Consider the following 72089-nt stretch of genomic DNA (forward strand, 5'->3'; position numbering starts at 1 on the left):
ACGGATAATTCTCGCACTTACCGAGTATCCGCTCATCCCCAGTTGATTCAAGTATTCCACAATAGTCTTCAAAATACTATTCGATCTTCCGAAAATCCTCAGGAGCCTATTGCTCTTGAAATTCTTGTTTGCTTGCATTATGGTTAATCCCATAAGTCTCGTAATCTTATTGGCATCTCTTGTCATTATCATTTTGAGTCCGTTGATTCAATTTGTTGTGAATGCTCGCAATCCTCAATCATATCCTAGAATTCATTCTTCCGGCTCAGACGTCATTTTAAATGTGAGCTGGATCTCGACCTATCAAATTGCCATCGATTGTACCCCTAAGCCTACTCAACTTATCCATCCTTGATCAGAGCGTTGCTTCTGACCCCCTGATTTGGAGATCATAATTCTTTTGCATTTGAACTTTGAGTTAGTCAGTTGTTTCTATAATCAGATCTCCTTGCATTCTTGTTCCTCTAGTTGAGTACCGATGCTCATATCAGATCCCTTGTGGACCATCGGTTCCTTTGTTGGATTTTATCCGACAGTGTCCTTCATATTGAATAACCTTGTGAGCCTTTCCATGGGTATATAATGCCTTTGGTAAATTGTATCATCTGTTTTTGAACAATGCTCTTCTTTCGAGCTTGTAATATTTACTCCGAAGTTTGTGGTATATGTTCCTAAGATGCCCTGATGGGTTGAACCTACGCCTTCCCTAATCCGTGTGAACCCGAAAGATTACACGGGTCATACTTATCTGGTATTGCACCAGGTAAAAACTTTCAACAACTAATGTCATTTTCGAAATACGAGAGGTAAATGAAAGGTTATGCGTTGAACAAGTGGGAGTCGACCTTGAACCCTGTGTTCATGCCCATGGACACGATGTATACCTTATCATGGAAGCTTCTCTTAAAAATAATTATCCCCTTGTTATAAGTTCATCTGGTATCCGTGGACGTGGTTCTCACCATGTTTCTCCTTGATTCCGTTTCTCGTGCAAGTTTGAGCACTTGTCTTCTGCAGAGCAATACCCTAGTCCAACCTCTACCTTGATCTGTCGTCGAGTATTACCCCCTGGTATCTCAAGATTATCATGGAACTGCATAACTTCTTATGAGTTCTTCATCAAGTGCTACATTCTCACTGATTCCAATTTTCCACGGGCTCCGAGTTATTAGTCACTCGAGAACACTGATAAGTGAATCGATTCCGCACTCCGATTCAATAACTCTAAGTAATTCTTGTTGCTTATGAGTTTAATAATCCTTCAAGTCATTCCTAGCCTTATCGGCTATATCATTATCGTGCAAACTTTTTAACTACGCTACCCGGTCCTTCCCGGAACACAACTTTCAACGATGAGCTAAGCTTATGTCGATCTCCCTTGTCTTATTGTTTCACCTCGAACGGCAAGCTTGATTCCTAGTTGGTGTTGTATCCGTAGTTCCAATAATCTTTTGCTGCATCAGTCCTTCTGCTTGAGCAGGCACTGTTCGATTACATCTTCATGAAACCTGTCGGCATATGTGTCGTGATCATCATCAACCTTATGAGCTCTTCCAGGATATCAATTGAGTTAATGATGAGGAATACCATCCTTGCCCTCGATGATCTGTGTTATCATAGACCACTTTATTGCCTTCCCACCAACACAAGCTTGTTCGTGTTTGGTGTTATACCTTGAGTTCCTTGCTATCCAGCAATTGTTCTTCTTTACCTTGGAACATTAACATCTCTTATGTCATCTATGTTGTGAGAATTTCACCACCTCTTCAGAATTCTTGGTATGGTGATACTTCTCACCATCACCATTCTTTCTGGGGTCCTAGTGTTGATTCCAACCGGGGTACCAACAAGTGGACGGTGCTGTTTGGATTCTGCCCTTCTAGCAACCCTATTCCTTTGAAGTTAATGGTCGGACGTTCATTCTTAGACTATTGATTATTGAATCACCATTCCGATGTTGGCCGTGCAACCCAGCCCATATTTCGGGTGCACCTTTCAACCAATGTTTAATTGTGTATGTTTTCCTCGAGCATACATCATTATACCATTTAAATTGACAAATGTTATCTCCTTGTTGACATACTTGTGGAAATCCATCTTTTGGAAATCTGGAGGAATTGTCGCTGAGTCCATCAGCCACCCCTCACCCTCTCCTTGATTTAATGATGAAATCTTCGGAACTCGCTTCCATAGTTCAATTCTCGAGAATCTTACAATGTCATCTCGACAATTTGTGTTGCACCTTTCTTCTCAGGCATCCTGAGTCTGAGTTATCCTGACACCAATCAGATCTGAATCTCGGTCAGATATGATGGTTGGAACATATTTCCAAGAGTTATAACATTGTTCTTATGTGACCCGATAAGGTGATGTCGTGCCTAGCACACCTGGCCGGTTGGCCCTATTGTTATAGATTCCTTTTCAGCAAGGTTATCCATTCTTCCATGAGGAAATTGTAAGACTTATTCTACAAACTATTCCTGATGGATCCTTTGTGATTTCAAAGTCTGATCTTCACCTGATGACCATGTCAATGCTATCTTGAAGCATGTCTAAGGTACTCCGATCTTCAATAAAAACATTTGAAGCACAATGCTAAATTTTCGTTATCAATTATTCAAACACCGTTCTTTGGGTAATGTCATGAACTTCCTCTTCCCTAACCTAAATGGTTCTCTTCTAACCATTGTCCTTGGGAAGGATATACCCCCTGAAATATGTGTTTAAACACACTTTCCTTTCCATTGTTCTGTTTAATCTGATAATCATATTTTCCTTTCCATTGGTTGGTTTAACGTTTCTGGTGATCATTATGATCTAAGCAGTATTAATTACCTGCTTGTGCAAACACCTCGGTGTACAACTCCATCAGTAAGACCCTGTTACTATGGTTGGTGACATTCCGGTAACCACCGATGGACGAGAACTTTGCCTATTGGTCCGGCTCGTTTCAACGAGCAGGAAAATGGTTCTCTTCGCCCCTCGCCCTTGGTACCGATGATGTTGCTGACGTATAACCAACAGGCTACCCTCTGACATGCCTTGCTATCATGACCGTGCAAAATGTCACCGCTTTTTCTACCTTTATTCCGTATGGTGGGCCCATAACCCACGGTTCCACAGGATCGAAACCTGACTCTCTTGTACACCCAGGTTGAAAAAGTTATTCCTCGCATTTGACTTCATATGAAATTTACGGGCCACCTGCCCAGTGACCTATTTCTGGTATCAGACGCAATACTTATTCCCATTGCCCCGAATCCTTTTCGCACTTTGTTTCAAGCATAGAATGATTGCCTGCCCGCTCGAAACATCCCATGATACCTCCTTACTTTGCTCTCGATATTTTCTTAAGTTTCAATTCGAGAGTTACTCCCGCCACCTTCCTCGATGTTATCGACCAGATAGTCGACCTTGCAGAGGTCGGTTCTCCCTGGATGCCCACCTTTTATTCTTTCGTAAGTACGATGAAGTTCCCGAATAAAGGATGCCGACTTCATCATGATGACTGGAGCATAGGAATGAAGACATCAGCTTAATGGATTGACCTCTTCGAGAAGAGTAACCAAGACCGAGAAGACACGTTAGAATTTCGTAACCAGATCCCTTCCCCCTTATAACCGCTCCTAAATCTCGGGACGAGATTTCTTGTAGTGGAGGAGAATTGTGACGCCCGGATAATTAGGCTACAGTAATCCCCCGTTAATGTCGCCACGTCACCTTGGTTACTGTTCCTAATCTCGCGTTAGTTCGAAACCGATTCCAATTCAAATTCCAAAATCAAGCAAGAAAATAAAACTTTTCAAACATTAAAACTAAAATATTCCAGGTGTGACAAATAATACCTAGATAATAATGGTGGAGAAACCAACATCCTTGAAAATGTTTGAATGTCCTAAAATAAATAAAACAGTGGCAACTTAATTAATTAAATGCCTTTTATCATTTATAAAATATCAAACTATTTTAGTTAGGAGTGAAACTTTTTGTGGCAGTGGGTTAAACCATAACACTAATTTAGAAACTATATTCCTAATTTATAAAACTAAGATAAATAGAAAACATAATATAAAACTACTAAACAGAAAATAAATAAGAGAAAATAGGAAAGAAAAAAAAAGTAGAAGAAAGACCCCCCCCCGCTGGGCCTCGGCCCAGTTGGCCACCAGGCCGCCCGAATGGGCCGGCCCACCCCGCGTCCCCCACTCCCTTATCCACTCACCTGCCCGAACCCTAGCCCTATCCCCTTTCCCCCCCTCGTCGCCTCTCCCTCCCCCGATCTGGATTGGGAGGAGGTCGATCCCCACGCCCCTTGCTCCTCGCCCCCCCTCTGCCCGAACTGGTTCGGGCACGGCGCCCCAACCTTGTCGCCGGCGCTCACCGTCATCGCCCCCGACGCCGCTGGCCCCCGCCGTCGCCGGGCCACCACGCCGCTCGTCGAACGCCTCCCCGCTGCGCCCCAATGACCACGCCTCGCCGCCCGGCGCTACCCAACGTCGTCTTCCCCGCGCCCTCGCCGCCCAGAACACCGCCTCGCCGGACTCCCTCCCCAACGTCGTCGCCGTCCCGGCCGCTCCAAGCCTCCCCTGAGCCCGCTGCCACTCCCTACAGCTCCCCTGTGAGCTCCGCTACCCCCCTCTCTCCCTGGGCTCCGGTTCCTCTCCTGCTAGCTTCCCTGCTAGTACCGACCGCCGCCGTCCGCCATAGTTGCCGGGCTCGCGCACCCCGAGCTCCTCTGCCCGCACCGATGGTCCCCGCGTGCTCCTGGCACCCCCAGGGCCCCGTAGAGCCCCACATCTGGCCTTCCCGTGCCTCCCATAGCCGTGCCCGTGCAACCCCGAACTCCGGCCGCCGCTAAGCTCACCGCCGATGCCGTTTCCGGCCATCTCCGGACTAACCACTACCACCATCCGGCGCGGATCGTCTTGGCCGTTCGAACGCGACCAAGCGCGCGTGAAACGGACCCCTGTGGCCGAATTCCGGCCACGGCCGAGGCTCGCCGCCGTGTACGGGCTCGCCGGAGTGCCCTCCCGCCGGCGTCCGACGTGGCGCCTGGGGCCCACAGCCAGGGTCACTGACCAGCGGGCCCCTGGGCCCCACCTTTGACCCGTTGACTTCGGTCGATGCTGACTGGGCCAATCCCAGCAGCTGACATGCAGGGCCCACCAATAAAACCTTTTAAAAAAATAAATAAAAATACTAATTAATCAGTTAGTTAAATTAGTTAGTTAAACTAATCCCTAATCAGACACTGACTAGTAGGGCCCGCAATCTAATTAAGTTTTTTTTAGTTTAAATTAACCCAGTTAATTAGCTACAGAGGCTGACATGTGGGCCCCACATGTCAGGGTGACATGGTCAGCGCACAGTTGACTGTTGATGTCACACATACGACATGCTGACGTCACCATTACTGTTTTGGATAATTCGAATTTAATTTAATAAATAAATTCCAGAAATTCAAATAATCTTTGAAAATTCATATCTTTTAAACCGTAACTCGGATGAAAATGTTTTCTACATGAAAGTTGCTCAGAACGACGAGACGAATCCGGATACGCAGCCCGTTCGTCCGCCACACCTCCCTAACCTTTCGAACTCGCAACATTCCCCCTCCGTTTCATCTGTCCAAAAATGCCTAACTCCGGGAAAACTTTCCGGATATTATCCCCCTTCGCCAGTATCGTGTAGCACTGCGTTAGAACACTCCTATCGCTGCGCTTTACCATGTTATGTCTTGTTATGCACTTGCTTGCTATGTATTTACTGTTTCTTCCCCCTCTTCTCTCCGGTAGACCCCGAGACTGCCGGCGACCCCCAGTTCGACTACGGTGATGACGACCCTTCCTTCTTGCCAGAGCAACCAGGCAAGCCCCCCCTTGATCACCAGATATCGCCTATTCTTCTCTATACTGCTTACATTAGAGTAGTGTAGCATGTTACTGCTTTCCGTTAATCCTATACTGATGCATAGCCTGCCCTTGCCTCTACTGTTGTTACCCTTACCTGCTATCCTACTGCCTAGTATAGGATGCTAGTGTTCCATCAGTGGCCCTACACTCTTGTCCGTCTGCCATGTTATACTACTGGGCCGTGATCACTTCGGGAGGTGATCATGGGTATATACTATATACATTATATACAGGACACATGTGGTGACTAAAGTCGGGTCGGCTCGAGGAGTACCCGCAAGTGATTCTGATGAGGGGGCTGAAAGGACAGGTGGCTCCACCCCCGTAGAGGTGGGCCTGGGTTCTTGACGGCCCCCGACTGTTACTTTATGGCAGAGCGACAGGGCAGGTTGAGACCACCTAGGAGAGAGGTGGGCCTGGCCCTGGTCGGCGTTCGCGGATACATAACACGCTTAACGAGTTCTTGGTATTTGATCTGAGTCTGGCCATTTGGTCTATACGCACTAACCATCTACGCGGGAGTAGTTATGGGTATCCCGGCGTCGTGGTATCAGCCGAAGCCTTCGTGACGTCAGCGACTGAGTGGCGCGCGCCGGATTGGACTGGAACGCCACTAGGCTAGGTCTGCTTCCGGCCGCGTACGCAACGTGCAGGTGTGCATAGGGCGATGGGCCCAGACCCCTGCGCGCATAGGGTTAGACCGGCGTGCTGACCTCTCTGTTGTGCTTAGGTGGGGCTGCGACGTGTTGATCTTCCGAGGCCGGGCATGACCCAGAAAAGTGTGTCCGGCCAAATGGGATCGAGCGTGTTGGGTTATGTGGTGCACCCCTGCAGGGAAGTTTATCTATTCGAATAGCCGTGTCCCTCGGTAAAAGGACGACCCGGAGTTGTACCTTGACCTTATGACAACTAGAACTGGATACTGAATAAAATACACCCTTCCAAGTGCCAGATACAACCCGGTGATCGCTCTCTAACAGGGCGACGAGGAGGGGATCGCCGGGTAGGATTATGCTATGCGATGCTACTTGGAGGACTTCAATCTACTCTCTTCTACATCTGCAAGATGGAGATGGCCAGAAGCGTAGTCTTCGACAGGACTAGCTATCCCCCTTTTATTCTGGCATTCTGCAGTTCAGTCCACTGATATGCCCCTTTTCACATATACCCATGCATATGTAGTGTAGCTCCTTGCTTGCGAGTACTTTGGATGGGTACTCACGGTTGCTTCTCTCCCTCTTTTCCCCCTTCTCTTTCTATCTGGTTGTCGCAACCAGATGTTGGAGTCCAGGAGCCCGACGCCACCCTCGACGACGACACCTACGACGCTGGAGGTGCCTACTACTACGTGCAGGCCGCTGACGACGACCAGGAGTAGTTAGGAGGACCCCAGGCAGGAGGCCTGCGCCTCATTCGATCTGTATCCCTGTTTGTGCTAGCCTTCTTAAGGCAAACTTGTTTAACTTATGTCTGTACTCAGATATTGTTGCTTCCGCTGACTCGTCTATGATCGAGCAGTTGTATTCGAGCCCTCAAGGCCCCTGGCTTGTATTATGATGCTTGTATGACTTATTTATGTTTTAGAGTTGTGTTGTGATATCTTCCCGTGAGTCCCTGATCTTGGTCGTACACATTTGCATGCATGATTAGTGTACGGTCAAACCGGGGGCATCACAGGCTGGCATTCCAGAAACGCCTCTTCCTTATGCGAGCAGAGTCATAGGGGTTGTAATCAGTGAAGAATACGTGCTCGCCAAAGAAATCATTAGCCTTGAATTTTTGCTTTCTTGAGAATGGATCCTTTGGCTTGGGCAGACGAGTATCAGTCAGTTGCATGATGACCTCAGGAATCGCAATCTTAGGTTCTTCAGGCTGAGGAATTTCTGGTTCCTCTTCAGTGGCAGCCTGGTTCTTCAAATCTTCATTTTCATTTTCTTCAGCACTAGCGGCTGGAATGTCTTCATGAGCTTCATCAGATCCCATTTGAACTATAGTTGCTGGGGACTGAGGAATTTGCTGCAGTGGAGTGAAGAGTGGAGAATTGGGGTGCTGACTTTCCCAAAAGTCATCATTCATCACTGGTGTGGAACAGCCAATGTCCACATCTTCATCTTCCATTTCTTCAACGCCAGCCTCTTCAGCAGTAAACTGAGGCATAGGCGAGGAAACTGTAGGGGTTGAAGGGATTTTATCCACTTCAATTTCTTCATCCATCTGCTCTGACTAAGCAGCAGAAGGATTTTCTTCATCAGATCCGCTAGGGATCACATATTCTTCATCAAAAGGGACGATTTCCTTTGATGGCATGGAGGAAACTGGAACAGCATCAATTGGATTAGCAAATGAGCTTGTCAATTTCTTCATCTTCTTCGATGCTGAAGAATCTGAAGGAGTTGATGCTTTCCTTTTCTTCACTGCTGCATGCTCTGCAGCCTTGGTCTTCTTCACATCGGATGCAGATGGAAGGATTGGAGTTGGGGTAGGCACAGGAGGAGCAGAGGAATGTGGTGGATTTTCTTCAGGCACAACTGATGCAGTTGCCCTGACCTCTTCATTTTCTTCAGGCGCACCACTAGTGGGTGCCCTGGCAATTTCTTCAGCGGCTGGAATGCAGTCATCAGCCCTGGAACTCACATTTTCTTCAGCAGCCTGATTGTCATCAGCGGTGCTGGCATGTTCTTCAGTTGGCTGAGCAGATGCTTCAGCCTGAGGAATTTCTTGTTACGATGGGGCTGCAACACTGTAGGTGAACATCTTAGTCAGTTTGACAAACCTGACCTTGGCTCCTTTCCAATCAGCATAGTAAGCATTGAAATCATCATTGAGGACTTTGATTTCAGACTGGATCTTCACAAGTTCATCAGTTGTCATAGAGACAACATTGTTCTTCAGGAATTTTTCTTTCCTGTACTGTGCTTTCTTGAGCTGCATGGCCTTCTCAAATTTTCATTTTTCTTCTTGGATGAAGGCAGTCAGCATATGACTTTGACCAGGACTCAGCTTGAAGTCAGGCATAGGAGTGTTTGGGTCCTTGTGCCAGAGGTCAATGTAGTCAAGGATCAACTTTGGATCCAAAAGCAGAGGCACATTTGTGCCCTTGGCTCTAGCGGCCCTGACTTGCCTGTCTCTGATGATTTCAGCAAGTTCTTCATCATCAGCTTCGTCTTCTTCAGACGGTACTTGGAAGGCGACCTGCTTCTTGTGAGGACTTGGGCGAGAGCCTCGTCCAGCAGTGGTCTTTGTCTTCAGCAGAGAGGATCCTGTTGAAGAATTAGGTGCAGCTGAGGAACTAGCTGAAGCTCCTGAGGCAATAGAGATGCCTGTAGTCCTTTGGCACGTGGCAAGATGCACAGGTGCTGAGGATTTTGTTGGAGCAGCTGAGGACTTTGGAGGAGCAGGGGCGGCGTGAGGAATTGGCCGTGAGGGCTTAGCTGAGGAAATTGGCCGTGAGGGCATTGAAGAAGAGGCACTTGGCTTGTGCGCAGGCCTCTTTGCCATAGATTTCTTCGGCCTTACAGAGGCCTCAGCAGCAGCAGCAGTGGAGTCTTCGTTGAATTTCTTCACTGCTTCCTTAGCCTGTTTGGCCAACTTGGCCTGGCGCTTGGCCCATTCTTCAGGAAAATCCTCACCGAGCTTGATGCTAGTGGGATCTGCCTCTTGGCCAGGTGCCAATGGTGGTCTTGAGCATGGAGGAGTGACAGCGAATTTATTCATGTATTTTGGAGTCACATACCTGTACTCCCTCCACTCTTTTGCCCATCTCCTTTGTATCCTCTGAATGCGCACCTTGCGCTGATTCTTATCTTCCTCAAGGGGTGTGCAGTACCTAGCATAGATGTCCTCAGGGATTTCAAAGGCAGTGTTGATTTCAGGCCTCTTTCCTCCTTTCTGTGGCTTCTTTCCATCAGCCATTTTCTTCAGTTGAGGAATTTGAACAATTGAACTCTCTGAAGAAGTATGCAACTTTTCTTCGAGGAACGCTGCAAATGAGTTAAGTTGATGAGAACCTAGTGATTCAGCAGCGGACATGAGTACCTGTGAACAGAGTATAGTTGCGAGGAATTTGGAGAGGTCGTATGCGTTCTCAGAAGGTTTTTCAAAAAGAACAAGTTTGAGGAATTTGACCAGATGTGTCTTGAAGAATTTCGCTCAGCGTTCTTTGTCTTAGGTTCCAGAGTTGTATAGATCGAAGACCCACACAATTGAGGAATCTTGAAGAAAAATGATGCTTAGATAAACGAATCAAGAACGGATGACATGTGAGGTGTTCAGTGTGTGAAAAATTTGAGGAATAAACACCTTTGAAGATTTTGTAGGAATCATTTGAATCAAAGAGGGTAGTAAAAGTAACTTTTAATTACCCTGGACGAAGAACACGACGAACTGTGAGGTGGAGAAGTGAAGTTCGTCTGTGCAGATCTTCCACGCCCTAACTTGGCGGAGGAAGACGGCTACGGCGGCGGCGGAGTGAAGATTTTCGCGGCCGGCGCGAGTACGGCGGTGACGAGGTCGAGGCAGTGAAGCTCTTCCTCACCGGCGACGATGAAGTAGCGGCGGCGCTAGGGTTTGAGAAGCTCGAGCGGGAGAGAGGTCGAGCGGAGTAAAAGAAGTGAGGAAGGGGAGAGGGGGTATTTATAGCCACGGTGAAAAATTGTTCGCCCGAAGAAATTGGACGAACGTGCCCCTGACCCTTCTCATTCGCTTGACATGTGTCACCCACGTACTGAGAAGTGGAGATCGTGTTAGATCGTGGGTGAATAGATAAGTATATCGTGGGATGCGGAACGGTTTGAGCGGCAAAGCCGAAAATTTTGGATAAGATAAGTTAAAAGTCCCGTTCGCAAATTCTTCAGCTGACAAGGACACAGTGAAGATTTTGAACGAGTTTCAAATAGAATGCACATGAAGAATTTGTGAATAGATTGGGTTGAGTATAGCATAGAGGGAGAAGGGTCCGGTCACATTCACTTAGCAGAAAAAACCAACTTGAAGAATTAGCCATAAGTGAATGCTGTAGAGGACATAAACTCATATATATATATATAGCCAATGAAGAAAAACGACGGAAACAGTGAAGACAATGCAAAGTTGAAGAATATGAACAACTGAGGAATTTCAAAAACTGAGGAAAAACTTAAATTGAAAATTTTCAACTTTTGTGGTGGCGTGACCCACCGTATAAGAATGATGATTTCAGACACCGCGTACAATTGTCGTAGAGCTCTGAGAATCAAATTCTTCATTAATTTCTTCACATTTAGAGTGTTATTCTTCATTGATTGAAGAAAAACGTTTCTTCATGTGTTGCACATCTAAGTCATCAATTTTGCATAAGTGTTAGGATGAGTGTCCTTTTCAAAGAACATTCGAAGATTCCAGGATATTTAGCTCACACCGCAACTTGCTAAATCTCTTCTCATCCAAGGGCTTTGTGAAGATATCGGCTAGCCGTTCTTCAGTCTTCACATGCTCAATAGGAATGTCGCCCTTCAACACATGATCGCGAAGAAAATGATGACGAATATGTATGTGCTTTGTCTTCGAGTGCTGAACTGGGTTGTGAGCTATCTTGATGGCACTCTCATTGTCACAGAAGAGAGGCACATTCTTCATGTTGATGCCGTAGTCCTTGAGAGTTTGCTTCATCCACAGCAATTGAGCACAGCAAGAACCAGTAGCAATGTACTCAGCCTTCAGCAGTAGACAGTGATACACAGTTCTGTTTCTTCAAGGACCAATAGACCAAAGATCGTCCGAGGAAATGACATGTACCAGATGTTGACTTGCGGTCCACACGATCACCAGCATAGTCAGAGTCATAATATCCAATGAGATCAAAAGCCGAGCCCTTGGGGTACCATAATCCTAGTGTTGGTGTGTGAGCTAGATATCGAAGAATATGCTTCACAACCTTATGGTGTGTTTCCTTCGGTGTAGCTTGAAATCGGGCACACATGCAAACACTAAGCATAACATCTGGCCTAGATGCACATAAATACAATAAAGAACCAATCATGGAGCGGTATACCTTTTGATCGAAGTTAATACCATTTTCATCAGTGCACAGATGGCCATTTGTGGGCATTGGAATTTTGACGCCTTTGCAATCTTGCATGGCGAATTTCCTCAGTACATCCTTGAGGTATTTCTCCTGAGATATGAATATGCCATTGCGCTGTTGACGAATTTGAAGACCTAAGAAGAATTTCAACTCTCCCATCATAGACATTTGATATTCTTCACTCATCATATAGGCAAATTCATCACTATATCGTTGGTCAGTACAGCCAAAGATGATATCATCAACATATATTTGGCACACAAACAATTCATCATCATATGATTTAGTGAAAAGAGTAGGGTCGAATGAACCGGGTTTGAAGCCTTTCTTCATGAGGAATTCCTTCAAAGTATCATACCACGCCCGAGGGGCCTGGTTGAGGCCATAGAGGGCCTTATTGAGTCTGAAGACTTTGTCAGGATGCTTAGGATCTTCAAAACCTGGGGGTTGAGCAACATATACTTCTTCCCCAAGCTTACCATTGAGGAATGCACTTTTCACATCCATTTGATATAAAGTGATATCATGATGGTTAACATAAGCAAGTAATATGCGAATAGCTTCAAGTCTAGCAACAGGTGCAAAAGTTTCATCGAAATCAATTCCTTCAACCTATGTGTAGCCTTGAGCTACAAGCTGTGCCTTATTCCTCACCACAAGGCCATTTTCATCTTGCTTGTTGCGGTAGATCCACTTTGTGCCAATGATATTGTGTTTGCGAGGATCTGGACGATTGACCAGTTCCCAGACGTTGTTGAGCTCGAACTGATGTAATTCTTCTTGCATGGCCTGAATCCACTCAGGCTCCAGAAATGCTTCATCTACCTTAGTGGGCTCTGTGATAGAGACAAAAGCATAGTGCCCACAAAAGTTAGATAAATGTGAAGCTTTTGAGCGTGTGAGAGGACCTGGTGCTTCAATGTCATCGATGATCTTTTCAACTTGCACTTCTTTTGCAACGCGAGGATGAGTAGGTTGTCGTCGAGGAATTTGATCAGCATTTTCTTCAGCACCATTTTCTTCAGAAATTTCTTCAGGTGCATTAGCTCGACGTTCTTCACGTTCTGGAATGAATTCTTGAGCAGATTCTTCGGTAGGAATGACATCCTCAGTAGCCTTGAACTTGATAGTTTCCTCGGGTGCCTGTTGATGATGTGGCACGCAGTATAAATTGCCTCAATCCAGAAGTGACAAGGCGTCTTGTATTCATCAAGCATAGTGCGAGCCATCTCAACAAGAGTTTTGTTCTTGCGCTCCACGACGCCATTCTGCTGAGGAGTATAAGGAGCAGATAACTCATGAGTAATACCAAGTTCATCAAGATAGTCATCAAGACCAGAATTCTTGAACTCAGTTCCATTGTCACTTCTGATGTGCTTGATCTTCACACCAAATTTGGTTGAAACCCTCGAGGAAAATCATTTGAAGACTTCCTGCACTTCATGTTTGTAAGTAACAATGTGTACCCATGTGTAACGAGAATAATCATCAACAATAACAAGGCCATAGAGAGATGCATCATTTGTGACAGCTGAGTAATGGTTAGGACAAAAGAGGTCCATGTGAAGCAATTCGAATGGTCGAGTAGTGGTCATGATAGTCTTCGCTGGATGCTTAGCCTTGGTCATCTTTCCAGCTTCACAAGCTCCACACAAGTGATCCTTGAGGAATTTGACATTCTCAATGCCAATGACATGCTTCTTCTTCGCAAGCGTGTGCAAATTTCTCATGCCTGCATGACCAAGTCGTCGATGCCATAGCCAACCTTCTGAAGCTTTTGCAAGTAGGCACACGGCTGGTTGCGGTCCTGTAGAGAAATCAACAATATACAAGTCTCCTCTCCTAAAGCCTTCGAAGACTTTGGAATTGTCAGCTTCCATAACCACAACACAACGATACTTGCCAAAGACAACTACCATATCAAGATCACAAAGCATTGAGACAGACATGAGGTTGTATCCTAAGGACTCGACAAGCATGACTTTGTCCATGTGTCGATCCTTTGTGATCGCAACCTTACCTAGACCCAATACCTGACTTTTGCCTTTGTCAGCGAAGATGATATGCTTCAGATGCGATGGTGATAAGGGTGCATCCATCAATAGATTCTTGTCACCAGTCATGTGATTAGTACATCCACTATCGAGGACCCACTCAGTGGCTTTGGGTTGATCATCCTGCAGATGAATTAGTGCAGCTTACGAACTTCATATACTTCATCAGTGAAGAATATGACATCACAATTCATCAGACGAATTTCATCAAGCAATGCAACAGTTAAAACAGTATGAGGACGTGTGAAATGAAAGTTCATTTCTTCATGATTAGCCTGCGTCCTTTCAGGCATTTTTTAGGTCTCCAGCAAATTCTTCAGACGTTACAGCACGTCTGGAGACCTGACCCTGCATAAAAGATTAGTTCTTTTCTTCACCACCCACATCTGAAGGGGTGGCAAAGAGTTCATCACTCTGCGAGCTCCATACAAGAAAGGTGGCATAAAAGCATATGAATAAGCAGAGAAATTCTTCGAGGACTTATGAACATAATGATTAGAAGAATAATGCTCATATTCATAGCCCTTAGCTCTTCCCTGCGAAACAGAGTTGTTAACACGATGATGTTCATATGAGGACTTTGATCCTTTTGAGGAATTTGATCCATGTGAGGAATTTGGTCCGTATGAGGACTTGGATCCATATGAAGAATTTGATCTGGGGTTCCTATTCTTCACAGGTGGTGTCATGAGGACAGTCACCTGAAGACTTTCAAGGCACCTCTTGGGAACCCAGATTTTCTTCATAGGAGAACCGTTCCTGCAGTTAGTGCCAACATATCTAGCAAATACTTCACCATTCTGATTTTTAAACAGTTTGTAGTTGGAGTCAAATGACTCATCAGAAGAATGAGAAGATTCACATGTAAAGCCAGATAAATTAGATGGATCAACTGGAGGTCCCTTTGCAGCAACCCATGAGGTTTTGGGGTACTGCTTAGGCTTCCAATATGTACCATCAGCATTGAGTTTCCTCTCAAAGGCAATACCCTCTTTCCTAGGGTTCCTGTTGAGGATCTGCTTTTTAAGCACATCACAAAGAGTCTGATGCCCTTTGAGGCTTTTGTACATGCCTGTCATGTACAATTCCTTCAGCCCTGCATCGTCAGTGATACTAGCAATGTCCTCAGATGAGGAATTAGTGATAGCAGAGACAGTTGAGGAATTTGTAGCATTAGAAGCATTTGAACATTCACGTGAAGAATTAGCAGATTCACGTTCAATGCATTTCAAACATGGAGGAGCAAGTTCTTCCTGAGCAGCGCTGATTTGTTGAGCAAGTAATGAATCACGCTCCTTCTGAAGATCTTCATAACTCACTCTTAGCTTCTCAAGATCTTGCTTTCTTTGAAGAAATTCATAAGAAAGCTTCTCATGATCAGACAAGAGAGTGTTATGATGACCTTGAAGGTTGTCAAACCTAGTCTGAAGTCTCTGAAGATTTTCAGTCAAGGTTTTAGTGCGATCCATTTCTTCACCCAACATATCATCACTTTTGTCTAGCATGTTTTGAACCTTTTCAAGAGCCCTTTGTTGTTTCACAGCAATCTTAGCGAGTTTAGAATAGCTGGGCTTAAGATTTTCATCAGACTCATTTTCACTTGATTCAGAGGAGGTATATTTGAGTACCTTGGCACCCTTTGCCATGAAGCAATAGGTGGGAGCGTAGTCATCATTGCCTTCATCAGCCTTGTTGGTGATGTCATTTTCTTCAGTGTTGAAGATAGACTTGCTGACGAATGCAATAGCGAGGGCTAGGCTCGCCACACCGGATTCAGAATCCTCAGATGCCTCCTCTTCCTCATTTTCTTCAGATTCAGCCTCAGAGTCCATTTCCTTGCCAATGAATGCCCGAGCCTTCTTGGAGCTGCTCTTCTTGTGAGATGAAGACTTTGAGGATTTTGATGATGAAGATTTTGAGGATTTCTTCTTTTTCTTCGCATCATCAGAACTGTAATCCTTGTATTTCTTTTTCTTTGATTCCTTTTCCCACTGAGGACAATCTTGAATGTAGTGTTCGGGTTTCTTGCATTTGTGACAAAGCCTCTTCTTGTAGTCACTGGATGAGGAATCATTGCTCCTTGAGGGTCTTCCAAAGCGACCACGTCTTTAGAACTTCTAGAATTTCTTCACGAGCAGTGCTAGATCATGACTCAGTTCTTCAGGATCACCAAGGCTGCTGTCAGAGTCTTCATCTTCAGTCTCGGAAACTGCCTTGGCCTTCAGTGCACGTGATCTGCCATAGCTCGAGCCATAGAGATCTCTCTTTTCAGCAAGCTGGAACTCATGAGTATTTAGCCTCTCGAGGATATCAGCGGGATCAAGTGACTTGTAATCAGCACGTTCTTGTATCATCAATGCCAGAATATCAAATGAGGAATCAAGCGATCTCAACAGTTTCTTCACCACCTCGTGGTCGGTGATGTCAGTGGCACCGAGCGCTTGAAGCTCGTTTGAGATGTCAGTGAGGCGGTCGAAGGTTTGTTGAGCATTTTCATTGTCGAGTCTTTTGAAGCGGTTGAAGAGATTGCGAAGAACATCAACTCGAGAGTCACGCTGTGTTGAGACTCCTTCATTTACTTTGGACAGCCTATCCCAGATAAGCTTAGCAGTTTCCAAAGCACTCACTCTTCCATACCGTCCTTTGCTCAGATGGCCACATATGATATTCTTCGCTTGAGAATCGAGTTGCTTGAATCTCTTCACATCGGTAGCGTTCAGTGAGGGTGAGACAGAGGGAACACCATTTTCCACAACATACCAGAGATCGTTATCAATTGCCTCAAGATGCATTCGCATCTTATTCTTCCAGTAGGGGTAGTCCGTCCCATCGAAGGTAGGACACCCAGCAGAGACCTTGATCATACTTGCGGTCGACATAACTAAAACTCCAGGCGGTTAAACCAAAATCACACAGAACAAGGGAGTACCTTGCTCTGATACCAATTGAAAGTGCGTTATATCGACTAGAGGGGAGGGTGAATAGGCGATTTTTATGAATTCTTCACTGAGGAATTTGTGGGTGAGGAAATTCCTTAGCGAAGAACTACCCGCAGCGGAATAAGTACTCAAAAGTATGCATAGCAGAACACAAGCATAGTCATCATGATGAAATGAAGACAAGCACAGAGTACAGAAAGCGTAAACACAGGATAACACAGGATGAAGACAAATAGACTGAAGAAATTGAACTGAGGAAATTGAGAAAGTCTTCAGTCAAAGTCTTCAAACACAGATATGAACAAGTGCACAACACAGTTATGAGGAAATGAAAGAGTTGAGGAAATAGAACCAGTTGGCTTGGTGAAGACAATGATTTGGTAGACCAGTTCCAACTGCTGTCTCAGTTGTACGTCTGGTTGGAGCGGCTAGGTATTTAAACCTGAGGACACACAGTCCCGGACACACAGTCCTCACTGTATTCTCCTTGAGCTAAGGTCACACAGACCTCGCCCAATCACTCGTGGTAAGTCTTCAGGTGACTTCCAAACCTTCACAAACTCGGTCACTCGGTGATCAACAATTTCCGCTTGGATGCTCTAGACCATGACGCCTAACCGTCTGGAAGAAGCACAGTCTTCAAAGGTAACAAGCATCGGATCCACGCAGGATCAATCTCTTCAGTGATGCTCAATCACTTTGGGTTTGTAGGTGTTTGGGTTTGGGTTTTTCCTCACTTGATGATTTTCGCTCAAAGTCCTCGGAGGATGGGATACTCTCAATTGACAAGTGTCCGTTTCTCTCGGAGCAGCCAACCAGCTAGTGGTTGCAGGGGGCGGCTATTTATAGCCTAGGGAGCAGCCCGTCATGATAAGACATAAATACCCTTCAATGATATGACTGTTAGGTGGGTAGATATTTTGGGACAGCTCGCGCATAGCACAACAACGGTCGGAAATTTGAGTATCAAATTCCTCAGGGCTATCATGTTCCTCACTGTGTAGGCAATCCGCACTGGCGAATTCCTAACTCCTCAGTCAGAACAAATTCCTCAGAGACCAGAAGAACTTCGTCTCTGTCACTGAAGAATATGACTGAACTGTATGAGATTTCCAATGGCTTCACTCGAAGGGATTGGTAGGTGTAGGATTTTGAGTTGAGCATCACATGGAAATTTTTCCTTAGTATTTCCTCGACCCCCTTTAACAGTACGGTGTTTCCTATGACTCAAGAAAGAGAAAATGAAAGTACGAAAACAAAAGTCTTCACGCTTCATGTTCCTCAAATGAATACCAAGTCTTCAAAGTCACACCAATTTCTTCACTTTTAAAGTCTTCAGAAATCCAAAGTCTTCAGTCGAAGAACTTCATTTTTAGGGGTCGATTTTCACTGTCAATATCAAACTCCTCATGGACTTATAGACCTGTGTACACTCATAAACACATTAGTCCATTAACCTATAAGTCTTCAATACACCAAAATCACTAAGGGGCACTAGATGCACTTACATCTTGGCAACCAGAACAATTTTCTAAATTACGAACGGTTTTTGAAAATTCCATACTTTTTAGGAAAAAACAAGAACTGGAAATTTAAATGAACATTTTTTAAAATTACAAACATTCTTACAAACATGCCTTTGTAAAAATATGAGCATTTTTTAAATTTGCAAACAATTTCTGAAAATGGAAACATGTTTTGAACATTCAGAAGAATTTTAGAGAATGTGTCTCTTTAATGCAAACATTATTTTCAATTTTTTAACATATCGCTAAAATAAAAATATTTTTTGAATTTGGAACATATTTGGATTGCATTTTTTATCTTGAACTATTTTGGAAAATAAAAACAATTTTTCAAAAAAGGGAATAATTTTCCTAATTTTGAACAAATTTTGGAATGTCAAAAAATTAAAATTAGAAACATTTTTTAAAAATAGGAACCCATGTGCTCGATCAAGTCATTTTGGAGTTGCATATGAGTATGCCAAACACGCATTTCACAATGAAAATGGATGAACTATTCAAACGTTGCCGGTTCTTGGTGCTTAGGCACAACATCTTCACCCTAATATTCAAAGCCTTGATTGTATATGATGTAATCACACTCATCCGACACAATCATGTTGTGCATGATCACACAAGCAGTCATCACCTTCCAAAGTTCTCGGTGCTTCATGTGAGTGCAGGGTGTCTAACGATACCCCATCAAGATTGAAGCACACTAAAAACACGCATCACGTGCTTCCCAGCACTCTCTTGCGCTTGGGCAAATCTCTGTTTCTTCTCTTCTTTCAGATTGAATATTGTCTTCACAAGATCTGACCACCGAGGAAAAATACCATCAGCCAGGTAGTATCCTTTGTTGTAATGGCGGCCATTGATCTTAAAATTGACCTCCGGGCACGTTGATATCATCTGTGAGAACAACCATGCCGAAGAAAGAGGGCCGTATCCAAAGATCTTGTGAAGCCACCGCTTCTAGTATGATAGTGCAACCTTTCACGTGCCCCTTGTACTACCCCTGCCAAGCAAATGGACACTTCTTCACTTCCAGTGCATACAATCTATGCCGCCAAGCATTTTCGGAAAGGCTCTATTCACATTGATCGCCAACAACGAGTTTGTATCTGCGGCATTTGGCTCTCTCACGCACTCAGGGCCAACACACTGCCACCACGACAGAACTTGTACATTGATTTGAGACATGTGGACTCACTCACACGGACGTACTCATCCACAAGATCATTGGGAAATTCATATGCAAGGATACGAATAGCCATAGTGCATTTCTGATAAGAAGAGAAGTCAACCTTGCCAAGAATATGATTGAATACTCGTCCCCACTCTTCACGGAACGCGTGTGAACCTTGCCAAGAATATGACAAAGAGCTTGTGGTTGCTGCAATGGTCGTCAATGGCCACATTGCTCGGTGGTGGCCTAGGTTCAGGGGGTCAATCTCGGGCCATGCTCCAGCGTTGAACCATAATAGGCAGAGTGATCATGCCCTGCTCTATGCCGATTACTTTAAGGATTCCCCGCTCTTCAAACCCCATCTTTTCCGGCGCCGCTTCCGGATGGCGAGGCATGTATTCAATCATATTCGAAAGGGAGTGGTCGCATATGATTATTACTTTGAGTGCAAGGAGATGGACAGCGGCAGGTGGCCTTGCAGAGTGAGGCGAATGGTGTTGGGGCCAATGGGCGTCGCCGGCGACCATGGTTTATCTGGTACCAGAGGCGGCAAACAAAGCCCACAAACGCCAGCAAGAACTCCTAAAAGCGGGTCCGGGGGAGGGGGATTTGTGTGGATGCGTAGGGGCTTGTGCGGCCAACCTGCACCGCACGGAGCAGCCAGAAAATGGGCGGCGGCGGGGGAGCCGCGTAGGGAAGGGGAAAAGGGGAATGCTTTCTCGACAGGTGAGCCAGAGGGAGGACAAAGGAAGCACCCGAGTCCATGCCTTGTCCGTTTCAGCGCAACACGGTTTAAATTTAGACCGGAAATGAGTGAACGGCGGGAAAAAAAAGACATCCGTCCGTTTACAGAGACGCGTGTTAAACGCGGCCGGACTAAATTGTGTCGCGTGTTGGAGTTGGAGTTGGCATTAGATAGCCGTGTTTTTCGTTTGTCCCTTTGGTGCAGGAATAGCAGATATCCCAATACACAACCGCCTCATCAACGTATCCGCACGTTACACTGTCGCCAGCCGTCCATGCTTTTCTTCTACCCTGCGTAGATTTGGTAGTATACAGTGTAGCCAAAAAGAGTCGTTGCAGAACAATAAAACCCATTTAACCGCGGTAGAAACTCCCCGCGGCATTTTAAAATCCAGGCCCGGATTTACCATGTCGTTCTCATTCAATGCCAAGAGGATCATCATGGGGCACTCTGACAGGCATCCCATGCCGAATTTAAAACACGCATTTACTTTGCCCACCAGTATCCCAGCCTCACCCGCAGCCCCAACCCGCCCCCTCACCCCTCCCTGACGCGCCGACCGGCCCCCCGCGGCCCCACCCAGCAGCCACACCCAGAAAAGCAGCCCATCGGTGCCTCCAAAGTCCCAACCCCGCAGCCAGCCGCGGTCGCTGTCGCCACCCCCTGCCCCCGGATCCCACCACCGGTTTCGTGCCGCGGTTGCTCACATCACACCACACCACGCACGGCCGCTTCCCTCCCCGCTCTGAGCTCGCGTGCGTACCCAACCGGGGAAATTTCGGGCGCCATCCAGGGGCGGAAGGGTCATTTCCCCTGGTCCCATTAATTAAGTCCACACGAGCCGCAGCCCCACTCCCCACGCCGCCTTCGCTAGCGGACGAGCCCGCCCTCCCCAAACTGCCCCTCTCACCGTCGCCTCCAAAACCACCTCCGCCTTCCTCCTCACTCAGGCCCCTCCGCTCAGCCCCGCACCGCGCCGATGGCCGATTCGCCGAACCCTAGCCCCGGGGACCTCCCCTCGGCCGCCGGGAGCTCGCCCGAGAAGCCGTATCCCGCGGATCGACGCGTCGCGGCGCTCGCCGGCGCGGGCGCGAGGTACAAGGCCATGTCCCCCGCGCGGCTGCCGATCTCGCGCGAGCCCTGCCTCACCATCCCCGCCGGCTTCAGCCCCTCCGCCCTCCTAGACTCCCCGGTGCTCCTCACTAACTTCAAGGTGATTGCCGCCTCCCTGTACTGTACCTATCGCCTCTGGCCTCCTGTTACTACTTGTTACCGCGGGATCTGCCGGTTGTACGGCGTCCGTGTCATGCTGAGGTCAATTTGAGCTGGGGAAAAGGAGGGATTCCGATGCGCATTAGCTCCGCGCTCTAGTTTATGAGACAATTGCGCCGGGGAATTGGCTCGTGGCCTCGGAATAACGCGCTTTCCCTGTGCGCTTTCGCATTTCCGGCCATGCCATGAAGCTTCTGGAACTTCCTTTTCTGCGGGCGTTCTTCGTGATATGTTTGTTTTCCCTCCGTTTCTTCTTTTGGAGCGTCCCCGCGCCGTCTACTTGCTGTGGAGTGAGGTGGATGCTGTTGCTTGTGCGTCTGCAGGGAATTATTCTGTTAGTTATGCACACACTTGGGGGCTACGAGAACAAATCATCATTTGACATTCCTTCTACGGGGGCTCTGTAGGGCCTTATCTAAGGAAACGCCCCCTCGGCTCTGGCCGGTTATACTGGTGGTGTGCTAAGAGATGGTGCTCGTTCATAAGGAAATCACCAAGTAATTGTGGTCGGGTTGACCATTTGGTTGTTATTCTTCCTCGGGATTGATTGTAGAAGTGGTATTTGTTTACCTGAGTCCTCTTGCTGGCAGCGTACAGACTGAAATAGCCCTTGCTTGCTGGGCCTAGTCACTTGCAGCATCATTTTTACTTTCTTTGTCTTGCTCTGTTGTTCTTGCCGGCCTTCTTCTTCTTCATGTTTCCTCTTTCAAGCATAGGAGAAAATGATTGATAAACTTGTTACTTTTAAGGAAAAATATTTATTAAGGTGGCATTTATTTCAGAGGGCGAGGTACTTCATATATGCAATCTGCAGGCTATAGTAAAGAAAAATATTTATTAAAGTGACATTTATTTCAGAGGGCGATGTACTTCATATATGCAATTTGCAGCCTATAGTGTTGTTGTACTTTCTTTTTTGCGTTCACAAGTAAAGTATTCAGATGTCTTAAAGCGTGGTAGACATCGAAAATAGTTAACAAAAATTTCTTTCAGGTTGAACCTTCACCAACAACTGGTAGTCTGAGCATGGCTGCAATCATGCACAAGAGTGCTCATCCAGACATACTGCCTTCGCCACGGGATAAGTCTATTCGAGCCCATGAAGATGGGGGTTCTAGGGATTTTGAATTCAAGCCTCATCTGAATTCGTCTTCTCAATCACTGGTACACAACCTTTAATTTTCTTTTCTCTGTGTCCCATAGAGATTAATGTACTTTATCTTGCAGAACATCAAAAGAAAATTTAAGCATTTTGTTTCTATACGACCCCACAAATATATCTGGCCTTTATTGTGCATATTATAACCATAATCCGGCTAGGTTCTTGAATTGTTGCATAATTCATCATCTTGCCTATCATTTGTAAATGTTTGTACGAACTTACCTATTTTATTCTGATCTTTTTTGGAGGGTAGGAAGGTAACACTATCCCAGATGCATGGCAAATCTCAGTATAGAACTCATTAACTCAATGTCCATATGTAGCATTACGTCTTTCACATGTACTGGAGAAGTTTCTTTAAATAGTAGAGTTTGAAGAAAGCACTTTGAATGACAGTTTGGGGAGAAACTATGGTACATATGTAGTTAGATCTATCTGTGCTTGCTATGTTAGTCACATTCTTTCTTAATTCCTGTTGACTTGTTTTTGCATATTTTGTTTTGCATCGCGTAACATTTGTAATGCTCATATTTTGGACTGCAGGCTCCTGCTATGAGTGATCTAAAAAAACACAAGCATTCTATGCAAAATCAGAGTATGAATCCCAGCTCATCATCTAGCAATATGGTGAATGAAAACAGACCTCCCTGTTCACGCGAGTCAAGTCTTACAGTGAATGTAAGTGCTCCGAACCAACCTGTTGGAATGGTTGGTTTGACTGACAACATGCCTGCTGAAGTTGGTACATCTGAGCCGCAGCAGATGAATAGTTCTGACAATGCCATGCAAGAGCCGCAGTCTGAAAATGTTGCTGACAAGTCAGCAGATGATGGCTACAACTGGCGCAAATATGGGCAGAAGCATGTCAAGGGAAGTGAAAACCCTAGAAGTTATTACAAGTGCACACATCCTAATTGTGAAGTAAAAAAGCTATTGGAGCGTGCGGTTGATGGTCTGATCACGGAAGTTGTCTATAAGGGGCGCCATAATCATCCTAAGCCCCAGCCTAATAGGAGGTTAGCTGGTGGTGCAGTTCCTTCGAACCAGGGTGAAGAACGATATGATGGTGCGGCAGCTGCTGATGGTGAGATGTTTGTCATGATTTCTTGGAAATACTGCATCAGGTCCCTATAGTTTGGAGCTTGGCATCCTGCATTCTTGTATCTAGTATGGAAATAAAAATGTATCGACATCTATGGTTGAATTTTAGGATCCCATTGCTGCTTTTCCCTCCTCTCGAGTAGCTTCCTATTTTTTATGAACTTAATATAGTAGTATTAAAAACCATTAGTTCAAAGTTGTAAAATTCTTGGAAATGATTCCCTTAAAGTTACAAAGCTCAAATTTAGTTCTCACTCCAATCTATATTAATTGTCGCTGATTTAGTACATATGAGTTTCCCTGAGTCGAACGTGGGCATCACAATAGATATATATTGACCAGTCCGTACACAAAAAGAGAGCTTGTGGTAGAAATGCTTTAATTTTCTTGTAGTCATTGTTTTGTCGCTATCTCAGACTTCTATTCTGTTTTGCAGATAAATCTTCCAATGCTCTTAGCAACCTTGCTAATCCGGTAAATTCGCCTGGCATGGTTGAGCCTGTTCCAGTTTCAGTTAGTGATGATGACATAGATGCTGGAGGTGGAAGACCCTACCCTGGGGATGATGCTACAGAGGAGGAGGATTTAGAGTTGAAACGCAGGTATGCTTGGTTTGGACTTGGTAAATTTACACTTTAAAGAATCATTCCTGTCAAGTGTCAAGTGCTAATCTTCTTGTCTACAACTATCAAATATGAAAACAGGAAAATGGAGTCTGCAGGTATTGATGCTGCTCTGATGGGTAAACCTAACCGTGAGCCCCGTGTTGTCGTTCAAACTGTAAGTGAGGTTGACATCTTGGATGATGGGTATCGTTGGCGGAAATATGGACAGAAAGTTGTCAAAGGAAACCCCAATCCACGGTAAGTACTTATTTTCTTCATTAGTTGCTTTTTATCCTTTTATTGTCTGGCTCTTGAGAAGATTGTCATTGTAATGGTAAATATCTATTCTGGCTAAGAACTTTTGCACTCTGTATTTTGCGACATGTCTATGCATAATTGTATTTTATATGCTTTCTCAGTCACGAGTCATGCATGTGTTGAGTTTTATCCCTAACATAAGAGAGCCTGTGATAAGATGATACTGGTTAAATGTAATATCTTAATAATAAATTTGTTGTAGAAGACTGATAGAAATGAAATAAAATGGCCATTGAACAAGTATTCTACTTCACACCTACGCTCAAGGTTTTATATGAATGAATAAGTGGACATCTGGTGAAGACATGTGGTAGATGAGGATGAAATATCTGTTACTTCACCTTTATCACTGATTCACTGTTGGTGATTACATGCGGATATGGAAGAATTCCTATTCCATACTACAATCAGCACATGTGTCTTGAAGGCCGCTCAAAGCTTGACCGCGTTTAGTCTGTCATATAGTTTTTACCATTCAGTTCTACCCCCTCCGTTCCAAAATACTTGTCGTGGCTTTAGTTCAAATTGAACTAAAACCACGACAAGTATTTTGGAACGGAGGGCGTATTATTTATGTGGGCGGGTACAGAGGTCCATTAGTTTTGTTATATGATGAGTTTTCCCCCTTCTGGTGAAGATCACATTTAAAGGCACATATGATATTGAGAATCATATAACATATAATGCAAAACAAAAACACACACATTTCATTTATGTCATGACACAAAATTATGTTGATGTATCATGTATACGCGTGTATACGATGAGCCCTGCAACACTATAATTAGCAGAGATAAAAAACTAGAAAGCAATGCTCCACTGTTAAATTATACTACCTCTGTAACTAAATATAAGACGTTGAACTGCAAAAACGTCTTATATTAAGTTACAGAGGTAGTACTATATAAAATATTATCCCTAAGCATACAAAGTGAAGGCAATTGATTGGCTGGTGTATGTTTTAGGAAGGGTGATATTTGGCCCGAAGTCCATATGTGCAGCCAGCTTATTTATGCATGGGGTGTAAGGCTTTAGAATAATCCCTTGCAGTTTGAGTTGCTAGCTAGTCAAAGACGCCCTTTCCATGAGGGAGGAAAGACAAGCTACATAAATATTTGGTTTGAAGCTAATGGTTGCGTAAGAATTGCTAGTGTTGAAAATGTATTTGTCATGCATTTGCTTTGCTGCCTAAGTTTTGACTTCAACTCCTGGTTCTTTTTTGGCCAAATATTCACGGGCATGACCAGAATTTTCGCAAACATTAGCAGTGGAAACTTTGACAACCAAACAGATTATACTGGTGTGCTTGCATGTATTTGTATGCCATGGCCTTTCACTACTCCCTCCGATCTGAATTAATTGACGCGGCCTCTATACAATGTAAAGGACATTGTATAGAGGCTGTGTCAATTAATTCGGATCGGAGGGATTACTTCATTTTGTAAGTGCGTTAAAATTGCAATGTTGTACGGATACACCGTGCCATATGAAATGCTATTCCCATGTATACCAAAGGGAGGCATTTAATTTGTAGTCCAGTTTTTTTAGCCCCTCGAGGGCTATATCCACCCATGCATCACCGTCCGATAGATGTGCTGTGATCTGTATGGCCATTGTGCTTGCAGATTGCTTTAACTTCGCGCATTTATTTATAGTTTGCTAATGAACACACCAATGGGATTTCGTACAGTTTACATGTCAGATCGGATCAACGCATCATCGGCTTTCCCTGCACCTCCTCCAAGAGGCAAATGAATTCATGGTCTGGGATAACTTTTGCACTAATTGACAAACAATTTTCTTGTCTAATAAATTATTCTGTTTGGATTACATGCACAACTGTCCCAAAACGTAAGCAGAATTAGAGTTAGCATTAATTGGTTGGGTCGTGCTGATCACACACGGAAACAAAGTGTAAGAGGTACCCATAATGCAGGTCCGAACTCCAAAAAGCTCACCTTGTAACATACTCGATCAAATGCAAATGGTGCCACAACTCCCACTTGTTCCAGTAAAAGAATGTGGCTCAGCAAGGATTCCTACAAGCGTAGATCTTTCACGAAGGATCGATGTTCTATATGTACTCATATACTTTTTTATTCTATTTTATTTATCTTATAAATTGGAGTTAGTGGTGATAGTGGTGAGTTCACTCCCACCACTCCAGCCCAATTTCTCTCATCCATCCAGGACCCATCAGGCAAAAAAAGAAAATGAATGATAAACAAAACAGTAATATAATGCAATTATGGACCCCACACCTCCTGCTACACATAGCTCAGTCAAACCAGCAAGCCACCGCCTTACTAATATTTTTTGAATGAGAAAATACTTTACAAGTGCACGAGCGTACACTTCTTTTTCCACTGCAACACAAGCCAGCCAGTCGCTGGCTGGCGCTCCCTCCTTCCCAATTCGTGTCCTCCGGCCTCCCAGTATCCATTTATAGTTTTGGTGTATTACCTTTTATGGTGTTATGCTTAGCAAGTGCATTGGTTGTTGTATACTGCTACTAATCTAATACTCCCTCTGCATAGTGATCTAAACGCTCTATATTTCTTTACAGAGGGAGTACAACTGTAACCATTTTTGTGGTTGCCTAATAACACACAGACATTATGCTAGTCCTCTATAACAAATAAGATGGGATCATTCGAATGCATATCTTCTTAAAAACAAAGCTATGAGCATTAAATGTTCCAGCCTTTTTCTTTTAGGACAGGTAGGCAGCAATTTTTCTAGTAAAAAAAGCAGTTCAACCACTGTGGTTAATCACTGCTACACTCATTCAACCTGACCACACGCTGGCAGCACCAAGTAATAATGAACCATAACATACAGCACCAAGTAATAATGAACCATAACATACAGCACCAAGTAATAATGAGCCACATGAGCATGCATTTTTTTTTTGTATGATAATTATGGGAGTCAGGCTTTTAAGGGCTTGATTGATTCTGGTGATTGATGTTTCGAAAAGTGAACCACATGGATCGCACCGCGACCTTAATTTGTATCACCTTGTGAATGGATTTGTATGTAGCTAGCAGCTACTCAGTTAGCTACTCAGTTTGTTATGTGAGCCATTGCACTCTTATATATTTGATTGCAGGAGTTACTACAAATGCACAAGCACAGGATGCCCTGTGAGGAAGCATGTTGAGAGAGCATCGCATGATCCTAAATCAGTGATAACAACGTATGAAGGAAAACATAACCATGAAGTCCCTGCTGCGAGGAATGCAACCCATGAGATGTCTGCACCTCCCATGAAGAATGTCGTGCATCAGATCAACAGCAATATGCCCAGCAGCATTGGGGGCATGATGAGAGCATGTGAAGCCAGGAACTTCACCAACCAATATTCTCAAGCGGCTGAAACCGACACCGTCAGTCTTGACCTTGGTGTTGGGATCAGCCCGAACCACAGCGACGCCACAAACCAAATGCAGTCTTCAGGTCCTGATCAGATGCAGTATCAGATGCAATCCATGGCTTCGATGTACGGCAACATGAGACATCCATCATCAATGGCAGTGCCAACGGTACAAGGAAACTCTGCTGGCCGCATGTATGGTTCCAGAGAAGAGAAAGGTAACGAAGGGTTTACTTTCAGAGCCACACCGATGGACCATTCAGCTAACCTATGCTATAGCGGTGCTGGGAACTTGGTCATGGGTCCATGAGAGGAATGATGAGAGTGTCTACAAATGCTTATAGCTCCATGAATCATATATTACAAACAATGCTTTTGTAACGACAATCTCTTCAGCAAGATTCTTAATTGTGTATCGGTTACAAGTCAGTTCAGCCGGAGGCAAGTAAGCTATAAGCTATACCTGGGGGACTGCAGCAAATGCGCATGTGTCTTTTTAAGTGCGGAAAAAAGCCCCTGCTGTATGTAGCGCTGCAGCCCTACATTCGTTGTACAGCGAACCTAATATGATTAATTAATTAGATTATGAGAATTTGGTTTTGTGAACTGTCTTATCTTCTGTACTGGAATATTGACATAAATATAGATCATGGTAATTTTCTTTTCCCGTTAAGACCACTGTTATTTATGGATGCTCGTACAACGATAGCTTAGTCTCTGTGCTTACATCTCAATCATTTTTGATTGGGTTTACTTTGTACTACTCGCTTACAAGTTCCAACCCTACAAAAAGGGCATGGACAACCAGAAGTGCACCAAGAAGCATGGGTGGTCGAAACCTCCTGAGAGTTATGTTAAATTGAATATTGTTGCTGCCTTCAGCCTTCAGGAAGAGATTGGTGCTACTGGAGTACTGATCAGAGATGACCGTGGGCATTTTGTTTTGCGGCGAGTAACAGTAGAATAGATCACGTAAATGCGGCACCTACTTCAAAAGCTAGAACTTTCAAGGATGGTCTAATCCTTGCAAGACAGGTTGGATGCGAGAATATCATAATTAATTCGGATGTATGGAAGTGGTTTAGGCTATGCATGTTTCTTCAACGACCAAATCTTCGGCAATTTACGAAGAGTGTGTGCTCTTAGCGAGGAATTTTTCTCAACGGGAGATCCTCCGACTATTATTTTGTATATCTAGCCTGGTGGATGATGTTACCATGTTCGAAAATTAATAAAATCGTCTTCCTCAAAAAACGAAAAAGAAATCTCCAAAGGCACCAATACCCATTATCTCAAATCATCTTTGGTTACGAGGCAGTGCTGATTGAGACATAATTAAATGCAATTACATTAAGATTAGACGGAAACATATACTGTAGCCCTCCAACTTGTACCACTACATCTCATCAGCCTTATTCAGGCCTAAGACCTAAGTTCGGCATTACAACAGCAGGTTACTTGGGAGCTATTCTTCTCCACAGCAGCAGCATCACCCTAGAGTCCAACAAAGCATGCATCTAGATTCGTCTACGAGCAGCGAGGTCACAAAGCAGCAACACCACAACACTAGTGCCATGCGGAGGAGACGACGAGGGGCTTGCTCTTCCAGCCGAGGTAGAGCGCCCCGTCCCTCTCGGCGAGCTTGTAGTTCTCCGAGTAGCTCTGCAGCAGCGTGCTGATGGTGGCGTTCACCAGCGAGCTGAGCGGCGACGGCCTGAAGCCGGCCATGGTGAGGCGCGCCTTCCACTTGCCGAACACCTCGTGCCGCTCCACCCGCTCCGCGCCCTCGCACGCGATCAGGTTCACCACCTCCCTCGCCAGGCAGTGCTGCTCCATGTTCACCCGCTCCCTGTCGTCCCTCGGCAGCGTCAGGTCGATGGACTCGAAGATGGCCGTGTAGTACTCCAGCGTCTCCGCGAACCTCTGCGGGAACGGCGCCGTGTTGGTGTTGGACTCCTGCTCCACCAGGGTCAGCACCCTAGGCCTCAGGCCCTTCACCAGCCGCAGGATCCGGTCCCGGTGGTTCGCCGTGCTCACCGTCTCGTCCGGGATGTGGTGCAGCTCCAGGGTGAAGTTCACCGTCAGAGCCTCCCCGGGGACGACCCCGAGGTGCCCCTCTTCCACCTCTTCGCCGGCCATGGCGACCGAGTGGAACTCAAATGGAACCTTGCAGAGCCCGGCAATGTGCGACAGCCTCCTCCCAACAAGGTCCAGCCCGCCGCCTCGCGCGTAGGCCGACACCGTGTCATCGATGCCGGTGATCCTCACGGTCGGCGGTCCACCGGGCCTGGCCGCGAGGGCCTGGAGGAGGGAGATCCACTGAGCTCCCTGAGCGATGTGGAAGTCGATTATGTGGATCCTGTCCTCCCCCTTGACGGCCTCAGCGATCGCGCCGTTGGCCGACATGTAGCCGAACTTGAAGTAGGGGCAGGCCTCGTAGAGGAAATGCATGTAGGAGAGCAGGTCGGAGCTCTTGGGCTCCTTGCACCTCAAGGCCTTGTAGATGGAGTGGCCGGAGGAGGCAAGCCTGGCCACCAGCCCTTCCACCATGTAGGCTCCCAGCCTCTCCAGCGGCGTGCCGGAGACCGAAACCATCTTCCTCAGCTCCGGCACCATCACATCCACCGCGTACATGTTCTTCTCCTCCACAGCTCTGGCGCAGGCAAGCAGCAGCTCCTTCAGGTCGCCCCTGGGAAAGTCCATCATCTGCGCCCACTTCTCCGGCTCCAGCGAAAGCTGCTTCGCCACGGAGCTCTCGAGGCTGTTAACTGTCTCTGCGTCCGGCCCAAGCATTTCAGCCTCAAGGTCCTTGAGCTTCTGCTTCAGGTCGTTCGGATCCTCGGTCGTCACAGTGACGCATGAAGCACTCACGGGAGACCCGTTGGTGGAGTCGGAGTGGCTGTCGTCGTGAGACGACGGGCTGCCGCTGCCGCTCCCGATGGACGGAGGAGTGAAGCTATGGCTGGAGGGCGAGTCATGCCTCATGCAGCCGGCTGCGGCCGAGGAGTCCAGAGTGTGCTTCATCTGAGCAACCTGGTTCTCATAGCTAGCGTCTGATGAGTGGGACTTGAGGCTGTAGTGATGCTGTGGCACAACATGGGTGTCTGGAGATGGCTGGTAAGGGCGGCAGGGATGCTGTGGGTTGTCGGAGTACTGGAACTGGAACTGCTTCGGGTTCTGCCTCTGCATGTTGCTGAAGGGGTGGATCATCCGGGAAGTTGGAGTGTCGGCCATCCTTGTTCGGTGAAGAATCTGACACACTAATCACTGCATGGATCTTCTAGCCAAGAAATCCAGGTGAAACGAAATCTGAAACAAGACAGTAATAAGACTGTAAGAAGAAAAGGGCACCGAGTTACTAACTCCAAAGGTAAAACTGGTAGCCAAGCATACACTTCCAGTAACAGAGATAGAACTGGTGTAATGTATACATGGAACTAAATACATACTGTATCCAAAGAAAGACATGCAAAAGTACAAGAACCTAACAATCACAAGCAACCATACTTTTACTAGTGATGAAAATAATACTAGAATTAGAAGATCACATACAAGGCATACACTATAAACAGACGATCAAGTTAGTCTGAAGAGAACACTTTCAGTAGCAGTCTAGCAGAGAACCAACTACTGGGAGGCATCCTACAGATAACAAGAAGCAAGTGAACGGATGAGCATGGTGTAGTGGTGCTGACCGAAGAAGATCGTCACGATTACATCGCCAAGCCTCCCAGCAAAGAAAAAACAGCCGTACTACTAAAGTAGGAGTATGACCTGAGCGCGCGCAAACAAAAGAGAGGCCTGTAGACGACTACAACGGGTCGTAAAGTAATCCCCACCTCATCACAATTTCCTACAGTACACCAAACCAGCTGCACGGGCAGTTTGACCCGCCCGTCCGTCGGCCCAACCAACCACACTCCCTTTCCCGTCCCGGCACAGGGACAGGATTAATTAACTGACATCCACTGAAATAAATATACAAGATCGCACGAGTCAATGGTCAAAAGCCCCTGGATCTGCTTGTTTTGGCAGGCACAAATCGTGAGGTCTAATCTACCACCAACCATTTGACGCGGTCTGAGGAAATTCCCCGTAGCTCGCAAGCATGGTCATGGCCTACTAGTAGTACCGAGGCCGTACGGGTGCTATGCGGCTACCGTCTACGCCGACTAGGCTTGCAAGCAAAATACGCCTACTGTCGCACAAAAAGTACTACGTACCCCAAAACAAACAAAGAAAAAAAACTACGGAAGCAGCTTCTTTCTCGCTTGCGCGACTGCCGATCTCACACGGAAATTAACGAGCTGAGCGTCGATTCACGGGAAACCACTGGTCGCGACCAAACATCAAGAGCGCCCTAGCTAACCGTGAGCCGGAACGAGCAAGGGCAGGTCATGGCCTAGCCTAGCATCTGCCTTCATTTTCTTCAAGCGCTCATGAAGCTCAAAACTGACCTAGCTTCCTTCCTAGCTGCTACAAAGAAGGCAGGCGAGAGCGGAGGAACGAGGAAGGGAAATACCTCTACGCAGGTAGCTCCGGCCGGTGGCGCTCCGTCGAACCCTTGAGCTGAAGTCGAGGCGAGGAGGATTCGTGCGGCGATGGCGAAAAGCTAGCGCCGGGGGAAGAGAGATCGCGAAGGGAGGGAGAGGGGAAGAGAAAGAGAAGCGAGGAGGTGGGTGTTGGTGGCTCTGGGGCTGTGGTGTGGGGAGTGCGATGTTGTTTCCTGTAGGGGGGGCTAGTGGATCCTCCGGGTGGCCGTTGCTATTTCTACCCGGGGCCGCGCGGGGACGCGTCGTCCGCGGTTTGTGCCGTCGTGAGGCGTGACGCGCGGGCGGGGTCGGGGTCGGGGCCCGGCCTGGGCGTTCAGACCGCGGCTGCGTGCGTGGCGCGCACCGTGCACGGGGATGGATCAAATATCTCAGCAGCGCCCCCACTGCTGCTCGCTCACCCGCACTCGTGCGTCGTGCGTCGAATACTTGACGCGCTTCGCGGCTGGACTGCGGACTGGATGGAGGTTGGACCGTGGGACTGCACGAGGCTCCAGCGCCAGGTATTTGCTTGCTTGCTCGGGAGTCGGGATAACTGTGCTGTGTGTGATGCGCCGGGATGACGACGGTATACTTGTCGTAGCGACTGTCGCCGTCGTCGTGCAAGGAGAGATCATCACGTGCTGCTGGGAGGGATTTGACGATGCTTCGTCAAGGTGTATTTTCAATAGGTATTTTTCGCTCCGTGCCATCAAATTGCCAGCTGACACTCGCCAAAAGGTGAACTAAACAACGGGACGATAACTAGCAGCCTGCTCCCAGCACGCCTCCGTCGCCTTCCTACCACTTTTCACCGTGTCTCCTTCGTCTCAACACATGTATGTGCGAATGTATGCATGTTATATGCCGGTGCTGAACACGCATTGAATATTTAGAAACAAGCGAAGCGAGCTCATGGTTTTGAGGAGCTCTCTTTCTACCTCTTCCACACGCGCGGAGCATCTACAATCCGTTCCGTTCCGTCGAAGAAGATTTACGCATGCTTATCCTAGCTTTTCCACCACATGACCAGTACGTGCTAGATATTCCGCGTCTACACAGATATGAAAAAGCCGGGAGGTCCTAGTCACGCTGCGGTTTTCATCATTTCCTGTTTCAGTGGCATCGTTTCTCATGTCTGTCCCCGGGAAATTATCATCCACGTACCGCCTTTCTCGCTTTTGACAACCGATCCTTTAGCGTCCAGCGACCTTTTCCTTCCTTTTTAACTCCAAGATCGCATGGTGGGTCCATGTGCGCCCCGCCCAAGCTAGCTGCAGCTGATACTTCTAACATGATAACGCCACTGCCGTTATCTTAGATGGGTACGACATGAGTGCTCCGTATCTTTTCTGATGTGCTGCACTGCTGTTCCATCATTATGAACGCCTTACATTAATTGGTTGGTTTCCAAGGGTCTACGTTCCTTCTTCGCTAGAGTGTACGCCTCCAAAATCGTGGATGGCATGCATGCACTGACTAAAACTGATTGTACAATCTTGACTCCTACGAGTACTAGTAGGAACCCTAAGAGCATCTACAACCGGATCTCTTAAACCCGCCTCATACACTCATAATTTTTTGATCCCAGACGGCCTCCTGAAACGGCCCTCAAACACACATATCCAGCCCAAATATGGGGCGGATATGGGGCACCCGGGCACGCCCGTCACGTCGGCCTGACGGCGTGGCCCCACACGGACTCTCCGGAAAACCCGGCGGTCTGACGGGCGCCTCGACCGTCGTCGCGGTGTGTCCACCACGTGGCGCCGCTCCGGCTCGCCGCCCGAGGCCGTAGCCGGCTATTTAAGCCGGCCAGCGCCCCCAGCCCTAGCCCATCTGCCTCTTCCCTCCCTCCGCCGCCACTCGAGCCCGTTATAGCCATGCCCCCACGCCGCCGCTACTACACGATCCAACACCGTCTCTTCCTCCTTGAGCATATCTGGATCCTTAGGGAAGCGAGGCTACCTCTGGAACCGGAGGAGGATTTCGAGGAGGTTGAGGAGGAGGTGCCGGGGTAAAAGGGCATGTAGCCCGTAAGTGTGATTTTGGTAATTAATGACAATCTCTATGGACTAATGTTTTCACTGAGATATATTTGAAGGTATTCTACATAGATGGTGCTTCAAGGATATTAGATGGAATGAAGGATGAAGTTCATATATATGAAGATATATTTGCTCTAAGCTTTGGTATTAATTGACAATTCCTATGGAGCATTAGTGCATTCAATCTTATATGAAGATATGTTCCACAGTGATGCTTGAAGTGCATTGGCTTGGTTTGTGAAGAATGACATCAAATCATCCAAAGAAGTCCTCTAGGTATCCCTCTCTGGATACCCCATGCGCATGGGCCTCCTGACCACCGTGCGCATGGGGTCGAGTGTCAACTCTCTGGATACCCCGTGCGCACGGGGTCCCTGACCCCCGTGCACACGGGGCCTAGGTTTTGGCACTCGAGGTCCCATATCCAGTGAGGTTTCAAGTTACTCTTTGGGGATTTATGTTGAAGCCATCAAGATTGATTTTAATGTCTAACCAAATATATTCAAGGTGGAGTTCGTTAGAGGATCTCAAAGATTGACATATGTGGGCTTTTAAGGATCAAGAGCTTGAGAGTATTGAAAGGATCGAGAAGAGGGGTCTAGAGGGGGGATTAGACCCTCAACAAGTAAAAGTAGCAATTTTTAAGTTCTCCAAGTTAAGGTGGAGTTTTAGCACAATTTTAAGCATTCACAATACATTTCAAGCAAGCATGACAAGAGTATATGCAGCGGAAAAGAGTAAAACATGCAAGTTGCAAGAAAGTAAAGGGATGGGATTGGAGTTTGCAAACACAATGGAGACATGGAGATTTTTGGCGTGGTTCCGATAGGTGGTGCTATCGTACGTCCACGTTGATGGAGACTTCAACCCACGAAGGGTAACGGCTGCGCGTGTCCACGGAGGGCTCCACCCACGAAGGGTCCACGAAGAAGCAACCTTGTCTATCCCACCATGGCCATCGCCCACGAAGGACTTGCCTCAGTCGGGTAGATCTTCACGAAGTAGGCGATCTCCTTGCCCTTACAAACTTCTTGGTTCAACTCCACAACTTGACGGAGGCTCCCAAGACCTAACCAATCTAGGAGACACCACTCTCCAAAAGATAATAGACAGTGTATTGATGATGAACTCCTTGCTCTTGTGCTTCAAATGATATTCTCCCCAACACTCAACTCTCTCTCACAGATTTAGCCATGGTGGAAAGATGATTTGAGTGGAAAGCAACTTGAGGAAGGCTAGAAATCAAGATTCTTGTGGTAGGATTGGAATATCTTGATCTCAACACATGAGTAGGTGGTTCTCTCTTAGAAAATGTATGGTGGAAGTGTAGGCACGTTGTGATGGCTCTCTCACATATGGAGAAGGGGGTGTAGGGGTATATATAGCCTCCACACAAAATCCAACCGTTACACACATTTAACCCAACTCGATGAGACCGAATAGTTCAAAATGTGTACGTTAGGAATCTCGGTGGGACCGACTGGAACAACTCGGTGGGACCGATGTGCTAGGGCTTTAGGGAAAACATCATCTCGGTGGCACCGATTGCATCAACTCGGTGAGACCGAAATGAAGCAATAAGGCAACAGAGAGAATGTCAAGCCAACTCGGTGAGACCGAAATAAATGCAACAAGTCACAGAGCGTTGGCAATGCCATCTCGGTGAGACCGAGACCCGTACCGATGAGACTGAACTGTTAGGGTTTCTGGCAGTGGCTATGTCATATGAACTCGATGGCGCCGGATAGAAAGAATCGGTGGGGCCGAGTTTGACTTTAGGTTTCGGACATATTTGGATGGAGAAAGTGGTTGAGGGCTTTGGAGCAATATCACTAAGCATTTGAGCAAGCAAGCCATTAAGCAACACCTCATCCCCTTTTAATAGTATTGGCTTTTGCCAATATGTGTCCTGAGCATTTTGAAGGGGTTCCACGTCCTCTTGTCCTTTCCACGCCATTGTTGAACTTGTGTGAAATACACTAGATAAAAGCATTAGTCCAACATGAGATATGTTGACATTAATTACCAAAATCACCCAGGGAGCACTTGTGCTTTCAAGTATAAACAAATAGAAGAATTCAAGTTATGGTTTCAAGACAAGATCATGGTAATCTCATGTTGGGTTTCAGTTGATCAAGTCTTGAAGCAAGCAACTAGAGTGGAGAATTCATTGTGCCTCTCAAGAGATTATGATGGAGTTTTTAGAAGAGCAAATGATGGCCAATATGATATTCATAATGAAACTTGATATGGTCATGAAGGAGTCTTTGGTGATCTCTTTCTCGAAGCAATGAAGGGAAATGAAGAAATCGCTGTGGCTTTCAAGAAACCAAGATGGGGCATGAAGTAAAGATGTTGGTTGACCAAGATTAAGCTCGAAGATTATCTTGATGGTCAACTCACAAGCGCAAACAATGTACTGATACATCTCTAATGTATCTATAATTTTTGATTGTTCCATGCTGTTATATTATCATTCTTGGATGTTTTACAATCATTTTATAACAACTTTATATCATTTTTTTGGGACTAACTTATTGACATAGTGCCCAGTGCCAGTTGCTGTTTTTTGCTTGTTTTTTACTTTGCAGAATATAAATACCAAACGGAGTCCAAATGCCATGAAACTTTTTGGAGTTTTTTTGGGACCAGAAGACACCTTGGGGGCCAAGAAAGTACCAGAGGGAGGCCCGTAGGGGGCACAACCCACCAGGGCGCGCCCAGGGGGCTTGTGGTCCCCATGGAGCCCCCTGCACCGCATCTTCTCCCTATAAATTCCCAGATATTCCAGAAACCCTAGGGGAGACATCGAAGCACAATTCCATCCGCTGCAAGTTCCGGAACCACAAGGTCCAATCTACACCATCACGGAGGGGTTCATCATCCTCATTGGTGCCTCTCTGATGATGCGTGAGTAGTCCACCATAGACCTACGGGTCCGTAGGAAGTAGCTAGATGGCTTTCTCTCTCTCTTTTGATTCTAATACAATGGTCTCTTGGAGATCTATTTGATGTAATGACTTTTGCGGTGTGTTTGTTGGGATCCGATGAAGTTTGAGTTTATGATCAGATCTATATCCATGAATGTTATTTGAGTTTTCTTTGATCTCTTATATGCATGATTACTTATAGCCTCGTATTTCTTCTTTGAATCCTTGGTTTAGTTAGGCCGACTAGATCGATTTTTCTTGCCATGGGAAGAGGTGCTTTGTGATGGGTTCGATCTTGCGGTGTTCTTTCCCAGTGACAGAAGGGGCAGCAAGGCACGCATGTATCGTTGCTACTAAGGATAACAGGATAGGGTCTATTCCTACATGAATAGATCTTATCTACATCATGTCACCGTTCTTATTGCATTACTGTGTTTCTCCATGAACTTAATACACTAGATGCATGCAGGATAGCGATCGATGTGTGGAGTAATAGTAGTAGATGCAGAATCGTTTCGGTCTACTAATCTTGGACGTGATGCCTATATAATGATAATTTCCTGGATATTGTCATAATTATTTGATCTTCCATCAATTGCCCAACAGTAATTTGTTTACCCACCGTATGCTATTTTCTCGAGAGAAGCCACTAGTGAAACCTACGGCCCCGGGTCTATCTTTTATCATATTGCTTTCAGATATATTTTTATTTGCTTTTATTTTCAGATCTATTATTCTAAAAACCAAAAATACCTTGCTGCACTTTTTCTTTCTTTATTTTATTTTGTGTTATTGTGAGATCTATTTATCCAAAATCATACAAAACAATCTATCTTTTGCCCGGGGAGGGATTGACAACCCCTCTTACACGCTGGGTTGCAAGTATTTGTTCTTTGTGTGCAGGTACCATTTACATAGCTTGGCCTAGCCTCCTACTGGATTGATACATTGGTTTTATAACTGAGGGAAATACCTACCATAGCTGTACTGCATCATCCCTTCCTCTTTGGGGAAATACCGACGCAATTTCAAGCAACATCAAAAGGAATTTCTGGCGCCGTTGCCGGGGAGGATCAAGTCAAGATCTATCAGGTTCCTAATCACAAATCTCATCTCCTTGCAATTTACATTATTTGCCATTTGCCTCTCGTTTTCATCTCCCCCACTTCACAAAAGTTGCTGTTTTATTTGCCTTATTTCCGTTTGCCTTTGTCGTGTCAGATCTCTTGTTTGCTTGTGTTGCCATGCGTCTTCTATTTGCTTGCTTCTTTGCTTGCTAAAAATTTATTGATATGGATCCTCATCCACTTGCTAATCTTTTCAAAAGACCAAATTATGATGAACCGATTGCTAGTGAGCTAAGTGCGCTAGATTATCTTTATGAGGTTTTGCTTGAAATTCGTGAATCTGAAAATTGTGATGAAGTGCTAAAAGAAAAAAAATTATGAAGTGATTCACGATAGCTCCCTGAATGAAAAGCATGATTGCAATGATATTATTATAAATTCTTTTAATGTCAATTGTGCTAATAATATGCAAAACCCTAAGCTTGGGGATGCTAATTTTGCTATGTCCACTACTTATTGCAATGATCATGATAGGGGTGATTCTTCTTATGATCTTGAAAATTTATTTAAGCCTCATGATGAATATGTTAGTGATAGTAATGCTTGCAATAATATTGAAAGTGGGTTTGGAAGAGCGTCAACTTTAGGTAAAAATAATCGCACATATTTGGAGAGTGTTCAATCTTATGGAATCTTTGATGAAAGTGGGTTTGGAGAGGTAATGACTTTAGTTGATGTTAATCCCACTATCTTGGAAGATTATAAAACTTTTATGCATGTGGATCATGAAGAGAAAAATTTATATGATAGCTATATTGTTGAAGTTGGTTATGATCCTACATGTAATTATTATGAGAGAGGAAAATATGGTTGTAGAAATTTCCATGTTGCTAAGTTACTCTCTTCATGTTGAGATTGTCTATGTTTTATTCTTCTTCCTTGCACATGCTAGAAATTGCTTGTCTTGATAAATTGTTTGCTTATAAAATGCCTATGCATAGGAAGAGAGTTAGACTTAAATGAGTTTGTCACATGTTTCATAATGCTTTCTTTGCGTTTCAATTATTATCTTTCATGTGAGCATCATTAAAATTATCAAAGCCTAGCTAGGGGCATAAAACGATAGCGCTTGTTGGGAGGCAACCCAATTAATAAAATTTATTTTTGCCATTTTCTTTCTGTTCTTGAGTGTTTGAACAATTATACTACTATTTTAATTTTGTTTTGTATGTTTTTGTTAGTGTTTGTGCCAAGTAAAGCCTTTGGGATCATGTTTGGTGATAGTTGATTCGATCTTGTTGAAAAACAGAAACTTTTGCGCCCAGTAGCAGAATTTTAAAAAATCACATAAATGTGCTTTTGCTCTGAATTTTTACACAAGATTGATATACAAATTTCCTACATTGTCGTAGTTTTTCAAAAAAATTGGAGTTACAGAAGTATGGGAACTATTCGCATTTTTAGAGACTATTCTGTTTTTGACAGATTCTGTTTTCGTTGCATTGTGTGCTTATTTTGATGAATCTATGGATTGTATCGGGGGGTATAAGCCAGGGTAAAGTTAGAATACAGTAGGTATAATGCAATAACAAAATTGGAATGGGTTTGCTACACTACTTAAAGTAGAGATTGGTTTTCTTATACTAATGGATCTCACGAAGGTTTTGTTAAGTTTTGGTGATTGAAGTTTTCAAGTTTTGGGTGAGATCACGATGGATGAAGGAATAAGGAGTAGAAAGAGCCTAAGCTTGGGGATGCCCCACGACACCCCAAGATAATATTCAAGGAGAAACAAGCAACTAAGCATGGGGATGCCTCGGAAGGCATCCCTTTTTTTCTAACAACCATCGATATTTTACTTGGAGCTATATTTTTATTCGTCACATATCATGAGTTTTGCTTGGAGTGTCTTGTATTATATGAGTCTTTTCTTGTTTTGATTTGTAATTTGTCACAAGTATCCTTCCTGGACACACCTATTTGAGAGAGCCAAAATTATGCTATGATTTGTTAGAATTGCTCTATATGCTTTACTTAAAAAATGAGCTATGGAATTGCTCTAGTGCTTCACTTATATCTTTTTGAGCACGGTGTGCTTTATTATTTTTGAAGAAATACTCCCATGCTTCACATAGATTTATTTGAGAGTTAGTGAACTTTTGAAGAAATTCTCTCATGCTTCACTTATATTATTTTGAGAGATGAAAAATCTCTATCCTCATGTTCTTCACTTAAATTTATTTGAGCTTGTCAAAACACTTGCAACATATGAAACTAGTCCCAAAGTGATAGATATTCAAGAGGGATATAATAAAAACTTTCATGAAGATCATTGGACAAATTAAACTTGATTCTTTGTAATAGTTTTGAGATATGATGATAGTAATATGTGGGTCATGTTGGTGAGTAATTATGCTTTAGTAAGAATATTGGTGTTAAGGTTTGTAATTCCCTATGCAAGCACGAAATTCAATAGTTATGCAATGAAATTACATCCTACTTGTGGTGCATTATTCGGTGTTAGTTATGCTTAATGCTTGTTTATGAGATTTTTCTTTTCTTGGTTGGTTGCTTCTCAATCTTTTTGCTAGCCTTCACCTGTACTAAGTAGAAATACTACTTGTGCATCCAAAATCCTTAAACCCAGTTTAGCCACATGAGTCCACCATACCTACCTATATGAGGTATTTCTGTGCCGTTCTAAGCAAATTTGTATGTGCCATCTCTAATTTTCAAAATGAATTTCCTTTTGTGTGCCCGTACCACTCATGAAGCGGCAGGGGGTGGCTAATATTTTCCAGCTAGATGTGTTATTCTCAAGATGAGTGTTTATTCACTTGTCATTGCATGAGAGTACGGCGGTAATAGGGATGCACAATCCCGAAATGAAAAATGAATTTACTTTATGTTGTCAAATAATAAATTCCTTGGAAAGTGTTGGTATGGACGATACCCGTGGATACGGCTAGCCGTGGAGTGTGAAAGAATGGTGGAAAAAGGAATAAACTTTATTTTCTATTTGTGAACCGCCTATGATATATCTAGCATGGAAAGTGTTGGGAACTACTCAGCCGTTTTCGTTGACGGGAAAAGCATGCCTCTCAAAATATTTTCTCTCTCAATTTAAGCTTTGAGCTCTGGCACCTCTACAAATCCCTACTTCCCTCTACGAAGGGCCTATCTATTTACATTATGCAATTTTTATTTTTATTTGAGTCTCCATCTAAAGCACCAACTTAGGGGCACTATGATCATACTTGAGCATTGGATGTAGCTAATATTCGAGTGTGTTTCGTGAATGGATCAATGATTGAGCATGACAGGCTAGGGATAGCTTTCTTTAGTGTTGATATTTGAAAGACATGGTTGCTTGTTGATATGCTTGAGTATTGAAATCTTCATGTCAAAACTAGACTATTGCTTTGAACCATCTAAAAGTCCAAATGTCCATGCTACAAAAGAAAAAGAATATGTGATGAACATGTTAGGCAACATTCCACATAAAAAATTCTGTTTTTATCATTTACCTACTCGAGGACGAGCAGGAATTAAGTTTGGGGATGCTGATACGTCTCCAACGTATCTATAATTTTTGATTCTTCCATGCTGTTATATTATCATTCTTGGATGTTTTACAATCATTCTATAGCAACTTTATATCATTTTTTGGGACTAACTTATTGACATAGTGCCCAGTGCCAGTTGTTGTTTTTGCTTGTTTTTTACTTCGCAGAATATCAGTACCAAACGGAGTCCAAATGCCACGAAACTTTTTGGAAATTTTTTTGGACCAGAAGACACATTGGGGGCCAAGAAAGTACTAGAGGGCAGACCCATGGGGGGCACAACCCACCAGAGCACACCCAGGGGGTTGTGGTCCTGACGAAGCCCCCTGCACCGCCTCTTCGCCCTATAAATTTCCAAATATTCCAGAAACCCTAGGGGAGACGTTGAAACACAATTCCAGTCGCCGCAAGTTCCAGAACCATGAGATCCAATGTACACCATCACGGAGGGGTTCATCATCCTCATTGGTGCCCCTCCGATGATGCGTGAGTAGTCCACCATAGACCTACGGGTCCGTAGGAAATAGCTAGATGGCTTTCTCTCTTCTTTTGATTCCCAATACAATGGTCTCTTGGAGATCTATTTGATGTAATGACTTTTTGTGGTGTGTTTGTTGGGATCCGATGAAGTTTGAGTTTATGATCAGATCTATATCCATGAAAGTTATTTGAGTTTTCTTTGATCTCTTATATGCATGATTACTTATAGCCTCGTATTTCTTCTTCGAATCCTTGGTTTAGTTAGGCCGACTAGATCGATTTTTCTTGCCATGGGAAGAGGTGCTTTGTGATGGGTTCGATCTTGCGGTGTTCTTTCCCAGTGACAGAAGGGGCAGCAAGGCATGCATGTATCGTTGCTACTAAGGATAACAGGATGGGGTCTATTCCTACATGAATAGATCTTATCTACATCATGTCACCGTTCTTATTGCATTACTGTGTTTCTCCATGAACTTAATACACTAGATGCATGCAGGATAGCGATCGATGTGTGGAGTAATAGTAGTAGATGCAGAATTGTTTCGGTCCACTAATCTTGGACGTGATGCCTATATAATGATCATTGCCTGGATATCGTCATAATTATTTGATCTTCTATAAATTTCTCAACAGTAATTTGTTTACCCACCGTATGCTATTTCTCGAGAGAAGCCACTAGTGAAATCTATGACCCCCGGGTCTATCTTTTGTCATATTGCTTTCAGATCTATTTTTATTCACTTTTATTTTCAGATATATTATTCTAAAAACACAAAAATACCTTGCTGCACTTTTTCTTTATTTATTTGTTTTGTGTTATCGCGAGATCTATTTATCCAAAATCATACAAAACAATCTATCTTTTGCCCGAGGAGGGATTGACAACCCCTCTTACGCGTCGGGTTGCAAGTATTTGTTCTTTGTTTGTAGGTACCGTTTATATAGCTTGGCCTGGCTTCCTATTGGATTGATACCTTGGTTTCATAACTGAGGGAAATACCTACTGTAGCTGTACTACCTCATCCCTTCCTCTTTGGGGAAATATCGACGCAGTTTCTAGCGACATCATGTACCACATGGGATCAAGTGAACTAGTGGTATGGTAAGTAATTGTGAATTGCGTTTTGTGCACTAACCCATGGTATGTGCTTTCTATGTCTATGTGGGTTAGGTGTTTCTCATGGGCTTGCATTAAAAGAAAGATTTCAAGTAGCCTATGTGTGGATGACATCAAATGGTGATGGTCATCGGGCTCGAGGAGTCCAAGTGCAAGACGAGAAGCCGGAGGTTATATGCTTTGAAGCTTGCGTTCCACATCATGATGATGTGCATGTGAATATGGGCTTAAGTTAAGGATTCCCTCATTGCAATATGAGGAAGCATTTCGAGTGTCTTCACCGAGTGATCATGGACAAGAAAAGGATTCCAACTTGAGGCAAGCATCAAAGTCATCATCAAGCTCAAGTTGAATGTGCAAGGCAAAGGTATACCTTAGGTAGGTTTTCCTAGTTTTGTCGGTCTCTTGGTGCTTGGAGGGAGACCGGATTATAGGTTTGATAGCCGTACTATCAAGAGGAACTTTCGGGCGAGTAGCTTGATCATGTCGGATAAAGAGAGCTCAAACCTTTGCATAATTTGCATCATTCTTTCTTGTTGATCTTGGTAGGTTCTCTATGTGAGGACCTTGGGCTTTTCCATAGCTTTAAAACGAGCCCAAGATCATCGAATTCGGAGTTCATATGCCAAAGTTACACACGTTTTAGTGGGCTGCTATAGGCTGTCCTGGGTACCTCGTGGGCGTGGGGCCCCCATGCCCACGGGCTTGTACTGTACGCACGGGACCCCATGGGCACAGGGTGCCCAGGAAGTGTCCGTTGGAGCCCCAACGACTAGTTTTGGAGTTTGGCTATTTAAGAGCCCTTCCTCCCCAACGGTTTGGGGGTTGTTTACACTTTCTAAACATCATTTTGAGCATCATACCACCTCCGCCAAACCCCTATCTGCCCTCTATGTGAAAGGGGATTTGTGGATGGATCTTGGAGTCATTTGTTGATTTCCTCCATTGCATCCCCTCTCTTCAATCTCCTACTTTCGAGAGTGCATATTGTGAGGTTGAGAGAGTGAGTTGAGCATTTGTTGCTTGACCTTGCATTGTATTTGTTGCATTGGTTTGAGCTCCCCGCATCGATTTGTTCGAGAGAGAGCCCGTGAGTTTATTACTCCTGGAGGCTTCCACCTCCTAGACGGTTTGGTGATATATTGAGAAGTTTGTGAAGAGGCCTAGGTGGCCAAGGTTCCCCCGGAAGCTTCATTTTGTGGTGTGCTCCAGGGAAGGGTGTGAAGTGGCCTAGGTGGTCAAGTTCCTCTGGAAGCTTCTATGTTTGTGGTGTGCTCCGGAGAAGATTGTAAAGGTGTGGTGGTTGCCTTCAAGACCAACCCCGAGTGAATTGAGGCTCATCCGTTGGGGGTGACTCGAAGGGGAGAATATGGCGAGTCACTTGGTGACACCCCGGAGCTTTGGCTTCGGCACCGCTCTAATGGAGATTAGCACTCTCACGGGTGTGAACTTCGGGATAAATCCATGTCCCCGACTCTGTAGGAACGAAGTATGTCTACCAAAGGCGGGGGGGGGGGGATGAATGGGAGTTTTAAATTTTCTTTGGAAAACTCAAAACTCTCAGAACCCAACAGCGGAAACGAATGAAAAAACAAACTACAGTGAACCGAAACCAAGTATTGAAAGGAAACTAGATATGCATCGAGACAAATCACATCATGAAAAGATATCGAATGAAAACATGGGTAATAGAGATAACCAGTGGTGCTCGATGGCTATAGGGTATTTGTTTGACCAGTTCGTCCTTCTGCACAAGGACTACGTCTAGTTGGAGGGGTTGTGACTTAACACGGAAGATAAACTCTCTTCACCCTATTCTCCTCGACAATCGATTCATCAACCTATGCGGATTACTCGTGGTAGATACTTGAAGGCGATCTCTGAACCTTTACAAACTTCTTCTTCGAGAACCACAATCACTCTTGGTCTCTGAAGAAATTCACACCTGACCGTCTAGAGAGTTTGTAGCTCTCAAGAGTAATAGGCGGAGCGTACTAGACTTAGATTCGAGTGATGTTGAACCACTATCTAATTCTTCGGCTCTAGGGGTTTTCTCTTGGTGGATTTTAAACTCAAATCGCTCAGAGAGTGGGTTGCTAACAATCTTCTCAGAATCAAACAGAGCAGCCACCGGACAAAGCCGGTGCAGGGTGGCTATTTACAGCCGCAACCTTCCCAGATGGGAAATGACCATTTTGGACATGGGGTCCAGCCAATGGCCAATCGACATGTTCACAACGGTCGGATTTGGAGCAACGGTAACATTACTTGAGAAACAAGTAATGTGATCTATTGATAGTAATGTGATCTATTGGTTTTTACGCCCAAATCTGCGAGTGTTGTGTTCTCCACAAGGACTAGACGACGGCAACAATGCTCGGCTAAAGCTAGGTGACAGAATTTAGATGATGATTGCAATAAACCTAAACTAACCAAAGTTGACGACAAAGAAGATGAAAATAAGCAAGGGGAGGTTCAGATTATCATCTCTTTCTTTTTGGCATTTTCTTGTTACTTGAGAATTCAAAACACTAACACATGCATACATAGACTACAAAAGGAAATCTACAACAAAAGAACATATATATTACTAGAAAGTATTTAAGCAAAGGGGCAGAAGTAAGATTACAGGACAAGGACAGAAATTTCACATCACAAACACACACATATTTATATATGAGAGGACACCACAAACATATGACGATTACTATTTCGCTAATCAAAGTATGACAGATCAAGTACTTCTAAAAGTGACAAGGCATCAACTAGTCAGGACATACTAATCAAGCATTTATATTACAACTTCAAAACTGAACCAAACAGTAGCATACTACACTTATCAAAACTGAATATTAAATTTCATACACTTCCTAATTTTACAGAAATTTCAGAGAGAGCGAGAGAGAGAGAAGCAGCAAGGATTCAGATTCAGAGAAGTGCAGCAACAGTTTTGAGGTTCAGAGAAGGGGCGCAGCAGAGAGGTTCAGAGGAGCAGCAGCGTAGAGAAGGGAGGAGCAGCAGAGAGGGAGAGAGCAACAGCAGGAGGGTTTCAAGGAAGGAGCAGCAGCGGGGCTCAGAGAAGAGGAGGCAACAGCAGAAGGTCGAGGAGAAGAAGAAGCTGGGCGAGGCAGGGTTGCGCGGGTTGGAGGGAGGCGCTGGATGTGGTGGTGCTGTGGCGGGGCGCGGTGGTGTTGGAGGTGGTGATGCGGCGGCTGGTAGAGAGGGCGCGGTGGATGGCTGGAAGGCGCACCGCCATGCCGGCCTGGCCGCAGCGGCGGCTGGTGGTGGAGAAGGAGATGGGGGAAGGAAAGATGTTGCCAGGCCTGAAGGGGATCGACGGTTGCGACTAGGGATTTGATTCCCCTCTCTGATCTGCCACTTTTCTGATTTGGCCCTTCTCCTTCTATACTTTTAGCACCAGATGATCCCTTCTCTTCTTCAGCTAGCCCCCTGGTTATTTCTTTTCATCTCACACAAGTTTCTTCTTACTTATCTTCTCTTCTTCACTCTTCTCGATAGCCTCATAGACGGAATCTTGACGATTATTAGTGCCTTTGCGCACCTTTCTGCAAGATAGACCAAAGACTAGTAAATGATCTTTTTCTATGATTATCAAGCAACATTCAATCAATCATGGCAAGAATGGATGAATATATCACAATAGATGCTATATTTGAGGGCCAAGAGATGTATATAAAATGTGTTGATCATAATGCTAACTCCTCAGTCCGAGACAAATCTCTCGCAGCGAAGAAGATCTCAGTCTCTTGCTAGCAAGTATTTGTTCGGAGCACAAAGATATTTCTCTCACATCTTTCATAGGATTTAGGTTTAGCATCAGAGAATCAAAATTTCGAACGCTGCACCCCTCTTAATAGTACGATGGTCCTATGACTCCATGAAAGAATAAGAATAACGAAACAAATGCTACGTCTTCACTTCGTCTTCATTCTTCCTCGAGCGCAGTCATTTTCTTCGAACAGACACCAAACCAATTGCTTGAACTTCAGCAACTTTTAGGGGTCACTCTTGCCAGCATCATCTTCGGTGATAACCTTCGCTGCAACGCAGGGAGATTATCTTCGTCATTTGCATCAAACTCCTCGACATCTCATGGACCTGTTACTCTGTGTGCACTAGCAAACTTGTTACTCTGTGTGCACTAGCAAACACATAAGTCCCATATGTCAACAACCTCCAGAACATTAGGGACCTATTATCGCACCAACAATCTCCCCCTTTTTGGACGGTTTTTGACAAAACAGATAATCATCGAAGTGAAGATAGATAAGTGAAATGTAAATCGAACAAGAGTGAACTTGCATTACTTAACTCGATGATGAAATATGCTCCCCCTAGATATATGCAGGGTTAATGTTATGAAATAGAATTTCCTGTAGTTTATTGAAGTATGTGGAGGATTTTTCAATCTTCGAGGTAATGATTCGCACTGATGATATATAATCCACTGAGAAGGTAGTGGAATCATTCATAACTTATGATAATAATTCCACCTGCAAAACAAATGCTTCGAGAGAAACAGTGCAGCAGGCGGGGTTATTAATATTACATCACAGATCAGAAGTTTTACAACAGAGCATAGATAGTGTTTAAAGCATATGGCACAAAAGTCTTATAAAGCAGACAAATAAACAGAGACCAAATCCAACAAAGCAAATCTATCGAAAATCTCGATGTAATTCTCCTCCTTTTTGTCAACTAGTGTAAAAAAAGTGATGAAAAACATGAGTGCAAACGAGGTGAACTTGATTCACTCTGAGGCATCACCCGACGAACTGCCCGAAGATGTTTCTGATTCGGAAGTGGCTGGTACATCTTCATTGTCAGCAGCAGTAGAAGTTCCTTCAAGGCTGGCTTGAGGCTGGGAGGATGAAGGCATATTTGGATCAGCGTGTTGATTCTTGCGAGACAGAACATTTCCTTCAGCAGGTTTCTTAGTGGGTGAGGTTGCTTCTGATTCGTCAAGAAATTTGCGCAGCTGAAACTGAAGTAAATCAGTTGTTGGTTCACGAGCTGGCAGAGGCAGAGTAAGACGATCTTGAAAATCTTCATTAGAAAACCCTTGATCAATATACTCGTAGAGTTCTTTGAGATCGGAGTTGCTCAATTGCTTCTTGGATAAGAATTTCTGAAGCAATTTCCATGGGCGCTTCTTATTTTCAGCCGTGATCATGTGCACAACTTTCGTTTGGTTGTTGATGGCATTCAGTTCAGCAGCCGGATGTTCTTTTTCGCGGCTATCCTCAGCCATATGCTTCAACAACAGTTGTTGAGTGTGCAAACTCACTTCAAGGTGTGTAGGAGGTTGGGTATTTGGTTGGCGATCACGCTGAGGTAGCCGTGGCCCATCGAATGTGTTGTGATAATCTGGAGGGCTTGACACTGGTGCTTTCCCCGAAGAAAAATCTTCCATGACTTGCAATGTATCATGCACCGGAGGAATGAAGCTTTTGTGTCTGACTTTTGCTAAATATTCGGTTTTCATTGCATAGTCAACCACTTTCTGAATCCAAGGCCCAAAGACTTTGATGGTTTTCGGGTGCTGAGCAGAATCCATCAGTATGCACAGGAACATGTCTTCAACATCGAATATATATCCTTGGGAGATGGCATGAATGGTGTTTCGAAGAACATCAGATATAGCATTTTCAGCATTCATCCCGGCCAGAGGACATGTGGTATAAGTAAGAATGTGATATAGAGTCTGATTGTCAAAAGTCAAATGCTCGGGCACAGGAGAACCATTGTAGCCACAAATTTTCTTTTTGTCCATGGTGCAACGGAAATCTTCATCGAAGATGGCGTCAATATTGTGAACTCAAATTTCAGTCTTGCCATGCTCGAACCGGGGGAAATGAAAATAAAGTGCAGCAAGGTATTTTTGTATTTTTAGTTTATTAGATCTGAAAATAAAAGCAAAGGAAAATAGATCGCAAAGGCAAATAATATGAGAAAGAGACCCGGGGGCCGTAGGTTTCACTAGTGGCTTCTCTCGAGGAAAAAATAGCAAACGGTGGGTAAACAAATTACTGTTGGGCAATTGATAGAACTTCAAATAATCATGACGATATCCAGGCAATGATCATTATATAGGCATCACATCCAAGATTAGTAGACCGACTCCTGCCTGCATCTACTACTATTACTCCACACATCGACTGCTATCCAGCATGCATCTAGTGTATTAAGTTCATGGGAAAACGGAGTAATGCAATAAGAACGATGACATGATGTAGACAAGATCTATCTATGTAGAGATAGACCCCATCATTTTATCCTTAGTAGCAACGATACATACGTGTCGGTTCCCCTTCTATCACTAGGATCAAGCACTGTAAGATCGAACCCACTACAAAGCACCTCTTCCCATTGCAAGATAAATAGATCAAGTTGGCCAAACAAAAACCAAATATCGAAGAAGAAATACAAGGCTATAAGCAATCATGCATATATGAGATCAAAGAAACTCAAATAACTTTCATCGATATAAAAAGATAGATCTGATCATAAACTCAAAGTTCATCCGATCCCAACAAACACACCGCAAAAAGAGTTACATCATATGGATCTCCAAGAGACCATTGTATTGAGAATCAAAAGAGAGAGAGGAAGCCATCTAGCTACCAACTACGGACCCGAAGGTCTACAAAGAACTACTCACGCATCATCGGAGAGGCACCAATGGAAGTGGTGAACCCCTCCGTGATGGTGTCTAGATTGGATCTGGTGGTGATGGACTTTGCGGCAGCTGGAATTGATTTCCGTCGACCCCCCCTAGGGTTTCTGGAATATTGGGGTATTTATAGAGCAAAGAGGCGGTCCGGGGGGCACCCAAGGTGGGCACAACCCACTAGGGCATGCTTGGGCCTCCTGGCGCCCCTTGGTGGGTTGTGCTATCCTCGGAGCACCCCCAGGTGCTGCCTTGGCCCATTAGGTGTCTTCTGGTCCATCAAAAATCTCCATAAAGTTTCGTTGCATTTGGACTCCGTTTGGTATTGATTTCCTGCGATGTAAAAAACATGCATAAAAAAACAACTGGCACTTGGCACTATGTCAATAGGTTAGTACCAAAAAATGATATAAAATGACTATAAAATGACTATAAAACATCCAAGATTGATAATATAACAGCATGGAACAATAAAAAATTATAGATACTTTGGAGACGTATCATGCATCAGATTCATTATCAGGTTGTGCAACAGGAGAAGTCTGTACTACATTTTGCTCGGTCGGAGGCATAGAAGCCAATGGTTGAGTCAACTTTGAAGCAAATTGAGCAGCCTTTTCTTTCACAACATCAGCTCTTGGAGCATTTTGCTCGGCAGAAGGAGCTGTGATTTGCTTCACCTTCGGCTTTGGAATATTCTCCCCAGGCTTGGCTGTGCTTACTGGAGCTTCAACAACCAAGTCTTGCATATCAATCGCCTCAGGATGAGGGGTTCTATTCACATGATCTACCATAGTGACAATGGTACAGGTCGTTTTCCTCTTCAAGGAAATCTTCTTCGGAGGTGCTATTAGAACTTCACTAGCTCGAAGATCAGGCAGGATTGTGGATGTAGTGATGTTCACTTGCTCGGAAATAGTTGCATCAACTTCTTCTCTTGTGAGTGGAGGATCATCTTGATTGGAGGAATCACTTTCATCATTTCTAGCAACTGTTTTAGCTGGCTTTCTCTTCGGCGTGCTCTTTTTCTTCAAAGCAGAGCTGGGATCATGCTTGAGCTTAGAACCGCGTTCTAATTTTCCTTCAGCCTTTTCTTTTCAACGTCCGATTTGATAAGATGACGATTTTCTTCTTCTCTAGCCCTTTCCTTTTCAGCCTTCGTTGCTCTCTTTTCTGCATTCTTCAAGCGCTTGGCCAACTCATCTGGATATGATTCGGGAGTCTTGAGAGACAACTCATGTGCATTCGGGGGAGGTGGCGGTCTTTCTTGGGGATCACTTGCATGGACAAGGCCAATTTCACGACAGTCACCCCACGGAGGATGGAAAGCAAAGTTCTTGGCAAACCGAGGATGAATCATTTTGTAGTGAAACCACTTGCGCACCCAGTGTTGTTGAATCCTTTGCAGATGCTTTCTTCTCTGTGATGAATCTTCTTTTGGAACAATGTTGTAGTTGTCATGAATGATATACTGAGCTGAATTTGTGAAAGGTTGCCTGCCACCTTTATTTTTCTTCGGTGCATCTGCTTCTTGCTCATTTTCATTTGGTTCGGATCTCTTTCCCTTGGCGTTTGGAGCCTTTGATTCAGCAGTTGTGCCCATGAGTACCTCATCTTCATCGGCCATTCTCATTGGTCAAGAAGAATCCTCAACAGAATGCATACACATGTGAATTAGAATAGATATGAGGGAAAATGGGGACATGGTTACAAATGCTCACCGCGAGTAATTTTCCGAACAAAAACCATTTTGAAGAAGAATTAGATGCAGACTTTGAGAGATGTTTCAAATGAAGGAAACATATAGAACGAGCTAGTAGGTTCAAAGAATATACTAGACAGCGTGCTAGGCATTCCATTCGAGCGAAACATAACACAAACCCTAGATCTGAAGGATTCAGATGTGAGGGACTACTACAAACCACATCCACACTACTAGGGGTAAAAACCTAGATCTAAGATATGCAGTAAAATCAGAGAAAATTAACCATGGACAAACTCGAATCGTGAAGGATGGAGGTCCAAATTCGAACCACATGTACCCTAGCTTGGTGACGAGCAGCACCTACGGTGGTGCGGGAAGAAGATGTCCCGCGGCACCATGGAATGAATCCGGTGACCTCTTTCCGACAGTTAAGCGACGAAGGGGTCATCAGCGTCGAGCTCAAGGTGGAGCACTGCGGTGAGGGTTTCGACCGAGAGGAGGTGAGGAGAAAGGAAGTGAATGGGATGAAGGGAGCGGTGTGGTTTTTATATGCGAATGGAAATAACCGCACATAGTGGATTTTGATCGAACAACCTCTATTCAAAGATGATTGCGATTCAATGGACAAGATGGAATGGCAGATGATGTATCACATGTGGCAATCGTCATAAAAGATCGTGGACCTGACTTGGGCGGGAAATCCCAAATTTTGGACAGCTTTTGCCAAAACAGATTAGTGATAGGACCGAATCTTAATCGTGGTCAAGGACACCAGATAAAGTTTCGTTCCAGAGAAAAATTTGAGCATTTGTAACGGAACAACATAGATTGGAAGAGATAGAACAGAGGGAAAACAGGGTCCTAGGCATTTCACCCAGGCAGATAAACACAAACACTTGAGCAAATAGCTATGAGAGAAATGCATTCGGACAAAAAGCAAAATCTATCGTTCGAACAAAAATACCACCGAAAGAGAATTGTGGTGGTGTGACCCACCATATAAGAACTGTATGACCCCGAGCATCGCACAATTATCATGGCACCCGGTTAGTCTAGTTCTTCATTAATGTATTCACTCTCAGAAAGAAAATTTCACTTTGTCAAAATTTTCAAACTCTTCGAGTGTTATGCACCCATTCCTTGTAAGATGTGGAAGTGTTAGCACGGGTGCCGAGTCCAGCTTTCTGCATGTTTGCGAAGTCTAGGACATTTAGCTCACACTGTAATGCACATAATCTTTTCTCGTGAAGAGGCTTGGTAAAAATATCAGCGAGATTATCTTCGGTCTTGACATGATTGATAACAATATCCTCTCGAGCAACATGATCGCGAATGAAATGATGTCTGATGGCAATATGCTTCATGTGAGAATGCTGCACAGGAATATGCGCAATTTTGATGGCACTCTCATTGTCACAATATAGAGGAATATGCTTGACCTTGATGCCATAATCCTTCAGTGTCTGCTTCGTCCACAATAACTGAGTGCAACAAAAGCCAGCAGCAATATATTTGGCCTCAACCGTGGAAAGAGATACACAATTCTGCTTCCTTGAAGACCAACAGACCATGATCTACCAGGAAAGTACATGCCCCCAAAGTAGATTTCCTATCAACCAAGTCACCAGCCCATTCTGAGTCTGAATATCCAGCGAGATCAAACTGTGCACCCTTAGGACACCACAGACCTAAGGTGGGGGTGTGAGCCAAATATCTCAGAATGCGCTTGACGACTTGGTCATGGGATTCTTTCGGTGTAGCTTGATAGCAGGCACATGCACATAGGTAAAGAAGAGAACCAATCATCTAATGATAAGCTTTCTGATCGTAATCCTTACCATACACATCTGCATCCAGCTTACCATTCATGGGCATAGGAGTTTTATAGCCCTTCATTTTGGAATCTTGCATTTTGAACTTTTCCATGCATTCTTTCAGATATTTCTCCTTACACTACTGCAGGATGCCGCTAACGCGACACTACGATCAGAGACCCTTCGACGAAACTATGTGCGATGCAATAATCGCAAACGGTGGTGTAAAATAACTGTAAAAAAGGTGCAAACCATTTGCGATGGCGGGCACATCAAACACGGTTCAGATTTTAGTTGCGTGTGCCATGCTGGGCATACGGTTGATCCATACGAACTGTTTGCGATTAGATAGAACAACAGAAACGGGCAGCCATATCAATGTGTGTGTGATATATGGCATACAGTTCGCTCCGATGAACTATTTGCGATGATCGAGGTGAACACGAATGATTCGGTGTAACAAGATGTGTGTGATACCCGGCAAACAGGTCGGTAATCAGAATTGTGTGCGATTATTATAGACAGCCCATACAAACTTTTTTTGTGAATTGTGTGCTCGTCAGGGCACACAGTTCAACAAACCAACCCATGGGAGATAATGTAGAAGATCTCTGTCGAATACTTATTACTAACCGTCTGCGATGAGATTGACAGGATAAACAGAGATAACAAATTAATATGAGCGAACGGAAATAGAGATATGTACAGTCTGCTTAATTAGTCCTTCTTCTTCTTGTTGTTGTTGTTGTTGTTGTTGTTGTTGTTGTTGTTGTTGTTGGATGGCCCCGCGACATCGTCTTGGCGAGGACACTTCTTGCCGCTGACGGTTGGCTTTTCATCGCCGCCGCCGTCGTCGTTGCTGTCGTCGTCGTCCTCCTCCTTGTTCGACCATTCCTCCTCATCATCATCGTCGTCCTCTTCTTCGTCCTCCGACGGCTCCTCGTCCGTCTGGTTGTCGTCTGACGACTCCGGAGGTGGCATCCCTTCCATGATCCGGATATAATCGAGGTCTGGGCTCGACACCGGACTCATGGAAGACGAGCGGGATGATTCCGATGTTGACCTATCATCAAGCGCCAGAATGCTAGCCAAACTATGGTCCTCGCTGTCGCTCGACATGGTTGCAGAGTGTGTGCCAGTGTGTAGCGCGACCTGCCGGGGATGATGAAGATGGTGGACACTTAAGCGGGGTATGCAGAGAAGAGGAAATGCCAATTGAAGCAGGGGTTGACGTTATCTAACCGCTGATATAATCAACCGCAATTATTTGTACCCAGTCGCTCCAAATTCCCGGGGCTGCGCAAGACTCCTATTGGCTGGTTTATTTTTTCAGGACAAAAAGAAGGAACGAGTTTTGGGATTATGCGCCGGTACCGGTACGAACGGAGTAGGACAGTTGGCAAGCAATACATTGAGCTCTTCTTATTGATAAAGCCAGTAATAATCAAACTACAAAGGAAAAGAAAAAAAGACAAAGGAAAATATCTGCACGAATCTTCACGTAACATCAATGGCATAGGACCTAGATGTGCATTATTTAGAGCACATCTAGATGTGCTTTAGCAATACTGTCAAACAAAACCACTAATCATCATTGCAAACAGCGCAAAGAACATGGCTAATGCGACAACTAGAACTACACATGCTAGTTCCTTCTTGTCTCTTGCTTTCATCTGTTGCCTGTGATTGATTCTTTCTTGCTTCATCGTACTGATTTTACATTCCAGATCAGCTTGTTTCTTCTTCAGATTTACGTTATCTTCTGCAAGCTTGGTGATAACACTCCGAGCCCTGCCATGCCATTCTTCATCCATCCAATTAACAAAGGCACAAGCCTCATATCCCTGCCAATGTTAAATAGTATTCAGGATGAGCGGTGGCATTATCTGAAGTAAAATGATGAACTTAGCACTAACCTCTAAGGGCCAACTGAGAAAATGCCTACCAATGTCGAATCCCTCCGTGCATACACGTCGAGCGGGAGTGTGCCCATGCACACAACTCAGCTTTTGGTACTTCTCGGTGGCGCAAAACTCGGAGTCGAATTCGTGTTGCGGGAGTCTGGAGTCATGCTCCGGATCCGGCGGCAGATCGCTTTCCTGGGGGGGGGGGGGGAGGGGTGTGTCATTCAGGACGGATTCAGCAAGGAGCTATACTATGGACATGCTAAAAAAGACCGGGATAGATTGGAACCTGACAGGACGATTCGGATCCGTAGTACACCTGCCTTCTGATGACCTTAGGCAAGTACTCGGCGGCGACCGCCGTCGTAGCGGTGATACGAGCAGTAGCAGCCGCACCGAAACCATCAGCACCACTCGTCCGCATTCCCCCAATGTCAGCGCCACGCGAGGGAATGTGGAGGCTATGTAGGGATTTGGGGGAAATGGGGAAACTGTGGGGATAAGCTAACGGTCGGGAACTAGTTATGGCACTATATGTTGTATACGACACACTGTTTATACATGTCGTTTGTGTTAGGTATTACAACGTCACTCACGATTTCTGCACCAAACCGTGTGAGAAGACAACGTAGACTAGACACGGTTGCCATTACATAGCCGTATGTGATGTACTACCCTGTCCATATAATTGAGTTATAGTGATACCGTGTAAACAGCCGCTCTACGGATATCCGTAAAAAAAACAGCCGCTCTGCATATAGAGATGGCGGCGGCGGCCTAGGCAGCGGCTACCGGAGAAGAGGTCAATCCTCGGTCGGTGGGTGATGGCGGCGTCATAGGAGGTCAATCCTCGGTCAGCGGCGGGAGATAGGAGGAGCTCAACCATCGAGGTCGGCGGCGGCGTGATTCGAGCACATCCATCGCGGTCGATGGTGGGATAGTGGAGGTCGAACTTCAGGCGGCAGCCGCACTAAGCTTTGCGCCTCGACCCTGCTGTCTTGGCGTGCCGCCGCATCGCACTTCTCTGTCTGCTGGGTGGAGGTCGCCACGCGGCTAATTAATTAAGGTATTATTTTCGTGAGTGGCTTAATTAAGGTATTCAATTCCTAAGGGTAGTGTTGTACTAGTACTCTGCGTGTAAATTAACTGGCCATTAATTTTTGTCATTGCACGTCTGGATAACAACATGGAGCACCCTCAGTAATTATGAAAATAAAACCTTGTGATTTATGCACGCATCTTTGGGCAGCAGTTAATCCATGTATTAATGTTGTTGTTTTGTTTTTAACTACCATTCGTGCGGTGCAGATCGAACGATCTTGATGGATTCAAAAACCGCAAATTTTATCAGTGGCGTGACAGAGTTCATGAATTTGGCTGAAAGTACAAAGAGGAGAATTGGTGATGCGGATTACATCCTGTGTCCATGTATTGATTGTGCCAATACAGAGTCACATGAAGTTGCAGATGACCAGTTGCACTTAGTCTCTAGGGGATTCATGGATGGATATACACATTGGACCAGACATGGTGAAGAGGAGGTCATGGATGAAGATACCCAGGGCAGCGAGATGCCAAACCCCGATCAGTGTCACATGGATGTTGAATCTAACATTGGGGCAGAGGCGTCAAGCTACCAATGGAACACCGGAAAGCCGAAACGCCCACTGGAAAACCAAGACGTCGACGTAGATGACGACGATCTTGATATGCCAGATTTTGTTGCTATGATTGCAGATTTTGAGGGCCCAAAAAGGATATGATTGGGTACAAGGATCTGCCAACCATTGATGCGGACTCCAAGAAAGAATTGTATCCAGGTTGCAAAAAGAAATATTCCAAGTTGAGTGCCACCCTGGCGCTTCTCAGATTTAAAGCAGCAAAACAGTCTATCAAACAAGGGCTTCACAGAGATGTTAGGTCTTTTCAAAGAAATTCTTACGAAAGATAATGTGCTCCTCGGAAGCACGAATGAAGCGAAGAAAATTGTTTGCCCATTGGAACTTGAAGTACAGAAGATACACGCTTGTGTGAATGATTGTATATTGTACCGTGGTGAGTACAAAGATTTGCGTGCATGTCCCACATGCAAGCATGCACGATACAAGCACAGGAGAGCAAGGGACAAGTACAAATTGGATGACGAGATCAAGACAGGAATCCCGTTCAAGGTTGTTTGGTACTTGCCTTTAATTCCAAGGTTGAGGCATTTGTTTGCAAACCCTAGAGAGGCAAAGAGGTTGTAGTGGCATCATGATGAGCGAATTGCGGATAATTTTATGAGGCACCCGAAAGATGGGGCTCAGTGGGAATTAATCGACAAGAAGTTTGAAAAATTTGCCAAGGATCCTAGAAGTATAAGGCTTGGGGAGTGTACTGACGGGATGAATCCTTTTGGCGATATGAGCACCAATCACAGCACATGGCCGGTGCTTCTGTGCATATATAACCTAGCTCCTTGGTTGTGTATGAAGAAAAAATACATTATGATCTCAATGATTATCCAAGGCCCGAAGCAACCTGGAAATGACATCGACATTTACTTTCAGCTACTGGTAGAAGAACTGCTGACAGTGTGGATAGATGCGCCTGCTGTAAATGTTATGATGCTTACAGAAAGGAGATTTTCGATCTACATGCGATGCTGGTGCACACCATTCAAGATATGCCGGCATTAGGCAACACATCAGGGCAGAAAACAAAGGGAGATGTAGGGTGTGTCACATGCATGGATAGGACAACTAGCGGAAGACTTCCCAACGCGCACAAACCTTGTATTTGCATCATAGTAGGTTCTTATGAAAAACTAACCCATACCGAAAGATTAAAGCTGAATTTGATGGTACGACTGAGGTAGGTGTGGGCCCAAGACCCTATGAAGGGGAGGTGGTCCACAACATGGATAAAAGAATTAATGTTGTGCTTGGCAAGAACCACCCTTTGACGGTCAAACAAACACCCAAGGGTCAAGTGTTTAAGAAGAAATCGGTGTTCTGGAAATTACCTTACTGGAAGATTCTACGTGTACGTCACTGCATCAATGTCATGCACGTAGAGAAGAACGTATGTGAAAGCATCCTTGGTACTCTGCTCAAGATTAAAGGTAAAATAAAGGATGGTGACGGTTCATGGCTCGATATGCTTGCTGATCAATCAAAATGCAAGAGTGAAGCAGAAGATGTTGACAAATTCATCAAAGCTCGCCAGAGTTACAATTTCAGTACAAAAGAAGCGACATAGTTCTTCACCAATTTGTTGTCAGTTAAGACACCCTCTTCCTACTGCGCAAACATCAGAAGTCTCGTGGATGTGAGCTCAGTTAAAATGAAGTTGGGACACATGAAGTCACATGTTTGCCACATAATGTTGACACTAATCCTCCCGGTGGCCATCAGGAATCTGATGGACAAAGATATAAGAAACACACTCATTGACCTCTGTGATTTCTTCAACCAACTATGGCAGAAAGTTGTAGATCCTGAAGAGTTGGATCATATGCAAGATGATATTGCAAGAATATTGGCCAACCTAGAGATGTTTTTCCCACCGTCATTCTTTGATGTCATGGTCCATCTCACTATGCACCTTGTCGACGAGATAAAGTATTGTGGTCCTGTGTTTCCTCGCAACATGTATCCCTTCGAGCGGTTCATGGGATACTGAAGCGCTTTTGTTGGAACCGAAACCATCCAGAGGCAAGCATCCTACAAGGTTATACCGCGGAGGAGGTGGTTGAGTTCTGCACCAAATACATGAAACAAAGACCTATAGGTTTGCCCCTCTCTCGCCGCGAGGGAAGGCTGAAAGGTAAGCTGGTCCTTGCTGGCACGCAAATGGCTGCACCCGGAGAATTGGTAGAGAAAGCCCATTTGACGGTACTGCTTAACAGCCCAGTTCTCAGCGCTTATGCCGAAGAACACTTGGCGGAGATACGCCAAAGCTTCTTACCAATGGTGCCTTCATTAGATGTGGAGATGAAGTAACACACTAAGAACTACGCCGAATGGCTGAAGAATCGTTTGGCACAAGGATCCATCGATGACATTGCTACGTGGTTGGCACAAAAGCGATCACCTACGGTGTTGATGTACCAAGAATATGACATAAATGGATACACGTTCTACACTAAGGAACGTGATCGGAAGACCTCATATCAGAACAGCTCTATTCGAATAGAATGCATGACTGTAAATGAAGCTGATAAAAGAGTATACTATGGAACCATCAAAGAGATTTGGTAGCTTGACTATGTGAAAGTTAAGGTGGCATTATTCAAGTGCGCATGGATCCCTCTTGGTCAGGTAAGGATTGATGAGTATAGGAAGACCCGTGTTAACAGGACAACGATGGCATATCACGCGGACCCATTCATTCTTGAAAGCGATGCTACACAGATTTTCTTTGTGGAAGACCCCTTGCATAAGAACTGCCATGTAGTGAAGCATGGGAAGAGAAGGGTACTGGGTGTCGATGATGTTGCCGATGAGGATGAGTACGATGAATTTGATGAGTTGCCAGCCAAGGGATCACACACCCGTGTAACAGAGAAGCGTAAAATCATCATAAAACCCAAGTTCATTCGGGGTCAACTTAATGATCCCAGTTCCCCCATGTACATGGGAATTAAGCCGTAAGACTAGTGTTTATGCCTACCCTGCAACTTAATTCGTTCAATTTAGAACTGTCGCGTGTACTGAACTTGTGAGTTATGCCCGGTTTTCTGTTGATGTAAGAACCATTAATATGTTGACCTTGATATGCTGTCAGCTCAGGCAATGAATATGAACTGTATTTTGTTATTATTATTATTATTATATCATAGAGGTAGTACACTCAATTGATCTCACTATAGTATGCATGAACAAAAATATGCAATCTGGTTTGCGAATAGCACACGGTTCGTTGATGAAAGCCGTGTGCCGACCAAACCCGCCCACGATCTGAGTTGTGCTTTCTGATTGGCCAGAACCCAAACCCCACGGATCGTACGTCTGCACCATTGGATGCTCCCATATCGAATGGTGATCCTCATCCCTTTCGACAACACATGCAGTTCCGGTTGTAATTTTATTTTTATGCACAAAATGCACGTTAATCTCCAAAAATGTCTTAAATATAGCTAATGATACCTGAAATGCGCCATAAAATCAAACCCGTGGTATAATGGTGATTGCGTATCGTGGCAATTTTTATGATGCCAAACGATGAAGTCACCGGCCACAAGAGTCTGAATTAACACGTCTCCTTTTGGAAACCATGATCCTTCATGTGAGATGCTCCGGTTTGGAAGGAGCAGTCATCAAAACTTGTGCCAAACTTTACCAATTTTTTCCACGGGGTCGTGAGAGCACGCCACGGGCACACATCGATTTTGACGATGTCCGAACTCCATCTGAATTTCCTATAATTAAAATACCGACTAGGCCTACGCCAGTGGCCGCACCTCGCGTCCGAAATGTTTGAAACTTCTCCCGGCTTCTCGAACAAATGGATGAAAACTCACAAAGCAACGCACAAATGATCTGTACACCTTCATTGCTAGGCTGATAGTAAGGGGTATCATAGCTAGTATCATGCATGCCAACTAGGCAATTTTGATGAGCTGTCATAGAATTAAATGAAGAAAGAGAGGGTTAAGTAGCATATCATGAAATAGTATCATAATAAATGCTATGCTACTATGTGTCCTGCATGACAATAAATAAAGTACTACATATGATACTACTCTATGATACTATGCATTAAACTAGCCACAGTGGGAGTAATTAACTTCAGCAGTAACATCGAGTCCAACTCAATATATTTGCTTATGTGGCAATGAGTTAATGAGGAGAGAGGTAGTTTGAGTAACTTAGCTAGTTACTGTAACATCACATGTCCCAATGCAATATGAGTCTATACCTAATAAATGAGGCTTTGCATGTTACCATACTTGTGTTACTACCCACTATGAAAGGTAGTAACATAGTCTAGGGATATGTGTATGTTACTCTCCATTGTGGCTAGTCTTAGAGAAAGTACAATAGAGTGACATAAGCATGCTATAAGGAATAGAATAATATATATGTTCTTATTAGTTGGAGGAAAGAGAAGAGGAGAGAGAAGAGAAGCGGGCTCTTGGTTAGTAGAGCCAGCTGCAACACGAGACCCAAGACACTTTGTGAGGATGTAAGGTGGGCCAACTATTTATAAACTAGTACGTATTTAAAACTTATTATTGTACGTGCCGGCTAAGAGGTTGGATGTATATGACATGGCAACTTCTTATAGTCGACTGTTGGCTGTATTATTAACCATGCTCTTAGTGAGGTAGCTAGTATATCATAGACTAGCTAGTACTATACTCCCTCGTTTTCGGTTTATAGGGCTCAATTCAAAAATCTCACCAACCAAGGTAGATGGTGAGTGGTGGAATACTTTTTGTAGTTTGCAAAAACACCCAATTAATGCTTTTTGTTTTCCTCAAAAAATTATGTTTACCAATGTATTAGTTGCAATACATGCATGTATAAAGTACATGCATTGGTCATTTTTCTCTTAATACTTGCATGCAATGATTTAATGCACCTTGGAATCTGAACATGTGATGGGGAACAACAAAATTGAGCCTTATAAAATGGAAAAAACTAAAATTTTGAGATAAGCCTATAAACCAGAAAGGAGGGAGTATATATGCATGATACTAGTATATGATCGGTAATACCTCCGTAATGCGCGCATGCATAGTATCATAAGTTAGTATCTTAGGTTGCCTTATTAATTGCCATGCATGACACAAAGTAGTACAACATTTAATATGATACAGTATCATGATATGATACCACACCCTCTCTTTCCTCATTTAACTGTGTGCCACATCATCCAAAAAGTCTAGTTGGCATGCATGATACCGATTGATACTCCCATATTACGACCAGCCTTAGGGTGGCCATAGTGGGGGTATCATAGCCAGTATCATGCACTCGGGAATAGATAATATGATGATGTGGCAAAGAAGCAGTAACATAGGTAGATACCGTAACATATATAATAAATGCTATACTACTTTGTGTCATATGCATGGCCATAAATACGGTCATATATGATATGTACTACTCTATGGTACTATATATCCACTATGAAGGTACATCCGTAGTATCATACACTAGTATCATATGCATGATAATATATATAGTATATGATACTCCCCACTATATAAGGCTGGCCATAGTGGTGGTATCATAGCCGGCGATGTCATGCACTCGAAAGTAGCAAGTATGCTGATGTGACAAAGAATTAAATATATATAGAGAGGGTTACAGTAACATATACTCCCTCCGTTCCAAAATAGATGACTCAACTTTGTACTAATTTTAGTGTAAAGTTAGTACAAAGTTGAGTCATCTATTTTGGAACGGAGGGAGTAGGTAGATACCGTATCATGTTAAATGCGATGCTAATTTGTGTCATGCATGGCAATAAATATGATCTATGATACTATACTCTATGTATTATACTATGCACTATAATTAATTAAAGGTAGTATCATACACTGGTATCATATATATATGCATGATACTAGTATATGACACTCCCCACTATGAGTAGCCTAAGTATATATAGCCTAACTAAAACGCCCACATGTAGTTGTAGTAGGGTCTTTGACTTTAATTAATTACAGGCACTAAAATGCAATGCAAGGTAAGTGCAAAGAATGACTTAAACACAGCAGACGACCTGAAATGGGCCGGAACGATGTAGCTAGTAATTGACGATTTGTAGTCCGAAGTGCCGCATCTCCTTTTGGAAACTATGATCCTTCTTGTGAGATGTTCCGGTATGGAAGGTGCGGGCACCAAAACTTGTGCCAAACTTTACCAAATTTTTTCCATGCGATTGTGAGAGCACGCGGCAGTGACACAATGATTTTCGTTATTTTCCGAACTCTATATGCATTTCCTGAAATTAAAATACCAACAAGGCCTACGCCTCTGGCCGCACCCTGCGGACGAACTGTTTGAAGTTTTTTCCCGTTTCTCGCACAATGAATGAAAACTCGCAAAGCGACACACAAATGATCTTGCTAACACACATGTGTAGTTGCGACTATATATATATACATACAAATGAGATATCTTTTTTTGCATATTCAAAGTTTGAGATTGCTAGCGAGGCCTGCCGCCTGGTAAAATGTACCAGAAAATCAAACCATAGGGTACAATCATGATTTCTTACCGTGGAAAAAAATTGGAGGCGAAACGATGAACTCATGTTTTCATTCAAACAAAAATATGATGTTAGGTAATGCAAATGTTTTCAAATAGCACACGGTTCACTTACGAAAGCCGTGTGTCCACTAAACCATGGCTGATGCCCCCTCTGCCACGCGCGCGATCTGAGTCGTGCGTTCTGATTGGCCAGAAACCAAACCCCACGGATCGTACGTCTGCACCGTTGGATTCTCCTTGATCGAACGACGATCCTCATCCCTTTCGACAGCACATGTAAATGTTTTAAAATAGCCCATGACAAAAAAATGTTTTCAAATAGCACACGGCTCACTCACGAAAGCCGTGTGCCTACCAAACCGTGGCCGATGCCCCCCTTTGCTGCGCGTGCAATCTGAGTCGTGTGTTCTGATTGGCCAGAATCCAAACCCCACGGATCGTACGTCTACACCGTTGGATCCTTCCAGATCGAACGACAATCCTCATCCCTTTCGACAGGAAATGCAGTCCGACTAGGAATTGATTTATATGCCAAAATGCACGGTAAATGCCAAAAAATGTCTTACATATAGCACACGAGACCTGAAATGCATCAGCAAATCAAACCCATGGTATTATTTCTGATTGCTTTACGTGGGAAAAATTTAGAGGTGAAACGATGAACTCACGTCTTCATTTAAAAATTAGTACGTCTTCATTTCAAACGAAATTATGCTGTTTGTGCACACAAGCGCTTAGAGGCAACCGTTTGCATAGGCCTTTCCGCGCGTGCGGCGACCGGGGATATTTTTCACCCTTTTCACCTAGGCCACCAACACCCCCCACCGTCCGCCCGCGTTTCACTAAACTAGTCCACCCAATCTCCATCGCCATCTCCCCCTCCCCCAGATCCACAGCAGAACCCTCTCCGGCGCCGCCGTGCTCACCCCAGCCGTGTGCCCGCTCTTCGGTGTCAAGCCTACCTCCACTGCCGTTCCCAACACGCGGCAGCCCGCGCCTCGCCGTCTTCGTTTGCTCGCCAGCCACTCTCGAGCATATCGATGCAGTAACCCTCGCCTCTCCTGTGGTCCGGCCGGGTTTGCATTAAGAAGCCTGTTAGTTACTGCTCTCCATCGCAGTGAGGCATATTGCCTCGCAACCCATCTTCCTATTTTGTTCCGTATGTTCACAAATTGGCTATAAAATAACGGGAATCATATATATGTTCATTATCTACCTTCCTTACTACATATAAGCTGTATTTGTTCCAATAAGTTACTGCCTATTTATAGATCGCGGGCGCCCGAGTCACACAAACTTAACAAATTAGCCGTACATTTTCTAAATTATTGCATGGCATGTTTAGAAAGCTTGATACCAAGTTGTTAGTTTTATGCTTATCCTCCTTTCCTGAGTTTCGCATGTGTTCTCTGTAGATGCCGAGTAGCAGCGATAGCACTCATGCTTCAGGCGATGTATCTTCATCTGATTCGGACAACCCTAGGTCTTCAGCAGATTGTGAGGGATCAAGTAATCTTGAACGGGATAGAGCTGCAGCAATTACCCTTCCGGTCAGGACACGGAGGAACGCTCCAAGGAAGCCCACACACCAACCTAAAGGTGTATATGAAGTAACCTGGATTGATTTAAAGTCTTGGGCTCCAACTAAACCAGATAAAGCACGCACGAGGTTCAGGAGTGTGTGTGGATTTGTTGGCAGGGCAAGGCTCAAAATTAATCTGCCGGGGTTTCGGAAGGCTGACACAGAAACACGGCGAAGGATAGTACGGGAGATCATGGATCACTTCAACGTTCTAGAGCAGTGGAGAATGCAGGTGGAACATGCTGCACTGAAGAAGGCTAGGGATGCTTGGAGAAACTGGAAGCACGTGCTATACAAGAAGTACTTGAGTGAAGGCAAGGACCCAATCCCCGCATACCCCCAAATTACAAAGGCAGTCTGGGCATAATTCAAAGGGTCAGGGCAACTAAAGAGTTTGCTGAGAAGAGTTTCAAGCAATTGGAACTTCAGAAGAAGAACATACACCCCCACCGTATGGGTGTGGCACGATACTACGGCATGAAACTGATATGGGACCAGGAGGACAAAGAAGCAGTAGCGGCAAGTGGGAATCCGGCCTTTAGTGAAATCAGGGGCAAACGCTCCAGAGACTACTTGCAGGCACGTGCAAAGAGGCATGATGACGGAACTTATTACTTTGAAAACTCACATGACGCCGAACTGTATCAAGTGATGTTAGAGGCCTCGAAGATCCCTAGAAGGTTCTACAGGAACTCAGGGCCATGTGACATTCTGTCCGTTGCTCTGGAAACAAAAGAGCCCCCTGGCCGTGCAAGGGGTATAGGTGTTAATGTCCTGCACAAGAGGGCTTTCACACTCAGCAAAGAAGAGAGGCTCAACATGAAAAAAGCGAGGAGTGAAATGAAGCAAAATGCATTGTATGAAAGGTTGAGGAAGGTTATTTATCCGGCTGTTCGAAAGGATGTTGAGGAGTCAATGATGATGCAGAAGACTCTAACACTAACAGATAGCCAGCAGATGGGAGGGGAGGCGGGCATGGAGGATGCTTCTTATTGCGCGACAACACTGCACAAGAGTAGCTATGCATCAGCTGACCCCAGCGACACTGAGACTGCAGCTGCTCGTGATGATGCTATATCTGATCTATCTGGAATGGAAGACAGACTAAAGGGCGTGCTTACACATTATGAAGGTACATTAAAATGTGCAACAGCTTGGGTTTGCCCACCCTTCTTGGAAGATGGCCTCTTGTTGGACAATGTGCCATTGAAGCCGGGCTATGTGAGGTGCTATGTGACTGAAGTAAAGCCTGGATTCAATGAATTTGCCCTGAAGAATGTCCTAGGAGACTTCGATGAGCAAAGGACCTTGGGAGAAACACTCTTACATCACATCCAATGGACACGAAAGGAATTAGAGTTCATCGATGAGATCCCTGAAGCCCCACCAAGAGCAACCACTATCGCCCCTCAACCGGTGACGCTCACCTTGCCACAGCAGCTCTCGCGGGCTGATGCATCAACCTGTGATCAGCCGGCCCGACTTTGTGGCGTATAGGCTATGTCATCCTCCGCCCCAAAGCAGCCAGTGGCAAGGCCTACAACTACTGAAGACGCACCACCGGTTCAGATGTCGACCGCTGAAGCAGCAGGGGGAGACCCAGCTGCAGCACATGCTCAACAGACCAACCTGGTGGAACGGACTGCTAAGCAGTCTGATGCTTCAGAACCGCCTGCTAAGCAGTCTATAGGTCCAGAACCAACTGCTCATCAGTCCGTCGGTCCGCAGTCGCGTGATCAGCATACCAATGCGTCAACACTTCCTGCTCAGCAAACCAATGCGTTGGCATGGCCTCCTCAGCACACCGACAAGTTGGCACCACCTGCGCAGAAACCCGACATAGCTTCAACGCATGGTTAGCAGTCCGATGCCTCTGCTCCTATAGCCCAACAGTCTGTCACAGCAGCACCACCAGCTCCGCGGTCCGGCATAGATAAACCGTCTGCTAAGCAGTCCATCCAAGCTTCACCGTCTGCTCAGCAGTCTACCTTGCAGACAACCAGACGCTCTGCCAAAAATGCTTCAAGTACCAAGAAGGAAGTGGCCAAAAAGGCTACACCCCCGAGGAAGCAGAGCGGGAAAGGGAAGAGGAAGAGAACGATTGCCTCTTACTTAAAGCACTCATCGCCTAGAACCAAATTAACATCAGCTTGTTCGAATCGGGGAGTAATATTTGTAAGGACCCGACCTCAAACGGTCAAGTCTCTGTGCTTCAGTGTCATCCCTGGATCGGTAATGCTAACACACACAGAGTACTCGAAGGATTTATAACAGAGTAGCAATCACACACTTATTACATCGAATGTCTCAGAAGAGAACTTATTACAATAGATATGGCTTAAGGCCATCTAATACGATAATAGCGGAAGGCTTGGAAGATAAAGTGAGTCCATCAACTCCAACGGCATAGCTGAGCTGCACGGCAACGACCTAACGAACCTTACTCCTCGTCTGAAAAGTCTGCAACATAATACGTTGCAGCCCGGAAACGGGTCAGCACATGGAATATGCTCGCAATATAACACAGTAGAGCAAGAACAGAATAATGCTATCACTACATGCATATTTGGCTGGTGGAAAGCTCTATGGTTATAGTTTTTGCGAAAAGCGAATTTTTTCCCTACAACAAAGGAATAAGTTTTATTTTAACTACCATGGTAGTTGAAACATCATTGAGAAGGTTCCTCCAACTCAATCCCAATTAAAAGTAATTATCAACCCAACAATATTAATTTAGAGTGATGAGACACTTAGGATAATCCAAGTACTAGATACTCAAGATGTCCATAACCGGGGACACGGCTAACCATGATTAGATTGTACACTCTGCAGAGGTTTGCGCACTTTTCCCCACAAGAATCGATTGCCTCCGTTGGATTTCTCGCACTACATGGTGTTTGAGAAACGGATGACCGAGACACAGTCTTTCAGAAACATTAACTCTTTACTTCGGGCGGACCATACCAACCTACATCCCTCTACCTGCTGATCCACCTCTTCAAGAGCTCATGCAACTTACTCAACTATGCTAGAGCCCATAATAGCTTGTGGCTGCACACGGAAGTTTCTAGCATGAAAATATCTCAGTCCCTTTGAGCCTGGGTGGCGGACCTTAGGATTATCACACGGGTACTCCGGGATATCCTAGGACAACACTGGATTCTCCAGGTGCCCGACAAGCAATCCACCCAGATGTGTATTAAAGTTGCCACCTTAAGTTGAACCATTAATTAAATCATCTCACATCTGTCATGGATTCACTCACCCAAACCACGTCTACGAGCATAGCATAGCAATATAAGCAATACGTAGAAGTAACTCCCAAGGGTTTGAATATAACAGGGCAATAGGTTCTACCTCATCAACTACTTCCCAATACCCACAAGCTAATCACATCCTAATCATGCAATGTTTGAAGGTTGGAACTAATGCATAAAAACTGGGTATGAAAAGAGTATGATCAATGTGTTACTTGCCTTGCTGACGATCCGCAAAACCTAGAGACTCGTAGTAGCACGCTTCGCACTCCGGGAATTCTACCGCAAACAAACAATAGCATACATAAGCATTCAACCAAAGATGCACGGGCAAAACTCAAATAAGGAGAATTGACCAGAAAGTTCAACTTAAGAACTCCGGTTTGCGAAAAGAATCAAATCAAACGGAGCAACGAAACTCAAACTGTGAAAGAAACAAGATCCGTTTACTAATCTGAACTAAAGTCAAATTTTACAGTACCAAAATCTTGTTCAAGTTGATTAAACAGAAAGAGGGTTTCGAGACGAAGATCTAGGCGCTTGAATCGCCTGATTCCGACAAACGAGCGAAAAGAGAAACTGAAACGAAAATCGGATCAGAAATCGCGACCGAAAATAATCGCGAGAAATCCGAGAAAAAGAAAACTGACGAACAGGCTAACGAACTAACGTTCGCTGTCTGCGGCTAACGAGTGAACACCGTTCATTAAAACGAACGTACGGACGAACATCCGCTAAACAAACTAAACCGGAAAAAAATAAAACCGATCTATCAAAAAAAATGAACCTAGGGTTTATGAAAAAACCAGATCGGTTTTAAAATAAAACCGAACGGCGGCAACGGCGTCTTATACCTCCGTCGGGGTCCGGCGAGGCGGGCGGCTCCAGCGAGGTGGGCTGCGGCGGCGGGGTGCGCGGGGCGGCGCGGGGCAGCGGCGGCAGGCGGCGGCGCGGCGCTGGGCGGCGGGGCGGCGACGACAGCGGCGGCGCGGGCTAGGCGGCGGCGGTGGCGGTGGGGTTTGGCGGGGTTCGAGGGGTGGTGAGGGGGTCCGGGGCGACATATATAAGGGAGGGGGGGGTTAGCTTGGGGAGGGGCAAGGAGGCGCGGGAGAGTCCTGCCGGACTAGGCGTCATGGGCGACGGCGGTCTCCACGTCGGGGACGAGGCGGACGGCGCGGCTGGGCTGGGCCGGCTGGCTGGGCTTCGGCCCAGTCGGCGAAGAGAAGAATTTTTTTGTTAAAAAAAATAATTTCGCCAAAACTTAAATAAATCCTAGAAAATAAAATAAAAATCTAAAAATGCCAAAACAAATTTTCACCGTCTAAATAAAATATTTAGAACGAGATGAACATTTTCTTGGCCCTAAAATGCAATTTTGAAAAACGTGCAATTTTTCTAATGCAAATAAAATAGCAATAAACTCCGAATAAAATCAAATATTTGATTTTAATATTGTTCCTCCAATATTTCAATTATTTTGGAGAAGTCATATTATCTTCTCTCATATATTTTAATATGAAATATTTTCGGAGAGAAAAATAATTAAAACCAATAATCCTCGTTTCAATATTTGATAAATCTCAAATATGAAAACAGGGAAATCCCCAACTCTCTCTGAGGGTCCTGGATTTGCTTAGGATTTCGAGGATCGCGAAACGAAATGCAATAAAATATGATATGCAGGTATGATCTATGTATAACATTCCAAATTGAAAATTTGGGATGTTACAAACCTACCCCCTTAAGATGAATCTCGCCCTCGAGATTCGGGTTGGCTAGAAAATAGGTGTGGGTGGTCTTTGCGAAGATCATCCTCTCGTTCCCAGGTGGCTTCGTCCTCGGTATGGTGGCTCCACTGAACTTTGCAAAACTTGATAACCTTGCTGCGGGTGACTCGGCTGGCAAATTCAAGAATCCTGACTGGCTTCTCCTCATAGGTCAGATCACTGTCCAACTGAATCGCCTCCAAGGGCACTGTATCTATTAACGGTATATCGGCTATCTCAGCATGACACTTCTTCAGCTGTGAAACATGAAACACATCATGAACTCCTGACAGTCCTTCAGGTAACTCCAACTTGTGGGCAACTTCTCCCATACGTTCCAAAACACGATACGATCCTACAAATCTCGGGGCTAGCTTTCCCTTGACTCCAAAACGTTTCACTCCTCGCAAGGGTGACACTCGCAGATATGCTCTATCTCCAATTTCATAGGTTACCTCCTTGCGTTTCGAATCTGCATAACTCTTCTGCCTGGACTGAGCTACCTTCAGTCTATCTCGGATCAACTTAACTTTCTCTTCAGACTCCTTGATCAGGTCTGGTCCAAACAACTACCGGTCTCCAACTTCATCCCACATCAACGGTGTTCTGCACCTTCGTCCATACAGGGCTTCGAACGGGGCCATCTTCAAACTGGCTTGGTAGCTATTGTTGTATGAGAACTCTGCGTAGGGCAAATTGTCATCCCAACTAGATCCATAATCCAGCGCACAAGCCCTCAACATATCCTCCAGAATCTGGTTGACTCTCTCGGTCTGTCCATCCGTCTGCGGGTGAAAAGCTGTTCTGAACTCCAGCCTTGTTCCCAAAGTCTGGTGCAACTGATGCCAAAACTTTGAGGTAAACTGTGTTCCTCTATCTGATACGATGGTCCTCGGAACTCCATGCAGACATACGATCCTGGTCATGTATATCTTGGCCAACTTCGCACTTGTATAGGTTGTTTTCACTGGGATAAAGTGAGCCACTTTGGTCAAGCGATCAACTACTACCCATATAGAATCATATCCTGATTTGGTCCTGGGCAATCCGGTGATGAAATCCATGCCATGTTTATCCCACTTCCATTCGGGTATCGGCATAGGCTGTAACAATCCTGCTGGCTTTTGATGCTCTGCCTTCACTCTCTGACATACATCACATACGGCTACATACTCGGCAATATCCTT

At 44.8% G+C, this 72089-nt stretch overlaps 2 protein-coding genes across 2 annotated transcripts; one reads left to right on the forward strand and one right to left on the reverse strand.

The window, feature by feature from the left end:
- Nucleotides 1–21115: 21115 nt before the first annotated feature.
- On the forward strand, nucleotides 21116–28912 carry LOC109762092 (WRKY transcription factor SUSIBA2). The gene is made up of 6 exons (XM_020320912.4): nucleotides 21116–21618; nucleotides 22671–22841; nucleotides 23383–23923; nucleotides 24377–24542; nucleotides 24645–24803; nucleotides 27976–28912. The coding sequence occupies exons 1-6, from the start codon at nucleotides 21385–21387 to the stop codon at nucleotides 28547–28549; spliced, it is 1845 nt and encodes a 614-aa protein (XP_020176501.1). The 5' UTR covers nucleotides 21116–21384; the 3' UTR covers nucleotides 28550–28912.
- A 614-nt stretch (nucleotides 28913–29526) lies between these two features.
- LOC109762090 (chitin-inducible gibberellin-responsive protein 2) lies at nucleotides 29527–33333 on the reverse strand. The gene is made up of 2 exons (XM_020320910.4): nucleotides 32762–33333; nucleotides 29527–31548 (listed from the first exon to the last, which is right to left on the reverse strand). Exon 2 carries the CDS (start codon nucleotides 31471–31473, stop codon nucleotides 29806–29808), a length of 1668 nt encoding a protein of 555 aa, XP_020176499.1. The 5' UTR covers nucleotides 31474–31548; nucleotides 32762–33333; the 3' UTR covers nucleotides 29527–29805.
- Nucleotides 33334–72089: the final 38756 nt, after the last annotated feature.

This window comes from Aegilops tauschii, chromosome 2 (assembly GCF_002575655.3).
Source record: "Aegilops tauschii subsp. strangulata cultivar AL8/78 chromosome 2, Aet v6.0, whole genome shotgun sequence".
NCBI classification, from domain to species: domain Eukaryota; kingdom Viridiplantae; phylum Streptophyta; class Magnoliopsida; order Poales; family Poaceae; genus Aegilops; species Aegilops tauschii.

Excerpts from the sequence above, each read along its gene's own strand:
- LOC109762092 (XM_020320912.4), top strand. The coding sequence starts at position 21,385 with ATGGCCGATTCGCCGAACCCTAGCCCCGGGGACCTCCCCTCGGCCGCC. Across the intron at positions 21,619-22,670 it reads TGCTCCTCACTAACTTCAAG|GTTGAACCTTCACCAACAAC; the intron begins GTGATTGCCGCC and ends AATTTCTTTCAG. Across the intron at positions 23,924-24,376 it reads TGGTGCGGCAGCTGCTGATG|ATAAATCTTCCAATGCTCTT; the intron begins GTGAGATGTTTG and ends TCTGTTTTGCAG.
- LOC109762090 (XM_020320910.4), bottom strand. The coding sequence starts at position 31,473 with ATGGCCGACACTCCAACTTCCCGGATGATCCACCCCTTCAGCAACATG.